The 72,089-nt window shown below is 43.0% G+C and overlaps 2 protein-coding genes and 1 long non-coding RNA gene across 3 annotated transcripts in view; 2 read left to right on the plus strand and 1 right to left on the minus strand.

Moving 5' to 3' along the window:
• Window positions 1-3,822: 3,822 nt before the first annotated feature.
• Window positions 3,823-10,738, plus strand: FAM110C (family with sequence similarity 110 member C). The gene is made up of 2 exons (XM_081254570.1): window positions 3,823-6,843; window positions 10,602-10,738. Exon 1 carries the CDS (start codon window positions 5,849-5,851, stop codon window positions 6,812-6,814), a length of 966 nt encoding a protein of 321 aa, XP_081110696.1. The 5' UTR covers window positions 3,823-5,848; the 3' UTR covers window positions 6,815-6,843; window positions 10,602-10,738.
• A 704-nt stretch (window positions 10,739-11,442) lies between these two features.
• Window positions 11,443-59,906, minus strand: LOC308627996. Its single transcript, XR_014017486.1, has 3 exons — window positions 59,764-59,906; window positions 58,515-58,611; window positions 11,443-11,527 (listed from the first exon to the last, which is right to left on the minus strand). It is a non-coding gene; the product is annotated as an uncharacterized lncRNA (long non-coding RNA).
• A 12,069-nt stretch (window positions 59,907-71,975) lies between these two features.
• Window positions 71,976-72,089, plus strand: part of LOC308627812 (survival motor neuron protein-like) — a gene marked incomplete at its 5' end in the record, with an annotated part of 899 nt that continues 785 nt past the window's right edge. Inside the window, one exon of the mRNA XM_081254201.1 lies at window positions 71,976-72,089. This exon is cut by the window's right edge and continues 785 nt beyond it. Coding sequence (XP_081110327.1) covers window positions 71,976-72,089 — 114 coding nt within the window.

The raw sequence follows: 72,089 nt of genomic DNA on the forward strand, positions 1-72,089 counted from the left end.
GATAAAAAAGATAGATTCACATGCTGATGTAAGAAAAAATACAGTGATATCCAGCGCGCCGTTCACTCATTTTTCCCCAATGGTGATATTTGCAAAACTGTAATAAAATATCACAACCAGGATATTGACATGCATACAGTGAAGATACATTTTTATCATGTCTCACATTGTCCTCTTATAGTTAGACCCACTTCTCTCCTACTTCTTCCCTAAGCCCTGGGACCGCTAATTTGTTCTTCATTTCTATAACTTTGTCATTGTGATAAAGCTATACAAATAAAACCATACAGTATGTAAACTTTTGGGATGGGCTTTTCTTCAACATAATTCACTATAGATTCATCCAAGTTGGGTGTATCAGTTCATTCCTTTCTATTGCTGAGTGATGTTCCATAATATGATTGTACCACAGTTCTTGCTTTTTTCCACTTTTTTATTGTGGTAAAATATTTATTGTTATGTGTATAACATGACAATTACCATCTTAACCATTTTAAGTGTTCAGTTCAGTGGTTTTAAATGCATTCACTTTGTTGTGCAACCATCACCACCATCCATCTCCATAACTCTTTCCATCTCGTAAAACTGAAGCCCTACCATTAAACAATAACTCCCCAGAATCCTCTCCCCTAGCCCATGGCAACCACCATTATACTTTCTGTCTCTATAATTTTGACTACTCTAGGTACCTCATGTAAGTGGAGTCACACTGTAGTTGTCTTTTTGTGACGGGCTTATTTCACTTGGCATAATGTCCTCAAGCTTCACACGCGTTGCAGTGTATTGCAAAATTTTCTTCATTTTTAAGGCTGAATGATATTCTCTTGCATGTATATACCTTTTTTGCATATTCATTCATCTGTTGATGGACACTTGGGTTGCTTCAACATTTTAGCTATTGTGAATAATGCTACTATGAACATGGTGTACAAATACTCTTCCAGATCTTGCTTTCAGTTCTTTTGGATATATAACCAGAAGTGGAATTGTTGGAACACAGAGTAATTCTATTTTTAAGTTTTTGATGAAGGCCATGCTGTTTCCCACAGCAGTTTCATCATTCTACATTCCCACCAAGAGAGCATAAGAGTCCCAATTTCTCCAGATCTTTACCTGCACTTGTTTTCTGGACTTCCTTCCTTCCTTCTTTCCTTCCTTCCTTGTAGCTATCCTAATGGGTGTGAGGTGGTATTTCTTTGCACTTTTGATTTACATTTTCCTAATGATTACTGATGTTGAACATTTCTTCATGTGCTTATTGGCCATTTGTATAATCATTTTTTGGAGAAATGTCTGAATCCTTTGTCCACTTTTGAATTGGGTTTTTGTTTTTGTGTTGTTGAGTTTTGGGAGTTCTCTACGTATTCTGACTATTAATCCTGTATCAGATACATGATTAGCAAATATTTTCTCCCATTCTATGGGTTGCCATTTTACTCTGTGGATAACTGTCTTTGATGCACACATTTTCAAACATTTTCATGAAGTGCAATCTATTTTTGTTGTTGTTGTTTCCTGTGCCTTTGGTGTCGTACCCAAGAAAACATTGCCAAATCCAATGTCATAAAGTTTTGTCCTATATCTTCTTCTAAGATTTGTATTGTGTTAAGGCTTATATTTAGGTTCTCGATCCAATTTGAGTTAATTTTTGTATATTGGCGTTCGGTAAAAGTCCAACTTCATCCTGTTGCATGTGGATATCGTTTTCCCAGCACCATTTGTTGCAAAGACTGTCCCTTCCCTATTGACTGGTCTTGGCACCCTTGTAAAAATTCATTTGACCATATATGTGAGGGCTTATTTTCAGACTCTCTATTCTATTCCATTGGTCTTTATACCTGTCTTTATGCCAATGCCACACTCTTTTGATTTAGCTTGGTAGTAAGTTATTAAATCGGGAGTGTAAGTCCTCCAGTTTTGTTCTTCTTTTTCAAGTTTGCTTTTGCTATTTGGGGTTCCTTGAGATTTTATATGAATTTTAGGACAGTTTTTTTTCTATTTCTGCAAAAGTGTCATGGGGATTTTCATAGGGATCACATTCAATCTGTAGATCGTTTTGGGTAGTACTGGCTTTTTAACAAGATTAAGTCTTGCAAACCATTAACATGGGATGTATTTCAATTTATTTATGTCTTCTTTCATTTCTTTCAGTGGCGTTTTGTAGTTTTCATACAAGTCTTTTACCTCCTTGTTTAAGTTAATTCCTAAGTATTTTACTCTTTTTTTTGGGACACTATAGTGAATGCAATTGTTTTGTAAGTTTTGTTTTAGATTGATCATTGTTAGCGTATAGAAATGCCATTGATTTTTCTGTGTTGACCTGTATCCTCCTACTTTACTGAATTTTTTTCATTGTAATAGTTTTTTTTTTCCAGAATCTTCAGAGTTTACTACATATAATATCATATCATCTGCAAACAGAGGAAAATTTACCTCTTTCTTTCCAATTTGTATGGCTTTTGTGTATTTTTCTTGCCAAATTACTCTGGCTTGAAGTTTCAGTTCTACATTGAATAGAAGTGGTGAAAGCACACATCCTTGCCTTGTTTCTAATCTTAGAGAAAAAGCTTTCAGTCTCTCACCACTGAGCATAATGTTCATTCTAGTTTTTTCACATATGACTTTTATTATGTTGAAGTCATTTCCTTCTATTCCTAGTTTGTTGAGTGTTTTTATCATGAAAGGATGCTGCATTTTGTCAAGTGTCTTTTCTGCATCAATTGAGATGACCATGTGTGTTTTTTTTCTCTTCATTCTGTTGATATGGCATATTACATTGATTGATTTTCATATGTTGAACCACCTTTACATTCCAGGAATAAATCCCACTTGGTTATGGTGGATAATCCTTTCAATATGCTGGTGAATTATGCTTGCTAGTATTTTGTTAAGCATTTTTGCATCATTGTTGATAAGAGATAAGGATCTCTAGATTTCTTGTGTTGTCTCTGTCTAGCTTTGGTATCAGGGTAATGCAGGCCTTATAGAATGAGTTAGGAAGTGTTCCCTACTCTTCACTTTTTGGGAAAAGGTTAAGACGGATTGGTATTAGTTCTTCTTTAAAAGTTTGGTCAGTGAATAATCAGGTTCAAGGCTTTTCTTTGATGGGAGACATTTGATTACTGATTCAATCTCCTACTAGTTATAGGTCTATTTGGATTTTCTGTTTCTTCATGATTTAGTCTTGGGAGGTTTTATGTTTCTAGAAATTTATTCAAGACTGCCACTATATTTGTCCTATTTTTAAAATTTCACATACATCATGATCATTTCCCATTCCATAAAATATCCTGTGCAAACATGACTGTAAATGGTTGTGCAATACTCCATCCCACAAGTATGTCATACATTACCTTTCTTCCTGTTGTTGAATGTAGGTTGATTTCAACTGTTTGTCTGCAACGAATATCCTCATTCTGTGCACACATCTCTTTTTAGTTCCTTAGGATATATTCCTTGGAATAGAGTTCCTGGATCATTGGGTCTGTAAGCATTATTTCCTGCTCTGACCAAGTCTTTTGAGATGATGCCGAAGAGGAAATTAGGCTCAAAGTCTAAGCTACCAGTTGAGCAATGATATCAATTTATTTAGAAAATTTTCTTGTCAGTATCTTATTACTCCAGTTAGTTATCTGCTTAATGGATAGAAAATTATGGATATAAATATAATTAGCTTTAATAGCAATAAATCTTAAATACTTTACAGTAGTTTTTATTATGTTCAGTACTCATATGTGAATTCACGAACATTATTTAAAATGTGATAAACCACTAGTCATAACCATCATAATCAAAACATTTATTTATTGAAAATTTGATCTGTACCAGACATAGTGCTAAGCCCTTTATATGCATAATCTCATTAACAAATGCCCTAACAGGTGGATGTAAGGAGCTCTAGTTTACAGAGGAGCAACCAGAGTTATTGAGAAGCCCAACCTGACAGCCTCTCCAGAAGCTAGAGCAGAGACCTAAGCCTAGGTCTTTCTTTAACATTCATTTAGTGCTCACTACAAAGCAATGAATGTTCTAAGCTATAAAAATGAGGATTTTTACAAATAACAAAACAAAGACCCTGAGAGGTTTGTTATCTGTCCAAGAACATAGCTAATAAATGGTGGACCCAGGCTCAGACAAATTCTGGATATCCTATGCTTAGGAGTTCTCCCTCTCTGACCTGCTGCAATTGCATTTGAAGTGCAAAGGAGGAAAAGGAGCCACGTTGGGCTAAGCAATTAAGAAGACTGACTTTCTCTGACTGACAATAGACCAGGCCGCCTGAGCAGAGAAAAGGCTGGACTTTGGGCTCCCACATGGTCCCCCTCCACCAGTAGTATCCTATTGTGGGAAACAGTGTGTCCAACCCAGGAGCTGGCACCGGCTCCATCTCTCTCTCACCCTCAGGACCACAGTCATCTTTTCGCATCAGTGTGGCATTTTCTGGTCACACTAACTGGGTAGTCCGATTCTCAGGAGACCTGGTTTCTTGTGCTTCTGTCACTGACGACAGGATTTGACCTCACGGAAACTCAAGGTGCAAAGACGCATTTGGCACCTGCTGCGATCCTGGGCGGTTGGTGGTCAGTAGGCGCCAGTTTGCCAAACCTGTTGGAAATCATTCAGCTGCTGCTCCTGCTGACTCACCACAAGCCCCCTCTTGGTGCCCACTGGCATTTCTGGAAACATACTCAGACCCAGACCTAAGGCACCTTCCTGTCTGCAGCCCACCGGCTGCTGTGTTGCCCTGCACCAGGCGCACTCAAACACAACTTTGAAAGGTCAGCCTGTCTTTGTGTCCGCCTTAACATGAGATAACGTGGACATTTCACTCATCTGGCAGATATTTTTAGTCCTTTGTCCAACTTTTGAAAGAATGGAATTTTGGAAATGTTTCGCCTTAGACTTTTAGCATTCCTAGGCTGATCCACTACCCCGGTGAGCCCGTGGTTTCCCCGCCGCACTGATTACGGTAAAAACAGGAGTCATTCTGGGAATTTGTTCAGGTTTTTTTCCAAATCCACTGAGCCTCGCCTCCGACAACACTGCTCTCCGGCGAGTCCCGGCACCAGGTGCTCCGGTCTGGTTAGGCCCCCCGTAGGCCGCCTGACGGAGTCTGGACGCAGTCCAGGTCCCTACCCCGTTCCTGGGTTCTTTCTACCTAACACATAGACTGACCTGTCCTGCGACGCGTTTCCTTTCCTTTTATAGACTTTTCTTTCTGACAGTTAAGAGTAGTGCTCAGGTAGAGATTTAGGAAATTAAAGAGTCAGAAGTTTCCAAACACGCTGAGGTCACTTTAAGGATTCAAAGGACACGAGACACCTGCCGGGGGCGGGGGTGGGGAGCCCGTGAGCCGCTCTGCCCTCCCCCAGTCCGGAAATGCCAGCGTCCAACGGGGACCCGAGGCACTCCGAGGCTGGGAGGAGGCGGTGGATACATGGGTCTGAACCAACTCGGTCCCTCCCCGTTCCTCTGCCCTGTGGCGCAGACTGGCCCTCCCAGCTCCGGAGCGCCGGGCTCCGCGCGCGGCCCCCCGGGGGAAGGTCCGCCCGCAGTCCTACCGGCTACTGGCTGCCCGGAGCTAGCGTGGGCGTGGGCGTGGGCGTGGGCGTGGACCCGGGAACCGGGCGCGCGGTGAGGGGCGGGGGCGGGAACAGGCGGGGAGGAGCCGGAGGGGCGGGGACCGAGGCAACTAGCCAATCCGCGCGGACTCGGGTTCGCCCAGGCTCCCGACTGGCCGGCGGGAACGGGGGAGCCGCTCCCCACCCCTCGCGGACTTCGGAATTGGCTGGCGGCCTGACGGGCGCCGCGGCCGTAGCGCGTTTCCGCAGTTTGTTGAGCTCCGAGGATGCGCGCCCTGCCAGCCCTGGACGCGCCCCCGAGCGAGCTCCTCCTGTCCCGGGACTCCGGGGCCCCCCGGGCCCGGGACGCGGCGGGGCCGACGCGCAGGAGCGCGGTGGAAAGGCTGGCAGCCGACCGCTCCAAGTACGTGCGGGGCCCGCCGGGAGCCGGCCCAGGCCCGGCTGGCGAGGGCAGCAGCCCCGGGGCGAGCGAAGGGCAGGCGGGCGACTCTCGGCCCCAGGCGCGCGTCCCCGGTCCGGTGGCGCGCAGGGCCATAGCGCGGAAGCCGCTGAGGCCGGACTCGCTGGTTATCTACCGACAGAAATGCGAGTTCGTCCGAGGGTCGGGAGCCGACAGCCCCAGGGGAGGCCTGGTGAAGAAGCTCTTACCGGGGCCGGGCAAGGACAAGACGCCGGGGTCCCCCGGCACGTCCCGGATGGGAGAGGAGGGCGGGGCCGGGGCCCAGGAGGCCGCCCCGACCGAGCCCGGCCCAGTCGCGGCTCCCGCGGTGCCAGGGCCCTCCGCGCCCCCGGTCCCCGCCCCGCCGGTCAGGGCGCCCTCCAGAGTTCCGGCTGCGCCCCGGGGTCCGGAGCTGCTCGGGGCGAGGCACAGGGGACTGCAGCGCTCGCAGTCCGACCTCAGCTCGCGCTACTCCGCGTCCTTGGCCGAATGTGACACCTTCTTCCAGTACTGCGGCCTGGAGCCCGAGGTGGTGGAGGCGCTCGGGCGGGAGAACTTCTCCGCCGGGTCGGACCTCGTCGCCCTCAAGGTCCGCAGCGTGAGCGTCGCCACCTCCGACAGTGGCTTCTCCCGGCACAGCGGTGGCGACGAGGGGCTGCAGGAGGGAGAGCTTACGGAGCAGGTGCCCAGCACCACCTCGGTGGTCGAGAGGAACGCCCGCATCATCAAGTGGCTGTACACCTGTAAGAAGGCCAAGGAGACCCCCGGCCAGGGGCTGCAGGGCCCGGCGTGACCGCTGCGCCCCGGGAGACCCGGACCGAGGTTTGCGTCTAGAGAGGCCGGGAGGGGTGTGTGTGTGGCGTGCCCGTGAGGGCTTGGGGAGTGACCGAGCCAGGCAGATCCAGCCTTCTCAAGTAGCGAGGGACCCTAGCGATAGAGACGCAGAGGCTCCTGCGTCAGAGTGGCCTCTGCTGAAGAGCAGAAGGGCCGCCAGGCCAGGTCCCCGCAGGGCCTGCACCAGTTCTTTTGAGTGTGCGGTTTCTGGCTGCCTGGAAAGGTAATTGTGCACACTAACACCATCCCAGTTGGTCTATTATTGTGAAAAGTGGAGAAATTGGGATTATAAATGCTCAGGAAGTGGTTTTACACCTCAGCAGTTATCCTGTTTTGAACATAGCCTGAGAGCCCCAGTTACTGTGGGCATCCAGAGCTTTGATGTGAGTTGACCGGTCAGCCTGTGGCCCTGGGGTGGGGCTGCCATCTCCCCTCCAGCAGAAAGGAAGGCTCTGCACTTCCTGGAGGCCTTTACCCAAGTGGGAGGGAGGAGAACTTCTCTACAGGATCTTGTCAGCAGTTTGACATTAATTTAGCTCAGAGATCTGTATTTGGCTAAATTTTGTTCAAATTGTTTTGAGACCTTCGTGCGGTGAGCCGCTGCAGCAGCTTAGTTGACAAGGAGGAGCTTCAGTTTGTTGAACTGGGAGCTGGACGAGATCATAACTAGCATCTTAGAGTTCTACTTGGCAGTATTCTGTATTTTATTTGCCTCTGATGATAATTTGGGAGGTAAATTTCTTCCCCTTGGACATCAGTAGTTCAGGGTTGATCGCAAGAAGTTCTTTTTCCCTGAGGAACTAAGGAGTGCTTATCCTCACTGTCACCTCTGTGGAGAGGGCACTGCCGGGGGTGGTGAAGAGAGGAGGGAAGGTACTTTTTCAGGGTTCTCTTTGGGAGCCAAGATTTTAAACATTACAACATCTTGTTTTCTCTGACCCTGCACTGACAACTTGCTACAGGTGTTTGTGAAATTCACGTGGTGGCAGTAATTTTTCTGCCGTTGAGATGACTAATTGAACACACAGTACCAGTCTTCATCATGGTGAGAAGTCTGCCACAGACATGATGCACACAGCTCACCTGTGTCTGAGGCCTGGAAAAAGCCTAACTTCCCCTAGTGGCCATGGTCTTGGTATGGCTGTGACAATTCGCAAAAACAGAGGAGTTCATTGTTTCTCTTGAACTCAGAAGGGTCATGACTTAAGTGCTCCCTTGTAGTTCATTGAGGATTATTGCATTTCCACTAGGCTGAATCCCCAAGGAATGTATATAGGCAGTCAGAATTTAAACTAAAAGCACACATTAACTTGTACTTTTCACCGGTTGTCTTGGGAACCGAGATGAGTGAATGCTGGCCAGGGTTAGGGTTGGCCATGAACACCCTGATGTGGAGGAAGGAAGCTGCAGGGGCCCGCGTGTCCCAGAGGGATGTTGTGTAGGATGGAGCTCTCAGTGAGGAGTGGGGAGTGCTTCTGGTAGCAACCACTCCCGCACTTCTAGCTTAGGCTCCCATTGTCCATAAAACGAAGGCAGATAGCAGATGCTTTCCAACCTCTACGCTTTATGATTCCATATAGTCAGTAATCTGTATGCCTGTGTTGCACGATTGTAACCCAGAAAAGGAAAACAAAAAAAACTGTCGTCTATTGTAGTATGTAAAAAGTAAACTTATAAATAAGCTCCTTCCAGGTGGCCAGAGTGCACTGTATTTTATGCAAAGAGTATAGGTAAAATTGGTGGTGCAAATAGTGCTGAAGTAACATAATGGTGCACAAACACACCAAAATAAAACCTGATACCAAAAATATAAAAGCACTCTCCTCTGATCCATTGAAACCCAGCCCCACGCTCACCCGCAGTGCTCCAGTGTGAAAGCCTGAGAGGGAGTTTAGGATTCAGTCCATGAAGTAACTTTCCAAATAACCTTTCCTTTTAGGTCTGAGTCTGTGAAAGATTTAAGAAGGTTGGTTAGCCTGTAAGAACTTTCACTTTTAAGACAGAGAAGTAGTTGAGGCAAGAGGGAAAGTGACACAGGTTTAGGAAACTGCCCAGGGTGAGCCTCTGCAGGAGAACAGAGGTTCACTCACTCACCCTCTCCCTCCCTCTATGTAACTCTGTTTGTTCAAGTGGGGGACGGTGTCACCTGTATCCTGAGCTGTTTCATATTACTGCTCAGAGAAGGGAGATGGAATTGACACGGAACCTGCCCAATTTGCTGTATGTCATTGGCAATCACCAGCACTGTAAAGATTTTCTCTACAAATTTACTCTCCTAGACCCAAAACAGCGCAGGTTATTTGAGCTTCCACCCAGGACACCTAAGGGCTGGCTGCTCGGAGAATTGTGAGGAAGTAATGCATGTCCTTTCTCCAGCTCACTGGGACTGGGATGATGTCTGCCCATGATCACGGCCCCTCAACTTGCCATTCACAGACACGAAGTCCCCTCTGAAGAAGAGCCAGGAGAGAGCTTAGACCCTTCGCCTTCATTGGTGAGGGTCTTCTGGCAGCTTGAACAAAATGCAGCTGACCTTTTCTCACAGGATTACTTGCCCGAGATTAATTCCATAACTTCTGGAAGCTGTGGAAGCAAGACTACAAGGTGTAATTTTTCTCTAGTTTATCAGGACATGTGTGTTGGAGTCCGTACGGATTCATTTTAAGATTTCATGGAAAATTCAGAAAATTTGAGATGAACAAATATATGCTTTCTAAGTGAAAAAAGAAAACATTTTTTTATGGAGGTTTTTGTCTCCTTGCTAGGTAGAGATATTATAAAGTAAAATAAAAGTAGCCCATCCAGAATTAAATAAAAGGCTCACAAATTTATTACCCCATGGAGTAAAAATATTTGCTTTCCAAAACTGAGAATATCAGAGCTGGAGAATGACTTGTAGAATCTGCATGCAGTCCCACTGGGACCCATTAGTGATAGATAGTTACACGTGGATAATTTTGGTATTCTGTTTCCCAGTGTATAATTCCTGAAAACTGCTCTATCTTTTGCACAGATATATGTTACTGATTTTAATATTGTTATAAAAGAATGGTAACTTGTCCTTTGAATTAATTAGGGATAAACACTGTTCGGTTTTAAGGCAAAAATCTCAGACATTGCCAGCTCTCTTCACATTTCTCTTTGATAGATGTGGGGCAACTGAAAGCTAGGGGGTAGAACTGTCTCACCATCTGCAAAGATGCCATGGGGAGATAGTGCAAACAAACTGGGGCACTCCTGACTTTCTGCTTCTTTCTTTTTTGACTAGATGGGAAGCTCTGTAGTCACCAACTAAGAGTGCATTTTAGGTAAACGAGTGGCTTGAGCTGTAATAAGGCTACCTACTCTGTCTTCAGGCCAGCCCCTGGGCCTTTCAGAGAGATTTGTGTTTGAAAGCGAAGAACCTGTTTGCCTCTAAAAATTTATTTGTACTGCTTGCTTTGTGTTCTGTTTTGTTGTCCAGCTCTGTGCTAGTGGGCACTGGCCTTACCAATCAACATTCAAATAAATTTTTCTTTACTGCCTTAGAAAAAGGCCTGCAGGGAGATGGATGCAGAGAAACCAGATGATAGCTGCTTTTGCTACTGATTTCTTTTCAAAATTTAAAATGTGCAAAGGAGATGTTTAAAATGCAGAAAATATCACAAAACCAAAAACTGCAGGGACCAGACTTTGTAGTTCAATGCTTGGCTTTATAACTTTCGCCTAGACTGGTGTTGATTGACAGCTTTTTCCTTATTCCTCAGGAAGCAAGCCTTCCCGACAGTGGGGACTCCTTGAAGTACGTCTGGATGATTGGGACCCCAGGGCCATCCTCACGGCCAGGTTTTGTCCTGTGTACCCAGGTGTCCATATGATTGCTGTTTTCCCAGGAATAAAGCACACCGTTGAAGAAGCCTAAGCAATTTCAGAAGGTTTGAAGTGCTATGGAGAAGATGGGAACACAGAACTTGGAAATGAGCTGAGTTATAACTGTTATGACACAGCTGTAGCTCTGGAAGATATTTTCTTGTGTTAGGTGGACCTATCCTCGCTTCCAGAGAGCAGCAGAAGAGGGAAAAGCTGCTTGGAAATATTTTCAAGGGCATCTTTTTGAGTGGCTTGCTGATAAAAAGGCACAATGATACATTTTAATGATATCTAAATTAATTTTAAAAAGAATAAAAGGCAAAGAGCATGAAAAGCAAACACGAATGCCACGGTATTTACTTCTTCAATCATATTGGATGGATTGGCACCATTTAAATCAAAGTTCTGTGATCATAAGAAGTTATATTCTACACAAATACTATGGCTGACAAAGAGCAAACACATGCCCCCGTGTGCATACTCACGCGTGGACCTCAATTTCTAAGCACCACTGCACTGTAAACTACAGTGAATTCCCAAACTGCAACTGATCATCTTATGAAATGAATCAGAAAGCACTTTTAAAACCACTTGAGAGCTGCAAGGCCATTCTGTGAACACCACTCCTGTTGGGTTGTAGCCATGCACAGGTACCATTAAAAGATAAAGAGCTGAAATACTGCTAGGAAACCTTTTATTGTACCTGGACAGTTCCTTGAGAGCTGGCAGAAGAATATTGGAGCTTCCTTCCTTCAGATCAACAGCGGTGGTCCTCTTCTGCAGCACCATTTAGAATGGGCCTCCATGGTTCTCTTGTTCCCAGCTTCCAAAAGGATAAAAAGCCTCGGTTTAGACAGAACATGGACTCACGACATGTGACGTGCCCTGCTCTCTGGTCTAATTCACACACCCACCTATCAGGCAGTCATTCCAAACTTGGCAACACTTCACCCTTCTCTGAAAAGGGTGTGTTTGAGACAAGGGTTAGCCTCTGGGTGTCGGTAAGCAGTTACTGTGACCCTAAATCTGAACCAGCTCATGGCACTCAGAGTAGATTTCAGATTCAGAAACCTTTGAGAGGAATTTTCTATCGATGGTGACAGCCCAAAGAAAATTTGTCACCTGGTCAAAGCTTACAATGTTTTGTCAAAATATGTCCCTTCAAGAATAAAATTATTAGAAGAATTGGGAGGAGAGAGAAATAGGTTTCTCCATGGTAAAATATTTTATAAACCAATTTTGATATATTCATGTATTTGTTTAATATTGTATTCTATTTTTGTAACTTTTACTGTGAGAATAGGTCCTTGAGTTACTTAAATATTTATTTTTACATAGTTATTGGTCTTCAAATAGTTTTCCTACACTTCGTATGGTTTTTGTTTTTATCAGGATAATTTTAAATCATTCTCTCCTTGGTTATCTTTTTGTATGTTGTTTAATTGAATTTCAAAATTTGACCGTAAGCAGCGGGTTCACTACTCTATAAAGTGCTCCGTACTCTAGGGATTTGTTCTTAAGTAAAACACAGATGCGCGTTTGGGGAGGCTCTGTTGGCTGATGGATGTACCTCTGTCAATGTAGTCTCTAGAAAGACAAAGATTCCCTGCTCTAAGAAATGTTTCCCTTTTGTTTTTTTTTAAATGCTGCTGTTTTGCTGTTCACTGGATTACACTTAGAAGATAATGTCAAAGATGAAAGGAGTTTTCTTTTTTTTTTTTTTTTTTTTTTTTTGCGGTACGCGGGCCTCTCACTTGCCGTGGCCTCTCCCGTTGCGGAGCACAGGCTCCGGATGCGCAGGCTCAGCGGCCATGGCTCACGGGCCCAGCCGCTCCGCGGCACGTGGGAACCTCCCAGAACGGGGCACGAACCCGTGTCCCCTGCATCGGCAGGCGGACTCTCAACCGCTGCGCCACCAGGGAAGCCTGAGAGGAGTTTTCTTTAAAGGACCTTTTCATATATGCAGTTCCCTTGTTTACACATTCCATTAATTTTATATGTGAATGCTTTAAGTAAAATTCTTATGTGCCTTTCTATTGTCAGAATAGGATGAACCGAAACCTAGCTCAGATTTATCTGAGATCAAAATGGTGCGGACTCTACCATCCATGTAATAGATGAAAAAGAGAAAAACAAATTGGTTACCATTTAAAAGCACCAAGATTTTTGAGAAGCATTTGCACTTCAGTGGAGGCGACTCCTGGAAGGAGCTGTCAGGAACAGGGTATCCCCAGACCCCAGCAGGATGGGTTAAGGCTCCCTCTTGTCCGTTCAGATTCATGCCTAAGCTCCGGGCCTGAGTGTGTGGTTGGAGGCCAGAGGTCCTTTCCTAACTGAATTACCCCAATTTGCTGAGTGACTTTGAGAAAATCAAACTTTGTAGCTCAATCTGAATGAAAAAGCTTGTAATTGCTTTTCACTATTGCTACAAAATAGTTTCTTTTGTTCACAAAAGAATAGCTTCTCAGGTAATATGATTAAGCACAATGGAGAGAAAAAAATATTGACACAGCATGGAAAATATCTTGATAGTATCTATTTCATTAATACATGGGTACAGGTCAGCAGTGCCTCAGAGTGAAAGGTATTTATGTAGCTGGAAAGTTTCCTCACTATATACTGATGCATATAGTTTCTAAACCGCTGGTCACTGACACTGGATACAAAGAAGGCTTTATCAAACGTTGCCCTTTTCAGTGGGTTAAAGGTGCAGTGCTGTAGTTGGTGATTCCATAAAATATCAGGCCCAGACAATTGTTATGGCTGTTTCTGAATAGAGTTCATTTTTTCTGCACACTACTTGCGACATGAGTGCAATACTGTATATTCTGTATCAAAGAAATAAAGTATTTTTTTATCATTTTTAGTATTACTTTATGAATTTGTACAATGTGAAAAAACTGAAGCAAGAGTGTGCTTATTATAATTACTCAAATCTTTGGCTTTCTCCCTTTTTTCTTAATATCATCTCAGCAGATTATCAGTAGAAATGAGGAGCGCATTCTAAAACTTGACCCAGGAGAGCTGCGTGGTGTCTGAAGTCTCCAGTTCTCCCTGGAGATGGAATGCAATAAAAATAGTTTGAATATTTAGCACGTTGGTTTTCTTTGTTTCATCAGTCTTTTGTTTAAATTTCTTTTCTTCATGGTTTATTAATATTATCATTGTAAACTGGGTCCAAAGATAAAAATGAGAGTATAGTTTGTAACCTTTCCCGTTAGTTAACTCCTTCATGAAGGCGGACTCTACGTACAGCAGGTTTGCTCTCTGTATCTGCTGGTACTGGAGAGGTAGGCCTGAGCCAGTGGGGAAGTCCAGTCTCTAAATTGCTGATCCGGCTGAGCCAAGCCAGCTTCTTTTTCAGTCCTGCCACATCAGCCACTGCTTATGCACAAATCCACACAAGCATCTAAAGACAGGCTTCTTGAGGAGAATAGTTTACCCTGTATTTCCACGAAGGCCATGGACAAGCCCCCAGGGACTGTAGAAACTCTCTGATTGTAACTGTTCAGAAACTGTCCAGACATTGTGCTCTGTGGCTTCCATCACAGAATCCAACAGCAGCTGTCATTGTCTTCCTTCAGGTAAACATGAGTTCTCACCTTTCTGTTTCCCTTTTTGAAAACTCAGTAAGACAGAAGCAATGAAGTGATGCACAGTGGTGTTAGATGTTTCAACTTTGCTTGCATTTTCTGTGATGAGATAAATTAATTTATATAATAGTTAAATGTTCCAGGTTGGAAATACCAAGCAAGAAGGAAACTGAATTCTCAACCAGGAGCTTATAACTCTGGTTGTGGAAGTAGGAAGGAACAGTTCCTGGGGAGAAAATACAGAAACACCAGGCAATGTGCTCCTATCCAGTAATATTTGCCTCATTTTCTCTGCTACAATGACCCCAATCCTACAATTGTCATCTTTGTGTTATCTCCTTGAAAATTGTCATTAAAATTGAAATGCTTTCTGAAGGGGAGAATGTATTAAACCATTGATAACTATTCATCCTTCAGTCAAAACAGAATATTGATGTCTTTAGAAAGTGAGAACCTGAGCCACAGCAACAGATATGGAAAGACTGGAATCTTGGCTTTAGTATATAGCCTGTGGGATACTCAATTTTGAGCTTAAGTAGGACTCTTAACTACAAGTGCCAGAATGGAAATTACGGTATCCACTAAATGCATACCCTGCTGTTGAAACACTCATGGTCCTGAGCAGTAGCGGCTATAATCAAGGACAACCCACTGATGACAGGAAGCATTTTCACCCACGTTCATGTATTGAGGAGCCAGGCACCACAGTAGGCACTGGGGCTCCCCGGGCGCCCTGCCATGAGTGGCGTGTGTTCTAGGAGGAAGGTCAGATACTCAGTAAAGGGTAGATAGGCCGGCAGTTAGATGACAGACGTGGGAAACACGCAGATGGAAGGTGGGGGAGGGGATAAAGCGGAGTAAAGTCGAGCAGACAGAAGTGAGCCGCGCCATGAGCCAGACTCACGGATTTCAATACGACCCTTCGTTTGATAGTTTTTATTTATTGGCCAATGTGTCTGAACCATAGATGGAACCCAACGTCCAAATCATATAAAAAGAGTCAAGCTACTGGGAAATAAAACATGCAAGTTACGAATGGTTTATTTTAATCCCTGGAGGCCCTTCATGCTTCAAATTCATGTGAAGTCTAAGTTGAATAAAAAGCAGAACGCATTACAAATGGGGCCTCGGGGCTTGGTCTGTATCCAGTCAGAACGGTGTTGGTAAAGGGCTGTGTGGCTCTCCTGGCTCTTAGAGGAAGTCCTCTTTTCAAGTAGAATAAAAAGTCAAGATAGCAAAGAAGCGGTGACTGCCAGAGGTCGGAGCAGGCCCGCTCTCACGAAGGGGCCGTGTTTTCTCTGGTGGCCTCTGAGGCTGTGTCGAAGACACGCCCTTGGAGGTAAACAGCTGGGTGCGGGCCGGGCCTCCTCTGCTTGGCAGTCAGGACTGCAGCACCCGCAGTCTGGAAAGGGGTGCATCCGAAGTGCCAGTAGAGAGCTCTCAGGCTGCTTCCTTGCAGGTGTCAGTCAGGCACCAGAGAGAATGTCCGTGCAGCATCTGCTGAGGTGGGCAGGGACCCGGGACCACGGACCCTCAAAGCTGGAAGGGATGTTAGGATTTGTGTACCACCGCCCCAGCCTCCAGCAGGTGGACGCCCCTGCGTCTGTCCAGGCTCCTTCCCAGCCCTGCCCTGGTTGCTGAACCTGAGCAGGGCAACCAGCTGTCCCTGTTTGGCGGGAACTTTCTGGTGTCCTCGGAGAATCTTCAGTATCCAGCCAGCTGGGAAGATGGGACAGCCTAAGAGGGCACCTTGATTAATACACATCTCCATGCCAAGTTCTCAATTTCACTTTAATTCCCACTCTGAGGAAATCAATGCCCAAACTACCATGAGCACATGAGAACTCGAAGTTCGTGGCATTAAGGGTTTGGCATTTTCACTCTTGCCTTAAGTTAGGGCGGCTTAGGTAGAGTGTTTCCTGTCTGGTGGGGAAGGTCATGTGGTGAAGATAAAGAAGGGTTAGATGCTTCTCTGGTGTTAGCCCTGTTCCTGGGAGCGCCCAGCTCCCTGGAAGAAGCTGGTCAGCACAGCCCAGGAGGGAGCCTGCACTTCCTGGGCACCTGCACCAGGAGCAGGACGAAGCGCTCACCTTGGTTATTCCACCTTAGCCTCACACCAATCTATCAGGATCACCATTTTCACCTGTGAGGTAGCTGAGGTGTGGAGAGATTTAGTAGCTGCTCGGGTCAGAGAACTAATATGCTGGAGAAGTACGAGTATGAACCTAAATCTGCCTGGTTCCAAAAGCAGCCGTATTCTCTCTTTTAAGAAGTAAATGAGAGCCAGAATGCTTGGAGAATTTCATAACTTCTCAAGGGCGCAGAGTGATTCAACAGATCAAAACCTAAGCAGGATTCTGATCCAAGCAGCCACTCACGCATTACCTGACTGCCCCCATTTCTGTCTGCTGAGCGGCTCCGGTGAGGGTGGCGACACTGCCCCAACGTCTCACACGCTGAGACGGCTCAGGGCAGCGTGCACATGTCCACACTACGGGACAGGCTCTCATGGTGTAGGGTATGTTGGTCATTTTACATGGGATGGCATGTGCCTTAGAAACAGAGTCTAAAAGAAAGAGAAAATCAGAGGGGGAGCAAGCAAGCTGTGCCAGAAGAGCTTGGGACAGTGAGGCAAAATGCCAAACTGGGTGACGGCCCACCTGCTGCATCACAAGCACCACGAACGAGTGTTGCGAATCCAGAGTGCATCCACCTCATGTACATCACAGAATTCCAATGCCAGATAAGAAGCTCAAGGCCTTCTGGATCGTCTCAGCAAAGTCTGGCAGAACCATGATTATTGCAGGGGCTACCCAGCAACTTTTAGGTAAATGAGAAATGGCCACAGTTGTAAAAGGAGGAGGACGAACTCCTTTAAAGCCACTTTGGAGTCCTGGGAACTTCGGCACGTCTTTTGGTTTGTGAAGTTTTATCAGCAATAGTAAAAGAGAAGAGCAAGATATGCACTAAGTCTCGAGTGCATTTTAAAGCCACGGCCCACAGCCAACAGTCAACATTTTCCCCATGCAGGTAGAGGCAGAAGGAAGCCTGAGTCACCTTTTCCTGTTGCCTCTGGGCTGAGTGAACTCAGACTTGAAGGCACAGGAAGTCGTTGCACCCACTCTGCCAGCATCCTCAGGATTGCTCACCCAATACTAACCCTGGTCACAGGATGTACTTATGTGGTCAGCGTAGTAAACCCGCAGTGGTCCATGTCAGGAACCCTGTCAGAGAGCTACAGGGCCTTTTCCAAGGAACACTTTCTAATAAAAATGCATTTGCAGGAGAGATTAAACTCTGAGCTCTGAAAGAGCGAACGTGAGCGCTGTCCAGACAGTAGAGTGGGAGCTCATTGAAACAGAGGCTTGTAGAAGGCAAGTGCCTCTGGAGCAACTTGGAGAGCAGTAAACCATCTCTCAGTTTCCTTTTTATTAAAAGGTAAATGGGCAGTTTAGAGAGTGAAGAATGTTTTTAAAGGCACTTATGCAGAGGGGACACTGAATAGTTATTATTATTCTCATATTAGTCCCCTAATGATTCAATATGTATTTATCATCACTCAATAATTTGTCTAAATATTTATGAACCAGTTTATATATTCAAGCTGCCATCACTTGGTACCATTGTTTTTTTTTTTTTTCTTTTCTGGAGTTCTTCGGGTTTCACAGCTCTGGAACGTGGGATTTGCTAATCGGCTCTGTGTTTAGCTAGCCATTTCCCTGTGTAGAACCTACTTCCAGCAGAAGGGGAATCAGTGGTGATAGGTCCAGTGGGTGTATAAAGTTCTCTCACCACCATGGTTTAGTAAAGAAAGAGTGGGCTAGAATTTCAAAACAGAGAACAAGAAAGAAAGCAAACACATTTTTCTGGTCTAGAGAAAGCACCAAAACTGCACTAGGAAATTCTGAAAAAGTATTGTGGGATTTTTCTGATCACTTAGTGAAATATCTGGAAGCTATGAAGGAATATTAATGGCAAAGCACAGCTACTTTGAACTTATCTAGAAGTTTTCAGTTTACTAGGCTCTCTTGATATTTATTTTCTTATTTGATCTTCGCAAACATTTTTGAGGTAGTCGGGGCAAGTATTGCTACTGCTTCTGTTTTGCAGAGGAGGAAAGAGTCAAGTTACTGACACCTCCATTTAATGATATAATTGGCCTGCAGTTGTGGAGGAGTTACAGAGAATCTATTAGCCTCACTAAATGGTTAAGTGAATCATTCAAGAACTTATCTGAGGACTTCCGGGGAAGATGGCGGAAGAGTAAGATGCGGAGATCACCTTCCTCCCCACAGATACACCAGAAATACAGCTACACGTGGAACAACTCCTACAGAACACCTACTGTACGCTGGCAGAAGACCTCAGACCTCCCAAAAGGCAAGAAACTCCCCACGTACCTGGGTAGGGCAAAGCGGAGAGATTCCCGCACAGAGGATCAGTGCCAGCAGGCACTCACCAGCCCGAGAGACTTGTCTGCTCGCCCGCCGGGGCGGGCGGCGCTGGGAGCTGAGGCTCGGGCTTCAGTCGGACCGCAGGGAGAGGACTGGGGTTGGCGGCGTGAACACAGCCTGAAGGGGCTAATGCGCCACAGCTAGCCGGGAGGGAGTCCGGGAAAAAGTGTGGAGCTGCTGAAGAGGCAAGAGACTTTTTCTTCCCTCTTTGTTTCCTGGCGCGCGAGGAGAGGGGATTAATGAGCGCTGCTTGGAGGAGCTCCAGAGACGGGTGTGAGCCGCGGCTGAAAGCGCGGACCCCAGAGACGGGTGTGGGACGCTGGGGCTGCTGCCGCCGCCGCGAGGCCTGTGTGCGAGCGCAGGTCACTGTCCACGCCCCCATTCCGCGGAGCCTGTGCAGCCCGTCACTGCCGGGGTGCTGGGATCCAGGGAAGGCCTCCCTGGGAGAACGCACGGCGTGCCTCGAGCTGGTGCAACGTCACGCCGGCCTCTGCCGCTGCAGGCTCCACCCGCACTCCGTGCCCCCTCCCTGCCCCACGGCCTGAGTGAGCCAGAGTCCCCGAACCGGCTGCTCCTTTAACCCTGTCCTGTCTGAGCGAAGAACAGACGCCCTCCAGCGACCTACACGGAGAGGTGGGGCCAAATCCAAAGCTGAGACACGGGAGCTGTGAGAACAAAGAAGAGAAAGGGAAATCTCTCCCAGCAGCCTCAGAAGCAGCGGATTAAAGATCCACAATCAACTTGATGTACCCTGCATCTGTGGAATACATGAATAGACAACGAATGATCCCAAATTGAGGAGCCAGGAGTCAGTGCTGTGCCTCTGAGGTGGGAGAGCCAACTTCGGGACACTGGTCCACAAGAGACCTCCCAGCTCCACATAATATCAAACGGCGAAAATCTTCCAGAGATCTCCATCTCAACACCAGCACCCAGCTTCACTCAACGACCAGCAAGCTACAGTGCTGGACACCCTATGCCAAACAACTAGCAAGACAGGAACACAACACCACCCATTAGCAGAGTGGCTGCCTAAAATCATAAAAAGTCCAGAGACAGCCCAAAATACACCACCAGACGTGGACCTGTCCACCAGAAAGACAAGATCCAGCCTCATCCACCAGAACACAGGCACTAGTCCCCTCCACCAGGAAGCCTACACAACCCACTGAACCAACCTTAGCCACTGGGGACAGACACCAAAAACAATGGGAACTACGAACCTGCAGCCTGCAAAAGGAGACCCCAAACACAGTAAGATAAGCAAAATGAGAAGACAGAAGAACACACAGCAGGAGAAGGAGCAAGATAAAAACCCACCAGACCTAACAAATGAAGAGGAAAGAGGCAGTCTACCTGAAAAAGAATTCAGAATAATGATAGTAAAGATGATCCAAGATTCTATTTCCAAGATCCAAAATCTTGGAAATAGAAGAGACAAAATGCAAGAAACAGTTAACAAGGACCTAGAAGAACTAAAGATGAATCAAGCATCAATTAAAAACACAATAAATGAAATGAAAGATACTCTAGATGGGATCAATAGCAGAATAACTGAGGCAGAAGAACGGATAAGTGACGTGGAAGATAAAATAGTGGAAATAACTACTACAGAGCAGAATAAAGAAAAAAGAATGAAAAGAATTGAGGACAGTCTCAGAGACCTCTGGGACAACATTAAACGCACCAACATTCAAATTATAGGGGTTCCAGAAGAAGAAGAGAAAAAGAAAGGGACTGAGAAAATATTTGAAGAGATAATAGTTGAAAACTTCCCTAATATAGGAAAGGAAATAGTTAATCAAGTCCAGGAAGCACAGAGAGTACCATACAGGATAAATCCAAGGAGAAACATGCCAAGACACATATTAATCAAACTGTCAAAAATTAAACACAAAGAAATCATATTAAAAGCAGCAAGGGAAAAACAACAAATAACACACAAGGGAATCCCCATAAGGTTAACAGCTGATCTCTCAGCAGAAACTCTATAAGCCAGAAGGGAGTGGCAGGACATAATTAAAGTGATGAGGGAGAAAAACCTGCAACTAAGACTACTCTACCCAGCAAGGATCTCATTCAGATTTGATGGAGAAATTAAAATCTTTACAGACAAGCAAAAGCTGAGAGAGTTCAGCACCACCAAACCAGCTTTACAACAAATGCTAAAGGAACTTCTCTAGGCAAGAAACACAACAGAAGGAAAATACCTACAGTAACAAACCCAAAACAATTAAGGAAATGGGAATAGGAGCATACATATCAATAATTACCTTAAATGTAAATGGACTAAATGCTCCCACCAAAAGACACAGATTGGCTGCATGGATACAAAAACAAGACCCATATATATGCTGTCTACAAGAGACCCACTTCAGACCTAGAGACACATACAGATTGAAAGTAAGGGGATGGAAAGAGATATTCCATGGAAATGGAAACCAAAAGAAAGCTGGAGTAGCAATTCTTATATCAGACAAAATAGACTTTAAAATAAAGACTATTAGAAGAGACAAAGAAGGACACTACATAATGATCAAGGGATCGATCCAAGAAGAAGATATAACAATTGTAAATATTTATGCACCCAACATAGGAGCACCTCAATACATAAGGCAAATACTAACAGCCATAAAAGGGGAAATTGACAGTAACACACTCATAGTAGGGGACTTTAACACCCCACTTTCACCAATGGACAGATCATCCAAAATGAAAATAAATAAGGAAACACAAGCTTTAAATGATACATTAAACAAGATGGACTTAATTGATATTTATGGGACATTCCATCCAAAAACAACAGAATACACATTTTTCTCAAGTGCTCATGGAACATTCTCCAGGATAGATCATATCTTGGGTCACAAATCAAGCCTTGGTAAATTTAAGAAAAATGAAATTGTATCAAGTATCTTATCCGACCACAATGCTATGAGACTAGATATCAATTACAGGAAAAGAGCTGTAAAAAATACAAACACATGGAGGCTAAACAATACACTACTTAATAACGAAGTGATCACTGAAGAAATCAAAGAGGAAATTAAAAAATACCTAGAAACAAATGACAATGGAGACACGACGACCCAAAGCCTATGGGATGCAGCAAAAGCAGTTCTAAGAGGGAAGTTTATAGCAATACAATCCCACGTTAAGAAACAGGAAGCATCTCGAATAAACAACCTAACCTTGCACCTAAAGCAATTAGAGAAAGAAGAACAAAAACATCCCAAAGTTAGCAGAAGGAAAGAAATCATAAAGATCAGATCAGAAATAAATGAAAAAGAAATGAAGGAAATGATAGCAAAGATCAATAAAACTAAAAGCTGGTTCTTTGAGAAGATAAACAAAATTGATAAACCATTAGCCAGACTCATCAAGAAAAAAAGGGAGAAGACTCAAATCAATAGAATTAGAAATGAAAAAGAAGTAACAGCTGACACTGCAGAAATACAAAAGATCATGAAACATTACTACAAGAAACTCTATGCCCATAAAATGGACAACCTGGAAGAAAGGGACAAATCTTAGAAATGCACAACCTGCCAAGACTGAATCAGGAAGAAATAGAAAATATGAATAGACCAATCACAAGCACTGAAATTGAAACTGTGATTAAAAATCTTCCATCAAACAAAAGCCCAGGACCAGATGGCTTCACAGGCGAATTCTATCAAACATTTAGAGAAGAGCTAACACCTATCCTCCTCAAACTCTTCCAAAATATAGCAGAGGGAGGAGCACTCCCAAACTCATTCTACGAGGCCACCATCACCTTGATACCAAAACCAGGCAAGGATGTCACAAAGAAAGAAAACTACAGGCCAATATCACTGATGAACATAGATGCAAAAATCCTCAACAAAATACTAGCAAACAGAATCCAACAGCACATTAAAAGGATCATACACCATGATCAAGTGGGGTTTATTCCAGGAATGCAAGGATTCTTCAATATACGCAAATCAATCAATGTGATACACCATATTAACAAATTGAAGGAGAAAAAACATATGATCATCTCAATAGATGCAGAGAAAGCTTTCGACAAAATTCAACACCCATATATGATAAAAACCCTCCAGAAAGTAGGCATAGAGGGAACTTTCCTCAACATAATAAAGGCCATATATGACAAACCCACAGCCAACGTCATCCTCAATGGTGAAAAACTGAAACCATTTCCACTAAGATCAGGAACAAGACAAGGTTGCCCACTCTCACCACTCTTAGTCAACTTAGTTTTGGAAGTTTTAGCCACAGCAATCAGAGAAGAAAAGGAAATAAAAGGAATCCAAATTGGAAAAGAAGAAGTAAAGCTGTCACTGTTTGCAGATGACATGATACTATCCATAGAGAATCCTAAAGATGCTACCAGAAAACTACTAGAGCTAAGCAATGAATTTGGTAAAGTAGCAGGATACAAAATTAATGCACAGAAATCTCTGGCATTCCTGTACACTAATGATGAAAAATCTGAAAGTGAAATCAAGAAAACACTCCCATTTACCATTGCAACAAAAAGAATAAAATATCTAGGAATAAACCTACCCAAGGAGACAAAAGACCTGTATGCAGAAAATTATAAGACACTGATGAAAGAAATTAAAGATGATACAAATAGATGGAGAGATATACCATGCTCCTGGATTGGAAGAATCAATATTGTGAAAATGACTCTACGACCCAAAGCAATCTACAGATTCAATGCAATCCCTATCAAACTACCACTGGCATTTTTCACAGAACTAGAACAAAAAATTTAAAAATTTGTTTGGAAAAACAAAAGACCCCGAATAGCCAAAGCAATCTTGAGAACGAAAAACAGAGCTGGAGGAATCAGGCTCCCTGACTTCAGACTATACTACAAAGCTACAGTAATCAAGACAGTGTGGTACTGGCACAAAAACAGAAAGATAGATAAATGGAACAGGATAGAAAGCCCAGAGATAAACCCATGCACATATGGTCACCTTATCTTTGATAAAGGAGGCAGGAATGTACAGTGGAGAAAGGACAGCCTCTTCAATAAGTGGTGCTGGGAAAACTGGACGGGGACATGTAAAAGTATGAGATTAGATAATTCCCTAACACCATACACAAAAATAAGCTCAAAATGGATTAAAGACCTAAATGTAAGGCCAGAAACTATCAAACTCTTAGAGGAAAACATAGGCAGAACACTCTATGACATAAATCACAGCAAGATCTTTTTGGACCCACCTCCTAGAGAAATGGAAATAAAAACAAAGATAAACAAATGGGACCTAATGAAACTTCAAAGCTTTTGCACAGCAAAGGAAACCATAAACAAGACCAAAAGACAACCCTCAGAATGGGAGAAAATATTTGCCAATGAAGCAACTGACAAAGGATTAATCTCCAAAATTTATAAGCAGCTCATGCAGCTCAATAGCAAAAACGCAACCCAATCCAAAAATGGGCAGAAGACTTAAATAGGCATTTCTCCAAAGAAGATATACAGACTGCCAACAAACACATGAAAGAATGCTCAACATCATTAATCATTAGAGAAATGCAAATCAAAATTACAATGAGATATCATCTCACACCAGTCAGAATGGCCATCATCAAGAAATCTAGAAACAATAAATGCTGGAGAGGGTGTGGAGAAAAGGGAACACTCTTGCACTGCTGGTGGGAATGTGAATTGGTACAGCCACTATGGAGAACAGTATGGAGGTTCCTTAAAAAACTAAAAATAGAATTACCATATGACCCAGCAATCCCACTACTAGGCATATACCCTGAGAAAACCATAATTCAAAAAGAGACATGTACCAAAATGTTCATTGCAGCTCTATTCACAATAGCCCAGAGATGGAAACAACCTAAGTGTCCATCGTCAGATGAATGGATAAAGAAGATGTGGCACATATATACAATGGAATATTACTTAGCCATAAAAAGAAACGAAACTGAGCTATTTGTAATGAGGTGGATAGACCTAGAGTCTGTCACACAGACTGAAGTAAGTCAGAAAGAGAAAGACAAATACCGTATGCTAACACATATATATGGAATTTAAAAAAAAATGTCATGAAGAACCTAGGGGTAAAACGGGAATAAAGACACAGACCTACTTGAGAATGGACTTGAGGATATGGGGAGGGGGAAGGGTAAGCTGTGACAAAGCGAAAGAGAGGCATGGACATATATACACTACCAAACGTAAGGTAGATAGATAGTGGGAAGCAGCCGCAGAGCACAGGGAGATCAGCTCGGTGCTTTGTGACCGCCTGGAGGGGTGGGATAGGGAGGGTGGGAGGGAGGGAGACGCAAGAGGGAAGGGATGGGGGAACAGATGTATATGCATGACTGATTCACTTTGTTATAAAGCAGAAAGTAATAAAAAAAAAGAAAAAAAAGTCTTGTTATGACGGTGGCTATAACTTCTCCTGATCTAAATCTGTAGTAAACTCTACGTGAAATGAAAAAAAAAAAGAACTTATCTGAGGCATCTCTGCTTTGTGTCTTGGCCGCTGGGTTTTCCTAGAGCTTTCTGTTAAAAACCCCTATAGCTTTCTCATGAGATTCTCCACTAATTACCTTATCCAATGCAGTGAGAGACCCGATTAAATTTTCAAATTCATCCTTTTGCATAAAACCTTTTATATGTTGAGTGCAGTGTGTGTGTGCATATGTTTGTTCCATTTTGACATGTTTGTTCTCTTGTCTGCTCTGACTGGTCACACATGCACATAGCAGGTTGGGTGTCATACACACAAATAGCTTTTTACCCTTAGTGGAAGGAAAGCCTACGCCACATTATTTTAAGCCTAGATTATTCTTCACATCTGCAGAGCATATTTACAAGGGTCTTCACATACACTGCCATCTCATTTAAAATGCTGCTCCCCTGTGGCATAGCTAGAGTGGAAATAATTGACCTGTTTTCAGATAGACTTGGAAGAAATGGACTGATTTTCCGGATGCTGCCAAACTGAAGCTTCCAGTCCTCATACTCCATAAACTCTCTGCAACCAAAATTTTTGGGTGTGATCTGGTTTTTTGTTTGTTTTGTTATTCCAGTTCTGATAATAGTTCCTTTCTTATATTCAGAGTTTCTAGAAATAAATATCTTAAAATACATAATATTGCATGAGAGTTTACAATCTAAAATCCAACACTTCATACTCTACTTCCTACTCTGACGTCTCTTCATTTCTGATCAGAGAACATTTTTCTATTTACAGCAAAGTAGAACACTTGATCATAAAAACGGTTCAAAGATATTGTTACTAATTAGTCACAAGATTTCAACATCACCTTCCATTATGGGGCTTCACTGGCTTGCTGGAAGACCACACACTTGGTAAGGTATGCATCCCACGTGGACAAAACCTGTAGGCAGAGGCTGACTGTTTTCTCTGTTCAACAGTTTTATAATCTGTAAACAACAATTGCTGTAAAGCCAGCCATTCTTCATGAGACAAACTGTGCATCTTTAGTTTTTCAGACAATTTTAGATCCTTGATTTCATCATACAAAGAAAAGAGAACCACCTAAATCAAAGGACATGGAGGATGGTTGGAGAATCTTTCTTGCACCAAAAGACATTCCTGCCGGCTTCTCAGAGCACCACGTTTTAGGTATTTACATTACTCACAATTATACAACACAACCGTTTACGGGTGAATGTTTCTCTGATTTGGAGAGTTCATCTATGACTCTGTAAATTCTCCTTGTTATACCTGGAGTAGTGTGGTGCAAGTTTGCCTACTTTTTTTTATACCTAATATTAAATATTAGCATAGTTGGTTAGTGAACATACCAGTCAGAAAGAGCTGGTTAATGAATCCAAGAGTAGCTTCATTAGGTGTGACCCCACGTTTGCAACTGCCTGGTATCGTAAAGCTCCATTACACTGTTGCCCTTCTTGGTTTCTGTTCACAGGGTTTCAAGTCCTCTCCTCTTCATTGTCCTTCAAGACATCCCTCTATCATGTCCATTGTATGCTTATCTGAAGCTCTATAGCTCTGTCTTCACTTCTGTGTTCACAGCAGGATTTAAAGACAAAAGTTTATAAAATGCAAGTATAAATCTAAGTTGTGAGGAAAGAAACTAAATCATTCCCTTTAGAGTCGTTGCTAGTTCTGTTTTTTAAAAAAATCATCACTTAGAAATATTACTGGATTTGTTCCACCTAGGAATGCCAATTCTTTGTGTTATTTTATATCTCTTAGCAAAAGTTATGGGGAGTCCTCTTCACTCCTTTGAAATGCAGAAAGGAAAATGCCCAACAATTAGACTTCAGTGTGATCTTCTAGAAGTTACTCAAAAAATTCCTAGTGTGTCCTCCCATGAGCTTCCAATTTCTAATTCTCATTCAGTTTCATCTCTTCTCACTCGCTGAGGTCTATTTGACATATCTTGGCACTTTTCAAGTGTGTTGTTTGTATCCAGAGTACCCACACTGTGTACTTCTTAAGATTCCCCAGTGAAAGCATCTAGGAAAATTGTACCAGCCTAGGGCTTCATTGCTAGGACTTGAACCTCACTTAGAAGCATGGGTTATTACAATTTAAGAGCTCAAAAACAATATTTCCCAAGGCTGAGATCTTTATTTAATGTTAGGACAACTCAGAACAAGACCTGCCCCATAAAGTATTTGGAAAATGATTAATCAGCATTGTACACACCCAGATTTCTGTCTATTCCTTTTATTAAAAGCAAAAGGGATTAACTACTTTTGTGAGCCATTTATCCCCTTTGTAACTGGGCCAATATGCATCAGTAGTATTGCTTTGTCATTATAGTTTATTCTCTTCCTTTTCTTTCTGAAGTGTACTTCTACGTAAATGAGAATAGTGTATTTTATTTTTCTCAGACCTGTGGGCTCTCCAGTTCATTTCCCTGAATTGATTATCAGCCAGAAGAGGTAAACTCTCATTGACAGGCCTTTTACCCCCCTGGTACTCCTCAGTTGACAGTTAAAGTTAAAATCTGAATTTGAAGAATAGGAAAGCCTAAAAAAATTAATGATTTACTGAAATCAGAGGCAGATATGTATATTTATACAAAGGTGTTCTCATCCTCAAGGAATAAGCTTGGGTTCCCTGATGAGAGATGTTCATGGAAAACCAGACACAATTAGAACGAGCCTAGGTTAAATCCAAGTCCTACTTGATAAACTGCCTGGATATACTGTATCCTCATTAAAATTGCCAAGAAACAGTCCCTCTCTCTTGTGGCATCCAGGCTCTTTAGCTGATTTTTGGTTTCCATCCCTGGTGTCTTCTTGATCCCCCTCACTGGTCAACGCATATTGCACTTGGATGTCTCCTCTTCTAAGCTGGAACTTGCAAGCACTACTGTGAAGATATTTGATGGAGGGACACTCTGAGGCTGAGATTGCAAAGGCAATAATGTTGAACAGTCAGTATGAGTAACGGCAAAAGGAGACTTGTGGGCTGTCAAGGCCCCAGGAGCTGCCATAGTAAAGTGCCCCAGCTAGAGGCCCCTGGTGTTCTTCGGCCCATCACCATCCTTTACACAGCTCTGTTTGGTTACAGTTATTATCATCACATCATTCCATCAGTAGGTGAAAATGGAGGCTTGCTGAGTGAAGCAGGTGGCCTATGGTCACACAGCTCCTGATCCACAGAACCATGTTTAGATCCAGACCCTCTCACTCCAGATTGGTGATGCCCAGCCACAGTCATGAACTGCTTCTGAGTCCAAAAGGATCAATGGGAATTAGTTTTCATGGAAGAGGAGGGTTGCATTTGAGGCAGAGAGAATAACGTTTCCAAAGGCTGATAGGCATGGGATCCTCTAGCACGTGCAGAGAGTGACAAATAACTTAGTATAATTAGAAGCCAATGGGTGAAGTGACCCAAGATCAAACAATTATCCAAACTGATACTGACACTGCTCTGACTCTCAGGATAAGACTGAAACCTGCTGTGGGCAGTGTGTGTGTGTGTGTGTGTTTGAACATGCATGTGTACGTGCATGTGTGTGCACTGAGGGGAGAGTACACTGAATAAAGAGATGGAATGTGGCATGATTGCAGAATAAGACTGATTGAGGAAGAATCTTCCAAAAACAGGATCGCAGCTGCTGAGTCTGCTTTATTTGTCCCACTGGGCCAGTTACAGGATCATCCACCATCTCAGGAAATAACTGTTTTGTGGTGAATCATTTCTGGTAGATGCTCAATAATGGATTCAGACTTTATCTTAACTTTCCTCCATCAACATCCCTGTCCCCGCCTTTTCCCCATGTTCACCTGGCAAAAGGTGCAGAAGGAGAGTTAAAATAAATATGCAGAATTAGGAGATAGCTCTTTACTGACTCTCTGAGAGAGGCCCTGAGAAGCCCCAAGTGTCACCACACCCTTAAGTAAAATTGCTGAATCAGTGAGAATAAGCTCTCTCTCCCCTCCACCCAGTGTTCTCAGCCAGCCCCGTAGCACGCTTGGTTCTCGAATGCCAAGGTCTTCCTATACCTCCAGCTTGTTTGCATGCTCTATTACCATCAGCAAAGAACTTCTCTTTAACTAGGAGAGCCCTGATCAGGTTTCTGCCAATCAGCTACTCTGAACAGGACTGTACAAGCCCAGACTAGATCCAAGTAATTAATGGGAGGCGGTAAAATAATTGAGGAATAAATCACAATAGGTAGTGTTGCCTCAGGGGCCAGGTGGGAAAAAAAGGAGTTATTTATTTCCTCAAGGAGTTCAAGTGGCCCCATTACTCCTTAATCTGCTAATCTCCAGGTAAAACTGTGGGGTTAGTACCTCCCACTTCCATGAAGATAAGGCAGTGTGTACAAAGAGGGTCTGCACTGAGGTGGAACTCCAAGGACTCTTAGCAACTTTTTTTGTGTATGTTTGCTACTTTACTGAGTTGGACACATGCAATGGAGTTTCAATGTGACTCCATTGTGTGGGGCTGAAAGCACTCTGATAAATCAAAACACAAGTGTAGTACTTAAGAGTACCGGGTATAAAGACTTGGAAAACTAATCTAGTTTGAAAACACTCTGATTTGGCTAAATTCCAATTGGTAGTGGAAAGTTATGTCACAGTAGGTGAGCAGCTGCTCTGGTGTGCCCAGGACTGTCCTGGATATTTGGGATGATTGGCCACCCAGAAGGACACAGTCAAGAATGTACTGATAGCATATAGTATAATGACTATAGTTAACAATACTGGATTGTATATTTGAAAGTTGATAAGATTGTAGATCTTAAAACTTCTTATCATAAGAAAAAAATATAATATGTGACTATAGTTAACAATACTGGATTGTATATTTGAAAGTTGATAAGATTGTAGATCTTAAAACTTCTTATCATAAGAAAAAAATATAATATGTGAGGTGATGGACATCAACTAAATTTATGGTGGTGATCATTCTGCAATGTATACAAATATAAAATCATTATGTTGTACACAAACTTGTACAATGTTATATGTCAATCATAGCTCAATAAAAATGGGAAAAAACCATAGTTAAATTAAAAGTGTGAATTTAATTTAAATTAAATTTAAATTAGAACACTGATTTTATTACAGAAAAAGCTCCTAACCTAGAAAATAGTGTTCCTTGGAAATTAGAACTAAAATTGAGTGAACAGAAAGAAACCAACTTATGGAGGCCTTAGGTGATAGGACTTGTCTCACCTATGAGCAAGATGTGGGGCTGGACCAATCACTGCCAGCGTTGAATGTTACCTAGGACAGGCAGAAGTTAAGTAAACAGTCCACTGTTTCCTTTGTGGGTCATTGTTTCTTTCATTTTCACTTCTGACTCTGATCTAAAGCTGGAAGAGTTACCGGTTCAATTGTCACTGTTAGTATAGTAAAACTCTACAATTATTCAATGAATAGGATCCAAAAAATTCACCTGTGTGAAATATGGAGTCTTGTCTTTGCAAGGTAAATGAAAAGTAATTTGCTGTTCATCATTACCATGACAAAAAGCACAAAAATAACAACACTAAAACTTATGCTGTTTACAACTGCATTACATCTGAAGTAATCAAGAGCTAGTCCCTTTCTAGCCTCCCCTTCCCCCAAAGATGAGGACTTTAGCCATCCCCACATGAGCAGAATGGCTGGATGGAGGATGGGAGACAACAGTGTTATATCTACATTCCATCACCACAAGAGGTTTTACTGCTTTTCTACTTTTGTAGATGAAAGAAGACTGAGCACTAGGTGACTGTGACCAAGCCAGTTCACCACTCTGGGCTTCATTACATTTCATTTGTAAAATAGGAAATTAGAATGAGTCGTTTAAATCATTTTTCAAAGAGAATCCTTATTTAGAAAATAAATAAAACTGGTGCAGGGCTGATTGAAGGGGGCTGGGAGTGCAGCCCATCCCTTAGTCCCTAGCCCCTCAACCATGGCTATGCTCCTTCAGATTGAAACAGCAGCACTTCCACATCTGAAATCTGAGATTTGAGCCATGTTAGGCACTTCTCTACACTCATTCCATTATGGTTTAATATTTAATTAAAAGACACACATTGTGTTTACTCATTACACAAGTTTGCCTCCATCCACCAGGCTTGTCGAAGACTCAACCCTTCATTTCTAAGAATTACATCCCATTTCCTGGAGCCTGTTCCCTTTGGCTCCACTGTCAACTTGTCACCTGCGGCTGGGGGAGAGATGTGCTCAGAAGTTAAAGATGTATTGGGTGAAGCTTTGCATGGTCCAGATTGGCAGTGGGCCAGGCAGTGAGGAGACTCAGCCACTGTGGGCCTGAGACCCACACATGTGGTGCTACTACAGAACTACCTGCCTCAGTGTGTAGACACACTATATTCCAAAGTCTGCAAATCACAGAAACAAAAGTACTTTACAGTTCTATGTGCTCATCCAGAAAGAGATGTCCTCCTAATCCCCACATTTGAGGCACCTGTGTTAAATCAAGATGACAATGCAAAAATTAGGAGAGACCAGAACCAGGTCTGCTGCTGCCATTGTGTTCAGCCACTCGCCATCCATGCTGCTTCAGGATTGTCCTCACCTGTGTGACAGGAGGGCAAAGAGAAATGAGGTGTTAGCTGTGCTACCTACTGCCCACAGCCAGCCAGCAAATGCTGGGTTTAAAAAAGCTCAGGCAGGAGATCTTGATCATTAGCTATGACAAGGGCTGGCAGGGGAGCGTGTTCATTTCTAATTTACCAATGCATAATATGAGACGTTAAAGTTTGAAATGTGGTGATTTTTTCCTCTCACAAAATGTTTCTTTAAAAAAAAGCCCTCTTATCTTAGGTGCCAGTGACATTAGCTATGACCCTGATAATTTGAGAAAATTTTGAAAATGAGCTATGTGAACCAATAGCTTCAAAAGTGACACTTAGATAAATAATGTCTTTCTATATAAAAGTAAAACCATTGCTTAAGTGGGCAACATTCTTGTCTCTCAGTGAGTTAACAGAATGGCTGTCTGGATACACTGTGGCCATAGGAACTTGCTGGACTCCTGGAGGGCAGGAAAATGCGCTTTTGAGGCATCCTGGTGCGTTTGAAATCCACAAATGGCAGAAGTGCTCCTGGCTTTTGGACCCTAGATCAAAACCCGTGAGTCATCACTCTTGATCCCACTCAAAGTCTTCTTTCTCCAGAATTTCCAGGTGGAAAGGTCCATAAAAAGCATGATGTAGATAATTTTAAAGGTTATTAGAACATGTTTCTCTTCAAAGACTGACCTCAGTGTCTATAGGCAGTGCTTCTTTTCTTGCTGAATAGCTGATAAAACGTGCCTTTCAACAAAAGGCACATTACAGCACATGTTTTTCTTCTAGACCCTTTACCTCAACGATATTCCCATTACTTCTGAAAGCTCCTTTCAATCCAATCTTGTCAACACAGCTGATACTTAGCAAGGAACTGTTGCATTCCAGTTTCCAGAAAACTAAATGTTTTGTGTGCTTGTTATTATTCATCAGATACAACTGACAAGGCCATGAGAAAGTGTTACTCATGCTGCGACTTAAGCTGAGAAACACCAAGTGACCTCCCAGGGCCACACAGCTGCTAGGGGCAGAATCATGGCTTAGACCTGGATCTCAATAGCTGCCGAACACAGAAATGAACTAGGCTCAAGAACCTACTCAAGCCAACCATTCTCTTCCTAAGGAAAATCTTCATGTGAATTTTAAACTTCAAACACTTTTAGAGTGGCAGGCAGGAATCTAGAGCTGAACCATGCATGAGCACACCAGCTTGTTACTGCTGCCCCCGCAATCTCTGACGTGTTCCTGCACAGAAGAAAGAAACAGACATAAAGAGGTGCAGTGAGTGCCCAGACTGTTTAGGAGACACTGGGGTGGCAGACAGACATGTCTGAGGTGGGAACACAGGGGCTGCCTCTTCAAGAGTAAAGAAGGAATTTGTCCCAGTACAGAAAGGTATTTGGAGTTAGAGTACAATGCCCAGAATGAGTGAGAGATTATATCACATTTGGGGGCTGCTATTCCATAGGTATGGCTACAAGGAAAGTGACAAGAAGGAGTGGAAACAACTGAGGCTGGATGTGAAGGTAGGGCTAAAATGATGGAAAACCTGCACAGAACAGGTGTTGGAGCAAAGACAAGTCCTGAAGTAAGGCCTGCTCCCACCTACTACACGCATTTCCCTGCTAAAAGATGTGTGATCCATAGGCTCTGCAATAGCACAGCTACTTTGTAACCAGACGTATTCAATACAAAGGAAAATAATGTCTTGGAAATGGTGCGACTGGGCAATTCTGGAAGCACTGAAAACCACCTTTACTAAGTAAGACAACATGAAAATAGAAACTTAGAAAACCTATCTATTAAGTAGATAACTTCAGTGTCAGAGATCTAAGAAGAGTTTCAGCAGCTCATAATTCTACCATGATCTCTCCCCAAGCACAAATCATACAGAAAGATGCTTTTGTAATCACAGCTTTTTCTTCTGTTTTTGGTGGTGATGGGAGTATGGGGGTGGGCGGGTGCTTCAAGTCCACCGAATGTTTCAACTTTATTTTTTCTCCTCTTCCGTGATTTTTGAACACAGAAGCCTTTGTCAGTTCAAACACTATGAGTTTTCTCTTTTTTTTTTTATTTTTATTTTTTTTTTATTTTTTTTTATTTTTTGCGTTATGCGGGCCTCTCACTGTTGTGGCCTCTCCCCTTGCGGAGCGCAGGCTCCGGACGCACAGGCTCAGCGGCCATGGCTCACGGGCCTAGCCGCTCCGCGGCATGTGGGATCTTCCCGGACCGGGGCACGAACCCGTGTCCCCTGTATCGGCAGGCGGACTCTCAACCACTGCGCCACCAGGGAAGCCCGAGTTTTCTCTTTTTTAAGTAAAAATTTATAATAAACTTTCAACTAAAAATGCAACAAATCTGAAACTTTGTATTCTGCAGAAGCAAGACGGACAAAGATGCCCTTGTGTTCACTTTTTCTTGCAGCAGCCTTCATCTTGTACACAGCCCCAGTGCACACAGCCACTTCTCTGTGGGCTAAACCCAGAGAATTTTTACCTACAACAATCAGATAAGAAAAAGAAATAAAAGGAATCTAAATCGGAAAAGAAGAAGTTAAGCTGTCACTGTTTGCCACTAGATGACATGATACTACATATAGAGAATCCTAAAGGTGCTACCAGAAACCTACTAGAGTTAATCAATGAATTTTGTAAGGCTGCAGGATACAAAATTAATGTACAGATATCGCTTTCATTCCCATACACTAAAGATGAAAAGTCTGAAAGAGAAATTAAGGAAACACGCCCATTTACTCATGCAACAAAAAGAATAAAATACCTAGGAATAAATCTACCTAAGGAGACAAAAGACTTTTCCTCAGAAAACTATAAGACACCGATGAAAGAAATCAAAGATGACACAAACAGGTGGAGAGATATACCATGTTCTTGGATTGGAAGAATCAACATTGTGAAATGACTATACTACACAAAGCAATCTACAAATTCAATGCAATCCCTATCAAACTACCAATGGCATTTTCCAGAAAACTACAACAAATTATTTCCCAATTTGTATGGAAACACAAAAGACCCCGAACAGCCAAAGCAATCTTGAGAAGAAAAACGGAGCTGGAGTAATCAGGATCCCTGACTTCAGACTATACTACAAAGCTACAGTAATCAACACAGTATGGTACTGGCACAAAAACAGAAATATAGATAGATGGAACAGGAGAGAAAGCCCAGAGATAAACCCATACACATATGGTCACCTTATTTTTGATAAAGGAGGCAAGAATTTACAATGGAGAAATCACGGCCTCTTCAATAAGTGATGCTGGGAAAACTGGACAGCTACAAGTAAAAGAATGAAATTAGAAGACTCCCTAACACCATACACAAAAATAAACTCAAAATGGATTAAAGACTTAATGTAAACCAGACACCATAAAATTCTTAGAGGAAAACATAGGCAGAACACTCTATGACGTCAATCAGAGCAAGATCCTTTTTGACCCACCTCCTAGAGAAATGGAAATAAAAACAAAAATAAAAACATGGGACCTAATGAGACTTCAAAGCTTTTGCACAGCAAAGGAAAACGTAAACAAGACGAAAAGACAACCCCCAGAATGGGAGAAAATATTTGCCAATGAAGCAACTGACAGAGGATTAATCTCCAAACTTTACAAGCAGCCCATGCAGCTCAATATCAAAGAAACAAACAACCCAATCCATAAATGGGCAGAAGACCTATTAGACATTCCTCCAAAGAAGATATACAGATTGCCAGGAAACACATGAAAGAATGCTCAACATCACTGATCATTAGAGAAATGCAAATCAAAATTATAATGAGGTATCATCCCACACAGGTAAGAATGGCCATCATTCAAAAAATCTACAAACAATAAATGCTGCAGAGGTGTGGAGAAAAGGGAACCCTCTTGCACGGTTGGTGGGAATGTAAATTGACACACAGCCACTATGGAGAACAGTATGGAGCTTCCTTAAAAAACTAAAAATAGAACTACCGTATGACACAGCAATCCCACTACTGGGCATATACCTGGAGAAAACCATAATTCAAAAAGAGTCACGTTCCACAATGTTCATTGCAACTCTATTTGCAATAGGCAGGACATGGAAGCAACCTAAGTGTCCATCAACTGATGAATGGATAAAGAAGATTTTGCACATCTTCAATATAAAATGGAATATTATCAGCCATAAAAAGAAATTAAATTGAGTTATTTATAGTGAGGCGGATGGACCTAGAGTCTGTCATACAGAGTGAAGTAAGTCAGAAAGACAAAACCAAATACTGTATGCTAACACATATATATGGAATCTAAAAAAAGAGAAAAAAATGGTTGGGAAGAAACTACGGGCAGGCAGGAATACAGACGCAGACGTAGAGAATGGACTTGAGGACATGGGGAGGGGGAAGGGTAAGCTGGGACAAAGTGAGAGAGTGGCGTGGACTTATATATACTACCAAATGTAAAATAGATAGCTAGTAGGAAACAGCTGCATAGCACGGGGAGATCAGCTTAGTGCTTTGTGACCACTTAGAGGGGTGGGATAGGGAGGTGGGAGGGAGACGCAAGAGGGAGGAGAAATCGGGATATATGTATATGTATAGCTGATTCACTTTGTTATACAGCAGAAACTAACACACCATTGTAAAGCAATTATAGTCCAATAAAGATGCTATAAATAAATAAATAAAATAATTTACACCTCCCCCAAATTAAATATTTTTTAAAATAAATAAATAAAATAGAGTACTCAATAACATGGTAACTCTAAACCTAAGTATTTTCAATACTACAGCAAATGTAAATGGATTAATGTCTCCTATTAAAGTGTAATTTTTTATATTATGTGCAACTAAAATTTTTTCCCAATATACAGGTAAAATAAAAGAATTACATTAGAAAGGAGAAAACATTCCATGTATTTAAAAACAGTAAAATGATAAGCATATAATATGCATCTTAGATAAAGTAGTGTTTAAGTTCAGAGCAATTTGTCATTACTATAACTAGTATTATTATCCCAATTTCTTAAAAATATTCCAATACTTTTTCTATTTGAAAAAATATTTTAATATTATTTCCTTTGCTCTTTTGTGGTCTAATACATGGTAAGTATTTAGCTGCTAACATAACTTAAAAATATATGTTGTTTTTTTACAGCCAAACAAAACTGAATCAAGAAGAAATAGATAACTTGAACAGACTGATCACTAAAAGCAAAAGAGAATCTGTAATTTACAAAAACTCCCTACCAACAAAAATCCAGGATCAGATGGTTTCACAGGCAAATTCTACCAAATATACAAAGCAAAACTTACACTGATTCTTCTCAAACTCTTTGAAAAGATTGAAGAGTAAGGAATACATCCAATGACATTCTATGAAGCCACCATCACCCTGATATCAAAACCAGATGGGGGGGGACTTCCCTGGTGGCACAGTGGTTAAGAATCCGTCTGCCAATGCAGGGGACATAGGTTCAAGCCCTGATCCGGGAAGATCCCACATGCCGTGGAGCAACTAAGCCTGTGTGCCACAACTACTGAGCCTGTGCTCTACAGCCCACAAGCCACAACTACTGAGCCTGATAGCCACAACTACTGAAGCCCACGCACCTAGAGCCCATGCTCTGCAAAAAGGAAGCCAGTGCAGTGAACAGCCTGCACACCACAACGAAGAGTAACCCCCACGCGCCACAACTAGAGAGAGCCCGTGCACAGCAACGAACACCCAATACATCCAAAAATAAATAAAGAAAGAAATTTACTGAAAAAAAAAAAAAAACACAGATGGGGACTTTTCTGGTGGTCCTGCAGTTAAGATTTCGCCTTCCAGTGCAGGGGGTGTGGGTTCAATCCCTAGTGTGGAGCTAAGATCCCACATGCCTCACAAGTAAGAAACCAAAACATAAAACAGAAGCAATAATGTAACAAATTCAATAAAGACGAAAAAAAAAAAAAACACAGAGAAAGACACTACCAAAAAAGAAAACTGCAGGCCAATATCTCTGATAAATATGGATGCAAAAATTCTCAACTGAATATTAGAAAACTGAATCCAACAACACATAAGAGGATCATACACCATGATCAAATTTGATTCAACCCCATGTCACAAAGTTGTTTCAACATATGCAGATCAATCAACATGATACACTCCATCAACAAAGGAAAAACACAAAACAAATGATCATCTCAATAGATGCCGAAAAAGCATTTGAGAAACTTCAACATCCATTCATGATAAAAACGCTTACCAAAATGGATATAAAGGAAACATATCTCAACATAATAAAAGCTATTTATGACAAACCCACAGCCAATATAATACTCAATGTTCATGACAAAATATCAAAGAAGCATGGAAAAGTGATGGAGATGGAGAAACTTCTCAGTGTGCAGATGCAGGATCAACATCAGTGCTAAATCCTGCTCAGATTAATGGTGACTCAAGAGAAAGCTAAAAGCCTTTATGAAGACTTGAAGAAGAAACACGGGAAAGAATCAGAGGGCATATTTTTTAATGCCAGCCATGGCTGTTTTCATCGGTTCAAGGGTAGAGCCAACCTCAACAAGGTAAAAGTAAGTGGAGAGGCAGCAGGTGCAGATAGGGTAGCTGTCCAGGAACCTCCTGAAACACTTTGAGAAATTACTGATAATGGTGTGCATTTACCCAACCAGGTGTTTAATGTGGATGAGACAACTGTACTGGAAGAGGATGCCAGACCGAAGTTACATCAGTAAGAAGGAAAAGTTGATGCCGGGCTGTAAAGCAGCAATGGATAGGCTAACTGTTGTTTGGTGGCAATTCTTCCAGTGATAATGAAGCTGAAGCCTCTCTTAGTTCATCATTCAGAGAACCCAAGAACCCTTAAAAACATAGCGAATGACTCTCTTCCTATTGTGTGGAAGCATAACCCCAAATCCTGGATTACACAGGCCACGATCCAGGACTGGTTTTGCCACCACTTTATCCCAGATGTAGAGAAATATTGCTCCGAGAAGGACGTCCCAGAAAAACATTCTTTTGCTGCTCGACAATGCTCTGGGCCACCCCCCATTCATGGATGACTTTTCCCAACGTCAAAGTAGTGCATCTGTCACCGAATACTGCATTGCTCATCCATCCTATGGACCAGGGAGTTATAGCAACTTTCAAGAAATATTATTTATGTCACACTTTTTGTGAGGCAGTAAAGGTAAGTGACAAATCAGGAAGAACCTAGGGACAATTTTGGAAGGACTATAACATCTACAAGGCCATAAAAAACATTGGCTTTGCATGGTGTGAGTGTATGGTGGTCACCATGAATGGGGTTTGGAAGAACCTTTGCCCACAGTTTGTTCATGATGTTTGTGGACTTGAGAAGGCAGATCAGAAGTCTGAAGAGGTCTTCAGCAATGTAGTGACTCTCAGCGAGAAGCTGGAGCTAGATCTGCAAGAGGACGATTTCATTGAACTCCTTGCTGTGCAACATGAGGAGCTTACTGATGGAATTGGAGGCTCAGAGAAAGGATGAAGAGGGACAGGAGGAAGAAGAAGTAACTGAAGAACTGAAGAGATTCATGACACAGAAAATGCCAAGGGCATCTTCTAAATTGGAGGAGGCACTGTTAGTTTCTGAGGCACAGGGCTCGAACCTACAGTGGTACCCAAAGGTGGCAGCAGCCATTCAGAAGGCAAACCAGTGCTACCGTGTCATCATCTATGATGAGAAGAAACGAGCTACGACCCAGACATCAATGGATCAGTTTTTCAAGAGGGTAGATAGAATTAAATCCAGCAAGGAACCAGAACCTGTGTCATCAATGTCAGGTATGAGTGAAATTGGAGCTTGCCCCCTGTCTCCCACTGCTGATACTCCTTCACCTCTACTATCTCCCACCTCCTCTCCCTCCTCCAATCAGTAACTCTTCTCGCCTGTTCCCTCGATGCCAGCCCCAGTATCCCAGCTGTTGTACTGTATTACTGTACTTTTCAAGTCACTGTACTGTAAGACTAAAAATGTCTTCTTTGTTTTTGTGTTTGTTTCTTATATACTGTTTGTGTGAAAAGTATTATAAACCTATTATGGTACAATACCATATAGCCGACTGTGTAACCTGGGTACCTCGGCTAACTGTGTTGGACTTACAAACAAATTGGACTTACAAACGCACTCTTGGAACACAACTTGTTCATATGTAGGGGACTTACAGTAAAAGCAAAAAAGAAACAGGAACTAATGAAACTTATAAGCTTTTGCACAGCAAAGGAAACCATAATCAAAATGAAAATACAACCTATGGGCTGGGAGAAAATACTAGCAAATGATGAGACTGACAACGGCTTAATTTACAAACTATACAAAGAGCTCCTACAACTCAATAACAATAAAACAAATAACTCAATGGAAAAATGGGTAGAAGACCTAAATAAACATTTCTCTAAAGAAGACATACAGATAGCCAATAGGCACATGAAAAGATGCTAATCATCACTAATTATTAGAGAAATGCAAATCCAAATTACAATGAGGTATCACTTCACACTGATCAGAATGGCCATCATTAAAAAAATCTACAATTAACAAATGCTGGATGGGGTATAAAGAAAAGGGAACCCTTCTACACTGTTGGTGGCCATGTAAGTTGGTGCAGTCACTATAGAAAACAGTATGGAGGTTCCTCAAAAAAACTCTAAAGAGAGTTGCCATATGATCTAGCAATCCCACTTGTGGACATATATCTAGACAAAACTATAATTCAAAAAAATACATAAAACCCTATGTTCATAGCAGCACTATTTATAATAGCCAAGACATGGAAACAACCTAAATGTTCATTGAAAAATGAATGTATAAAGAAAGTGTGGTATACGTATACAATAGATATTACTCAGACATAAAAAAGAATGAAATAATGCCATTTGCTGCAACATGGATGGACATAGAGATAATGATACTAAGTGAAGTAAGTCAGAAAGAGAAAGGAAAATACCATATAATATCACTTACATGTGGAATCGAAAACAGGACACAAATGAACATGTCAGCAAAACAGAAACAAACACACAGATATAGAAAACAGAGTTGTGGTTGCCAAGGAGAGAGTGATGGAAAGATTGGGAGTTTCAGAATAGCAGAAGCAAACTATTCTCCATAGGATGGACAAGCCACAAAGCCCTACTGTATAGCAGAGGAAACTATATTCAGTATCCTGTGATAAACCATAATGGAAAAGAATATATATATATATATATATGAATCACTTTGCTGCACAGCAGAAATTAATACAATAATGTATAAAGTCTGCAGAGGGTGTGGAGAAAAGGGAACCCTCCTGCACTGTTGGTGGGAATGTAAACTGATACAGCCACTATGGAGAACAATATGGAGGTTCCTTAAAAGCTAAAAATAGGACTACCATATGACCCAGCAATCCCACTACTGAGCATATACCCGGAGAAAACCATAATTCAAAAAGATACATGTATCACAATATTCACTGTAGCACTATTTACAATAGCCAGGACATAGAACCAACCTAAATGTCCATCGACAGATGAATATAGAAAGAAGATATGGCCTATATATATAATGGAGTATTACTCAGCCATAAAAAGGAATAAAATTGAGTTATTTGTAGTGAGGTGGTTGGACCTAGAGTCTGTCATACAGAGTGAAGTACGTCAGAAAGAGAAAAACAAATACTGTATGTGAACACATATATATGGAATTCAGAAAAATGGTACTGACGAACCTAGTGACAGGGCAGGAATAAAGACACAGATGTAGAGAACGGACTTCAGGACACAGGGCTGAAGGGGACACAGGGACGTAGTGAGAGAGTAGCACTGACATATATACACTACCAAATGGAAAAGAGCTAGTGGTAAGCTGCCGCATAGCACAGGGAGATCAGCTCGGTGCTTTATGTCCCCCACAGCGGGGGGATAGGGAGTCTGGGAGGGAGCCTCAAGACGGGGGGATATGGGGATATATGTATACATATAGGTGATTCACTTTGTTGTAAAGCAGAAACTAATACAGTGTTATAAAGCAATTATACTCTAATAAACATGTATTTTAAAATACCACAACGTTGTAAATCAACTACACTAGAAAATATTTCTTAAGTGAAAAAGATTTTTTGAATGTGTGCTTTATTGTGTGTGTACCACAGGTTCAATATATATGAATTATGTCAAATTGATTACATTGTTTTTCAAAATAAAGAATTTTTGAAATTCTACATCAGCTGCATAATATAAATTCAGAAAAACTATATTATTTTTTTCTAAAGTTCAGAAATAGCCCTTTTGCTCAATCGGTATACTATAAACCACTAACTGTTAAAAAGGGATTCGTGGGCCTCCCTGGTGGCGCAGTGGTTGAGAGTCCGCCTGCCGATGCAGGGGATGCGGGTTCGTGCCCCGGTCTGGGAGGATCCCATATGCCGCGGAGCGGCTGGGCCCGTGAGCCATGGCCGCTGGGCCTGCGCGTCCGGAGCCTGTGCTCCGCAGCGGGAGAGGCCGCGACAGTGAGAGGCCCACATACCGCAAAAAAAGAAAAAAAAAAAAAAAAAAAAAAGGGATTCGTGACCTCTTCCTTCCAAAGAAATATTTCTGCACTCACACAAGTTTAATAGAATGTTCCGCCATGAACTGGCTTCCCACCTTAGAGACACAAGATTTGCATCCTGAAATCTCTTTCTTGCAAAAATGTCCAATTAGCATCCTAGCATTATAGAAAAGAAATGCTTTTTTCCATCTCAAATTACATACAACTTTATCAAGACATCATGTATCTTTTCTTTTTTCCACACACACAGACTGCATTTTTTTACAAGAGAAAAATCAGCTGACACCAAACATTGTAAATGGATGACCACAACAAAAGCAACAATGATTGTAATTCCCAAACACGAAACACACTCACACTATGTCATAATATTGACATTCAGTCCAGGAATCCTCCACCGTAACAGCTCCTTTATTTTGCAGTGAAAGACATCATGGTTTTGTTTTGTTTTGTTTTGTTTTGTTTTGCGGTATGCGGGCCTATCACTGTTGTGGGCTCTCCCATTGTGGAGCACAGGATCCGGACGTGCAGGCTCAGCGGCCATGGCTCACGGGCCTAGCCACTTCATGGCATGTGGGATCTTCCCGGACGGGGGCACGAACCCGTGTCCCCTGCATCGGCAGGCGGACTCTCAACCACTGCACCACCAGGGAAGCCCGACATCATATATATTGAAATTATCAGCACTCACCTGAGATCTTCAAAAATCAACAGAAACATAATTTTGTGCTCTCTTTCGTTTATTCTGGTTCTAAGTGGTCATTTCTAAACGAAAGTATTTAAGTATGTTAACGTCATCTTATAACATCATATTTCAAATGACTACTGTCTCTCCAAAGATGCAATATGAGGAACTCATAAGTAGGCTCTCCAAAGTTTTACTCTCTGAATCTGTATTACACTTCTGCTGAAATTCACACTGTTCATTATTCTCTGAGAATATTCTTTTTCTTGTATGTCCATCTCACATGCTCTTTCATTTCATGAAGTTTTTCCCTACAATTTTATGCCTAGTTTATTTCTAAGAAAATGCATTATTCCAGATTGATATTTATAGACACAAAGACTTCTATATAATTCCCCGAGAGTTTCAAGAACTCCTTATTCTTTTTTTTTAAATACCTAGATTCTGAAGCTCTCCACAAAGCATTACTAAAATTGTATTTACATAAGTATCTACATATTAATCACACATTAATGCGTTTACAATTGTATTATGCTTTATTGCTAATTTTGGAGCATAAACGTAGCTGTCTTATTTACCACCCTCTTGGAAATCACTTTAATATTTGCACTTAGGACTTGAAAGAGAGTGGATAAATAAAAACCTGAAGAATATGCAAATACAATTTATATATTTCTCATAAAATTAGGTGATTATCTAACCTTTATCCAGAAAAAAGAAGAGCCCACATACTCTGCAGTCATGATACTCGAGAATGTGTGGTCTTCCAGCAGGAAAACATGCGGTAATCCACGTGGCAGAGTTTACCTGTGACCAGCTGGGGTTAGTGTCCTATGCATTCCTTACATGCAACATATCAGGAGTGGCCAAAGTGAATTTGTCAGTTGTGGCAATAAGTATAATGAAGATTTGTAGCAGGTCATGCTCATATATGCAGCACAGGTACAATCAACATTTTGCTCAATTCTGGTAGATCTAAATCTGTATCTGTTACCTTGTCTTTAACGAGGAAATGTCAGAACTGACTTACCAAAAAAAAGTGTTTTGTTTGTTTGTTTCTTTTAATTACAGTCACGGTGAGTAAGACATAGCTCAGAACAACTAATGTGACTTAGTGATTCTCTCATCAGGAAATGCAGTTTCTACTTCCCTGTTTATTCTCCACATCCTGTAGTAAGTTAAGTTTCAGTGAAAGATAAATCTACAGGCTGAAAAGAAAAGAAAACTTACATGTGTTGATAAGATCATTCTGACAGGTTTTACCACGTATGTCAGTGTTTCTGGTGATGGACACAAGCTAGAGCTCCCTACTCTGACATTTTCACTGATGTCATTCCCCTTGATCCTCAATTTGAAAGTGGATAAAAATGTTTTCTGTTTTCTTCTTTAAGAAATTAAATAAAGAATGCTGTCTAGACATGATCCTCTAATGACTTTCAGTCAGTGGTCATCAAGAGAAGAAAAGCACAGAATCTCATCCCCACAGAAGGGTGACATTCGGTCAGGTAAGAAAATTCTCCCCAAAATCAGAGCTTCATCTTTAACATTCAATCAAAGGCTTTCACAGGTTCTTCATACTCTGCACTCAGCCTTACCATATGGGATTGGCTCTGAGAATCTCACACCAGATGACTGACAAACATGTCATAGTACACTGATCTGGGACCAGATCCTGCCTCTCTTAATGATCTCCCGCAGGGACATTGCAATAATCTAGGATATTTCCTGGAGCCCTCTACTCTATACAGGTACACTTCCAAGTAGAAACAGAAGCTTTGATTCTCACTGGGACCCCTGCTCTGTCCAACCAACCTCTCTAGAAATATGATGTTCTAATCTCTCCTGATCAGAACATTTCACGGTCTCTCCCTGTGCTAATTTAGTAAAGGTAAAAGAGAAACAAGAAAGGGCAAACTATGCAGGGAGCAATATATAAGATTCCTTTACTTAATGTATTTATCTGATATACACAAATATTGAGAAATATAGATTCATTTCATAATGGTCAAGAAAAGAGGAGGAGGAACCTCCATGCCAACAGTATATATAAATTGGAATCAATCCTGCATAAGCTGCAGCTAAAGCTTAGCTACGAGGTACTAACTCTTCTCATAAAGAAGCAATAGTTCTCCATCATTTGAAGCACACTGAGGACTCAGACAGCTGGACGCTGAGGGTGTAGTCTCCTCGCTCGAATTCTGTACCTGCATCACAGAGCAATGAAATATTCCCAAAGAATTATTAAGGATGAGGTGGGGAGCCGAAATAAAAAAGATGAAACCACAGTCTGCCCTACCATCCGTCCTGCTGGATATTACCACCATCTTGGCCCAGTATGACCTTCCCACTTTTCTCTGGGCCTCCCTACTTCCCACCTCCATCCTCTCATGATATCTTACCTACACTTGGAAACGACTAGTTTTTCCACTGATCTTCATCAACAAGCAATCCAAATAGCAACTGTGTGTATAACTCCTTAGAAACCTCAGGTCTGACTCAGTAATACATGACCTTCGAAGTCAAAAGTTTTCCTAATTCCCTTTATTATTATTTTTTCCAATTTCCATGTACTTACACTCTCCGGACCTCCACTGTTCTCAGGTTCGTCTTCCCTGCAAAACCTGTCAACCTAGACATAGACTTAAGTACCACCTTCTAATTATCTCCTAGGGAATCCAGTTTTTAAAAAAGCCTCAGCAAGCCTTATGGACTTTATTAAAGACTCTTAAAGATAACCCATGGGAGATAGCAGTACACCCACAGATATCTATTTAATACACCCTCAGAGGAATTTTTTTTTTTTCTAAAGTCTCTTCTGGCCAGTGAAGACTCTCGCCTCTTCTTCAACATATGCAGTGTCTCACCCTTCTGATTACTCTCTGCTCTATCCCAGGTCCGCTCCCTTTCCTGATATTACATTCTTTCCCAATTTTGTATGTTGGTAAAATCAAATAACATAAAATATAACATGTTAGTTATTATAAAATGCACCGTTCAGTGATATTAAATACATTTCATATTATTGGGCAATCAACATCGCCATTTATCTTTCTAATTCTTTTCTACGTTTTAAAACTGTAACTCTATATCCTTTAAACATAACTTTCCTTTTTGTTCCATAATCACCTGAAAAGCATCATTACCCTCCCAATTTCTATGGTTTTGACTACACTAAGTACCCCATATAATTGAAATAAGTAGTTGCATTGTTATGACTCACTAAAAGTCACAAAAATGGCATATTTGGTAGCTAAATTTCCTCAGGATTCATCCATGTTGTAGCATATTCCTAGATCTTTTCCTTCTTAACACTGAATAATATTGTATTATATGGGTATACCACACTTTGCTTATCCAGGAACTAGTGGATGAACACTTAGGTTGCTTTCATATTTTAGCTACTGTGATTATTACTGCTCTAAACACTGGAGTACAAATATTACTTTAAGACCTTGATTTCAATTCCTTTGGGTATACCTCATAGTACAATTCCTGGATCATGTAGTAATTCTATTTTTCAATATCTGAAAAATTGCCATACTCTTTTGCAAAGCAACTGTATCATTCTACATTCCCACTGACAGAGCACAACGCTTCCAACTCCCTCACATCCTCACCAATACTTGTTTTCTGCTTGTGTATGTGTGTGTGTGCTTGTGTGTGTATGCATGCACACAAATATATAAACATGCATTTAGTGATATGGAGCATCTATTCAAGTGCTTAGTCATTTGTACCTCTTTTTGAGGAACCATCTATTCAAGTCTTTTATCCATTTTTGAATCAGGGTGTTTGCTTCTTGTTGAGTTGTAGGAGTTCTCTGTATATTCTGAATAGAAATCTCTTGTCACATAGATGGCTTTCATATATTTTCTCCCATCTTGTGGGTTGCCATTTTATTCTGTTTACATTCCTTTGATACACATTTTTTTAAATTATGTACTGCAAATTGTTTATTTTTTTGTTAGCTGTACTTTTGTTGTTCCTTCGTTTCATACTGAGGAAATCACTGCCAAATACAATGTCATGAAGCTCTTGTCCTGTGTCTTCTTTTAAGACTTTTTATTTTATTAGGTCTTATATTTAGTTTTTTGATATGTTTTCATTATTTTTTGCATATGATGTTAGGTAAGGGTCCATCTTCCTTCTTTTGCATGTTGACAACAAGACTTCTCAGCATCATTTGTTGAAAATACTATCCTTTCTACTTTGAAAAGACTTGGCAACTTGTCAAAAACCATTTGGCCATATATCAGGGTTTATTTTTGGGTGTTCTATTCTATTCTATTGGTCTTGAATAAGGGAGAAAATAGTATAACCCATCCAGGTTGATGAAGAACATAAAGAAAGACCAGGACTGAGAATTAGGAGGGCAATATAAAAAAGCAGGGAGTAAAAGACAGTGTGAGAGAAGATCTTGTACTTGCAAGTTCATGGAAATATGATCATGTTAAATCACTAAACGCCTGACTTTGAACAATACCGTAAATGTGCTAGCAAGAAACGTTAACACTTACACATCTCTGGAAAATATAGTATGGGCATAAAGATAAACTACACACAAATATATTAAAAAGGGAAGGGTTTTCATGGTGTGAGAATATTGTGGGATTTGAAATACAATTTACTTCTGTTTTACCATCGTCTCTAAAATTTATCAAAGTGTATATACAAGCAATTCCAATTCTGGTAATGTGCTTGACAGGTTTAATATGAACTTCAGCAGACCAGTAAATGTACATTCATAGTAGGACTCTTCCTTAATCCAAAAAACAAAACACAAAAACTGGAAAGACTAGAGTTCACTTTGTCAACACACACACCGATGCAGCGATGGTTAACGGTCCAAAAAAAGAAGGTGAGCATGGGTGCAAGAGGTTAATCCCCAAGCTGGTGTGGGGTGAAGAGTTTGAGGGTAACACAGGTAGAAAAGGCTTTTGTCCTATCCTTGATTTTTGAGGTATGGAAATTCACAGGTCACTACCTTCATTTCAAAATGAATGAATGCACTATTCACTTTTATTAAAACAGGAGAAGTAAACATGAGTGATAATAAATTTCAAACTGTCACTAGTCAAATAAGATACTAAGAAAAATTAAATAATATGATTTAAGAATGAAGTGGAGAAATTGTCCAAGATGGTAGCATTCAAAGACCCAGAGCCTGATGCCTCTCATGGGCACACCAAAGTCACAACTGTTTACAGAACAGCAATTGATGAAAAAGGCCGGGACCTACCATAAAAGATGTTTTAGAGCTAAAGATACAAGGAAGACACCTCGGCAAGACAGGAAGGAAGGGCAAAATCTCAACAGAGCCAAGACCCATCCCCCAGGTGGGTGGCCCACAAATGGGAGAATAATTACAATTTCTGAGGTGCACCCAGGTAGCAAGGGGTATGAACCCAACATCAGGCTCCCAAGCCCAGGGACCCTGTGCTGGAAAGAAGGGTTCCTAGAAAGTTGGGCTTTGAAGACCAGTGGTGCTTACTTTCCAGAGAGCCAGAGGGTTGTGGGAAATAAGAGATTCCACACTTAAAAGATGCTCACAGGGCTTCCCTGGTGGCTCAGTGGTTGAGAGTCCACCTGCTGATGCAGGGGACACAGGTTTGTGCCCCGTTCCGGGAGGATCCAACATGCCGCAGAGCGGCTGGGCCCGTGAGCCATGGCCGTTGAGCCTGCGCGTCCGGAGCCTGTGCTCCGCAACGGGAGAGGCCACAACAGTGAGAGGCCCGCGTACCGCAAAAAAAAATGCTCACAAAATCCCACATGACCCAAGAATCAGAACAGAAGCAGTCATTTAAACGGATCCTAGGTCACACCTACCTCCTGATCTTGGATAGTCTCCCAGAGAGTCCAGAGGCAACTACAGCACAGCCTCAGGGACATAGACACCGGCAGCAGCCATTTGGGGGAGCTCCTTCTACCTCGTGGCCACTGGTACCAGCAAGCATAATTTCAGAATCCTCCCTCTATCTTTTTAGCCTCAGGGCCTAGCCCTACCCATTTCCACCAGACTATAGACACAAGTACTAGGATGCTGCAGGCCAAGCAACTAACTGAGCAGGGGCATAGCCCCATCCACCAGCAAACACGCTGTTTTCAGACCCTCTCAATGCACAGCTGCCGCTGGACATGGGCCCAGCCACCAAAAGCCCCAGGACCAGCCTCCACACCTAAGTGGAGAGGCACCAGCCCCAGAGTCCTTGGCCCCTCTGACAAGTGAGCCTGCTCTGGCCTTGGAATCAGTCTCACCGTCGGCAGGTGATTACTGCACAGGGACTGGATGGAGCTAGGACCTACCCAACAGCAAATCTGCTCTAGCAGTGGGATCAGCCTCATACACCAACAGGCACACACCAGCTCCAGGAATACCACAGCCCAGCAGCCTGTGTGACCAGAACACTCACTTGCAGGCCACAGGCAGCCATGCACTCACTTGGGTCTTGACCCTGCCCATCAGAATGACAGCACAAGATTAGGGATACCCCAGACCCTGCAGACAGCTGTGTCAGGAACAGTGATCCAACACCAACTCTGAGACTCCTGGGCCCTGCAGCCAGAACTCAGGACCTGTGTCTTCCTCCCAGTAGCCAGCATCACCCCAGTGACTGGGCACTAGCCCTGATATCATCTGGACTGCAATTCTACCCATAAGTGAACCAGCACTAGATTTGGTGTCCCACAGAGTGGTGCAGCCAACTGCCTTATGATTTAGCCTCACCAAGCAGCACAGACAGCCTCCATACAAGGCAGAGTCTGTCAAACAAGCAGTCTGGGGGCAGCCAAGCCTACCAGACCACCCACAGCAGTCAGCCCACCACAATAGAAGAGCCCAAGTAGCCAACATAGGGGGTACACCTAGAACATATAGTTCTAGTGACCAGGGGACAGTGGGCTTCTGGGACACATAGGACCTCTCCTACAAAAGGCCACTTCTAGAAGGTCAGGAAATGTAACGAACCTACTACATACATAGCAATAAAAACAGCAAGTTAAGAAAAATGAGGTGACACTGAAACACGATCCAAATGAAGGAACAAGATAAGAACTCAGAAGATCTAAGTGAAGTGGAGGTAACCAATCTCCTCAAAAAATAGTTCAAGGTAATGACTATAAAGATGATCAAAAAACTCAGGAGAAGAATGGACGACCAGAGCAAGAAGGTAGAATTTTTTTAAAAAGAGTTAGAGCATTAAAGAACAACAAAACAGAGATGAGGAATACAATAACTGAAATGAAAAATACACTAAAAGGAAACTACTGTAGACTAAATGACACAGAGGAATGAATCAGAAAACTGAAGGACAGAGTACTGGCAATCACTGAAGATGAACTGTAAAACAATAGATTAAAATGAAATGAAGAAAGTTGAACAGACATGTGAAACATCAAGTGTACTAATATTTGCATTATACTGGTCCCAGAAGCAAAAAGGAAAGAGAAAGCAGTGTAGAGCATACCTGAAGACATAAGAGCTGAAAACTTCCGTAACCTGGGAAAGAAAACAGACATCCAAGTCCAGTAAACACAGTAAGGCCAAAACAGGATCAACCCAAAGAGGACCACACCAAGACTCATTGTAATTAAAATGGCAAAAAAATAAAGATAAAAAGACACTATTAAAAGGAGCAAAGGAAAAGCAACAAGTTACAAACAGGAGAACTTGCATTAAGTTCTCAGCTGACTTTTCAGGATAACCTCTGCATGCCAGAAGGGAGTGGTATGGTATATTTAAAGTCATGAAAGGGAAAAGCCTATAACCAAAAATACTCTACCCAGCAAGGCTCTCCTTCAGATTTGATGGTGAGATCTAAAGTTTTACAGAGAAGCAAAACTAAAAGAGCTCAGCATCGCCAAACCAGTTTTATGAGAAATCTTAAAAGGGCTTTTCTCAGTGAAAAAGAAAAGACCACGACTGAAACATAAAAATTAGGAAAGGAAACTTACTAAAGGAAAAACCTCATTGGATAAGGCAAATATTCAACAAAGGCAGTAAATCAACCATGTACACAGCTAATAGGAAGGATGAAAGAAAACAGTAATAAAATCATCTATATTCACAATAAGAAGTTAAGGGACACACAGAACAAGTAGATGTAAAATATAAGGTCAAATTCAGTAACTGTGGGGGAGCAGAGTAACAATGCAGGGTTGTTAGTGTCCACGTGAAATTAAGAGCTCAGCAACTTAAATAATCACACACACACACACACACACACACAACTGAAAGAAATCCAAACATCATATTAAAGATAGTCCTCACATCACAGATGAAGGGAATGAAAGGAGAAGAAAGGAACAGTGAAGAAATTAAACAGGGATTCTAAAAATACCCAAGAGAAATGAAACTGAACACACAGTGATCCAAAATCTATGGGACACAGCCAACGCAGTTCACAGGGGGAAGTTATAGTGATACAAGCTTATTCTTAGGAAACAAGAAAAATATCAAATAAACAACCTAACATTACACCTGAAGGAATTAGAAAAAGAAGAAAAACACAAAACTCAAAGGTGTCAGAAAGAAAAAAAAATTAAGAAAACAATACCATATGCAGTCACACCAAAAAGAATAAGATACCTAGGAACAAACACACCTAAGCAGGTAAAAGACATGTACTCAGAAATCTATCAGCCATTGGTGAAAGAAGTTGAAGGCAACAGAAAAAGATGGGAAAATATAGCAGGTGCATGGACTGGAAGAATTAATACTGTTAAAATAACAATACTGCCAAAGACAATCTACAGATTTAATGCAATCCCTATCAGAATACCAAAGCATTTTCATAGAACTTGAAAAAGTAATTTTAAAATTTGTATAGAAACACAAAGACCCCAAATAGCCAAACAATCTTGAGAAAGAACAGAGCTGGAGGCATCAGGCACCTTGACTTCAGATTATACTGCAAAGCGACAGTAATCAAAGAGAATCGGACCAGAGCAAAAACAGACACAAAGATCACTGGAATAGAATAGAGATCCCAGAAATAAGCCCGCACACGTATATTTAATTGATTTATGACACAGCAGGCAATATGGAGGAAAAACTGTCTCTTCAATAAGTGGTACTAGGAAAACTGGTCAGCTACATGGAAAAGAATAAAATTAGAGTATTTTAGCACACCGTATATAAAATAAACGCAAAACTGAATAAAGACCTAAATGTAGGACCATAAAACCCCGAGAGGAAAATACAGAACATTCTTCAACATAAATGATAGCAACAGTTTTGGGTTCAGTCTACTAAGGCAAATGAAACAAAAGCAAAAATAAACAAATGGGACTTCACTAAACTTAAAAGATTTTGCACAGCAAAGGAAACCAAAGACAAAATGAAAAGACAACCTGCTGAAGGAGAGACAATATTTGCACATGATAAGAGGTTAACACCAAAAAGATGACCAAGCAAGGGTTCATATCTAAACTACAGAAACAGCACATACAACTCAATATCAGAACAACACCCAAAATATTTTTTTAAAAAAATGAGAAGACCTAAATAGACATTTGTCCAAGGAAAAAATACAGATAGACAGCCAGAATGCACAAAGATGCTAAACATAGCTAATCGGCAATAAAATGCAAATCAAAACTATGAGATATATCACCTCAGTCTTGTCAGAATGGCTGTCATCAAAAAGGTCACAAATAACAAAGGTTAGTGAGGATGTGGAGAAAGGGAAACTCTTGTAAACTCTTGATGTGAATGTGAAGTAGTGCAGCTACTGTGGAAAGAAGAATGGAGGTTCCACAAAAAAACTAAAAATAGAACTACCATAATATCCAGCAATTTCCCTCTTGGGTATATCAGAAGAAAACAAAAACACTATTTAAAAAAAAAATAACTGCACACCAATGTTCATAACAGTGTTATTTGCCATAGCCAAGATATAGAGTCAAACTAAGTGCTCATCAATAGGTTAGGGGATAAAAAAAGATTTTTTATGATGACTTCAGCAAAAAATGAAATTTTGCCATTTGCAAGAACATGGATGGACTTGGAGGGTATTATGCTTAGTAAAATAAGCCGCAGAGAAAACAAGCCTGATAGGTTATCACTTACACGTGGCATCTAAAACATTGAATACAACAACAACAATGAAACAGACTCACAGATTAAAGAACAGACTAGTGGTTACCAGCAGGGAGAGACAGGGTGGAGGAGCAAAATAGTGGTAGGAGATTCTGAGGAAGAATCCACTATGTATAAAATCAATAATCTACAGTGACGTTCTGTATAGCATGGGGAATAGAGCCACTCTTTTATAATAAGTATAAATGGAGAAGAACCTAAACATTTATGAATCACTATGTTGTACCTCTGAAACTAATATAATAATGTAAATTAACTATAGATCAATAAAATATAAAGTAAGAAACAATAAAGGGGAGACAGATTATTAGATAGAAATCAATTAAATAACCACAAGTTTTGGAAATCAAGGAATTAAAAAACAACATGTAAGACACATCACTGGCCTTTAAAGTGTACGATCTATTCATTTAAAAGAAATCATTTAAGGGGTGAAAAATGGTACCCATTCTCACAATTTTGTATATCTAGGATAAATTATTATCTACAAAAATGTTACAAATATTCACTCAAAAAGAGAAAATTTGGATTAACCCACTTTAGTATACAAATTTAATATCAAAGTCTCTATGTAACATTGATGTGAATAAGTTGTTAGCCACTTCTAGTTTCTTTGTGATGTAAAATCTTTTAAAGCATAAAAATCAGCCTTTCTACATCATTCCATTAGACATACATAGAAGTTAAAAGAAATGAGAAGACAGAAAAATCAACCAGGAAGGCGAATTTACTGAGAAACAGCCATTCGTTCTCCCTCCTCCTTTGCTTTTCCTCCTTTTCCAGGTCTCTTTCGGGTCCAATCAAGAGAAGTCTTGAGAATTCTGAGGATATTTCTTTGAGGGCTTCAAACCCCCATACCTACGTCCTCTGCCACAACTACACACACGGGAACAAAAATAAACCTCTGCTATCTACTCGTGTAGGAGAGATTCACGCAAAATAAACTCCTACATGGAGACCAGCAGGTGGGTTTTCTACCTGTTCTTTATAATGTCCTTCCATTATAGTAAATCCCACACATTATGAGGCAGAAGGGGTTATGTGAGCTCTTCCTTGAAGTCAAAAACCTTGCATTCATTTCAAGTACCTGGTGATCACAGGGTACAGAGAGGGAAGGTGCCATCACCCTTTGGGGGGAGCGGTGAATGGGCTTCCGCAACCATGCACCTCCTGATGAACAGATTCTGAAGAAACAAAGGGCGGTCACACCGCAGCCAGCCTGTCAGACTGTCGGGCCACTGGGCAACCCCACCAGTCTGGAAGTGCCCCATAAGTTGCTCAAAGCAAAACTCTGCCCCCCCCGTGAAGCCAGGCAATTTGGGCCAGAGAGTCAGAGGAGACCGGTAATCAACTCCTCCTCTCTGCTCACCTCCTTGGGGTTACAGCAACCCCATCTCCAAACCCAACTCTGATCCTGGAGTGCCAAGGTGGGAGCGCAGGTGGGCTCTGCCGGTGCTTCAGCGCCTTCTGGGAAGCCCCCTAATTTGAATATGATTTGAGTTTGATCCTGAGAAACCATCAGAACTTCCCACCAGAGATAAATGAGGAGATCCTGGCCTTTATTAGTGTGCACGGTGAACCCGGTTGTCCTGGCTGTACTTGTCAACCCTCCTGTTTTACGCACCTACGTTTATCCACCTTCCTCCCTGTGAGTACCTTTGACTAACCCTGAGCTCAGACTCCTGACCTATTACAGTGACTTTTTCAGTCTTTCTTTAAAAATGGACAGGTAGGGCTTCCCTGGTGGCACAGTGGTTGAGAGTCTGCCTGCAATGCGGGGGACACGGGTTTGTGCCCCGGTATGGGGGGATCCCACATGCCGCGGAGCGGCTGGGCCCGTGAGCCATGGCCGCTGAGGCTGCGCATCCAGAGCCTGTGCTCCACAGCGGGAGAGACCACAACAGTGAGCGCCCGCGTACTGCAAAAAAAAAAAAAGAAGGACAGGTAATAAACTGAATTTAACCTAGAAGCAGCAGCTCAGTAAGGGAAATAAAATCATCAGAAGTTATCTAATCACAGCCACGGCCATCCAGGGCCCTGTCTTATCTGCTGGGGCATGAGAATGGGACCTTCCTAAACTTGAAGGGCATCCAATCAGATAAGTTGATTACGCTCACCTCTGGCTCTTCCAGGGACTGCTAGGCAGTCTACCCAGTGTATACTGACTGCAAAACACGGTCATGGTTTTGAAACACCTATGCTCCAGGAAAGATTTTTATGGTGCATGGGGAAGGTTTCTTTTTGACATCAAACAAAAAATAAGTCACCAAGCCCTTTGAGCACAGGGCTTCTTAAGAGGGAAGTAGAAGGAAGGAATGGGCAGAAAACATGATCTCCTCGGAAGTGCAGGGCGTTTTTCCAAAAGAGTAGGATTTAGTCTCAGTTTAAGGAGAACACCTTTAAATAGCTGGGACAGCTCCAAACTGCAGTTTACGGAACGAGTGCTCCAAAAGAACAGTGCTTTACAAGTCCTGGCCAGGCAGCAAGAGGATGAAGAGTTGGTTTTGCATAGTTTTGAACACAGGAGTAAAGAAACCGAGGCATCTCTGACTAAAAGGGCCTGAGATCCTATGGCATCAGTGGGTCAGTCAGTTGCAGGCGGCAGGGGGTGTGGGGGGTGATATTTCTCTCTCAACGTCTCCCAGGGCAGCCACCCCTCCCAACCCCACCCCCCTACTCCCTTCACCCTTCCTCCCTCCACTGTTGGGTCCCCAGGGACAGCACTTCTTAAGCTGGAGCGCTCAAGCACCATCTCTGCAGTCTGGATTCTTCCTGGAGCCTGGCAAGTTCTGGGACAGGAAGCCAGGTCTGCAAGGCCGCTGGGGTGCAGTCAGCCCTGGAGGTCTGGAGGGGAAATGGAGCCCTGAAGGCCACCCACGTCCTTGAAGCCGAGGGAGGAACACATCCTTCTAACAGTACTTCTCAGGGGTCAGCATGCTCCCCACCCGACGGTGATCCATACTCACTTGAGGCAACAAGGACTGCCTCTAACTGGCCCCCTCGATTGCGCCTTAAGGGTCCTCGCACATGTGTCATAGCGCAGGCCCTGGATCTCTTTAGTCAGCCTAGGCCAGTGCTGCCGGGGTCCCTCCAGTCCCATCCCCCAGCCCCTCCCTCTGGGACTGTATCTAATAGAAGAAAGAGCACAGAGGAATTGGCTAAATCAAGGGACCTGGGAGCCTGGGTATGAGCTTGAAGACCGAGAACCTAAGGCACAATTACATATTATTGGAGACTCTTGTGGGGTGTGTGGGGTGAGGTTAGGAGGCTGAGAGGCTGCGTCGACCTGGTGAGTCCAGCCCCAGGACACCACACAGCCCCGTCCCCCCTTCCCTGCCATCAGACAAGGGGTGCCGCAACTCCAGCCGGGACTCTGCACTTCCCCCTCCCTGATTCTCCTCCAGAAGAGCAGGTGGCCCCGCTCTGAGGGCAGTGGCAAGACAACGGACCAAGTCCCCCCGCACTAAGGCACTCCTGGAAGCTCTTCCTGCACAGCAGTGCTGGCTTGGAGCAAACCCGAGCACCGCCAAAGTTGGTCTCGTCCTGCAGCGGAGGGACGCAGGGTTTAAGCCAGCTGCCCTGGCTTTAAAGCAACCAGCCCCCCCTTTAAGTCAGGTGACCCGACTTTACATCACTGTGTGCCCCTCAAGCCTGCAACTTCAAAAGTTGGGAACTTCACTTTGATCCCAGCACCTCACATAGCTGAAGGCACACTAGTCACCCCCAAGCCTGGCTTAGAGGCAGGATATAAGGTAAGGGGATGGGCGTGCACTCATGGTGATGAGGGTGTACTTCATGTACCAGAAGGGTCTAGGCACTCTGGGGTACAGCTAGCAGTGCACGATACAGCAGCTCCCTGGCAAAGCTGGTGAGGCCCAGGGAGAGCAGACACACCCATGCGTGCAGAGGTTCCAGGACGGGAGCTGGGGCACAGCCAGCCAGGAGGGTGTGAAAGTGGAGGATCTGAGCCTTTTGTGAAAGGCAGACACAGAGGATGGATGAGAAACAAAGACCAGATGAAATATGGATTTGAAAAACACACCCTGCTCTTGAAATTGGGGTGGGGGGGCACCCCAGACTTGAGACTTCTTACTCCCCAGTACCTAGTGCTTTGGCCTTTGCCCAATTACTTATAAAATTTACTGATAATATCTAACCCATAGAATACTGCATTTGTAGTGCTATTGCATGTTAATGTTTCTATAGTGGAAAAATCTTTTCTACAAGAAACATGTACACTATCTGAAATCAATTAAAACCCCTCTTTATAAAGTACTATATTGGACTTCCCTGGTGGCGCAGTGGTTAAGAATATGCCTGCCAACGCAGGGGACATGGGTTCGAGCCCTGGTCAGGGAAGATCTCACATGCTGCGGAGCAGCTATGCCCATGCGCCACAACTAGTGAACCTGCAAGCCACAACTACTGAAGCCCGTGGGCCTAGAGCCGGTGTTCCACAACAAGCGCAGCAAGAGAAGCCACTGCAATGAGAAGCCCGCGCACCACAACAAAGAGCCCCCGCTCGCCGCAACTGGAGAAAGCCCGCGCACAGCAACGAAGACTCAACACAGCCAAAAATTAATTAATTAATTAATTAATTATTTTTTAAAAGTACTATATCCTTCTGTACAACTTCTCTGGGAAAAACAGAGATGGCGTGGGAGAGTGAGAAAGACCAATATTTAGTGCACATCTCTCATGCAGGTGCTCTGCTGGCTCAGATACATTTATCCCCACTTTACAAAGGAGGAAATAAGCTCAGAGAGGTTTAGTAATTTTCCCAAAGCCAAACAGCTATTGAGTGGCAGAACCAAGATCTGAACCAAGTCTGTTACCTCCAAAGCCTAAGTCCTCATCACAACAAAACTCAATTAATATTTACATTTATCTAATTACTTTGCAACCTGGGGAGTTCTTGGCACAACCCTGAATAAGAGTGAGAAAGAAAGAAATAGCATTGTTCCTACAGTCAACCAAAATTTTTGGAGCAGCGGCTAGATGCCTGGTCCTTTTGGGGGTTCAGCAGTGATCCACGACAGGAAGAGTCCTGCTTTCATGAACCATGTAGTGGGGAGGAGAGACGGGTGCAATTTGGGTGAGGGATTTCACCTTGCTGGGCCTCTGTTTTCTCATCTGGAAAATGGGATGGGTGTTCCTCATTTTCTGGGATTGTCCGGCTGGACATTCTCTGATTCCATAAGAAGCATTTGTTTTCCTGTTTCTTTAAAATTCATTCAAGCCATGAGCCGTGATGCATGTTGTTAGCTGCTCCCCAAATCACTCTATTCCCACTCTTTTCCTGTGATCAGGTCTTTCCCGAAACATGACTCACAATCAGTCAAGTCACAGAACCTAAGGGGCACCCAGCAGGAAAATACCAACCCTTGCTTCTCAGGAGCTCTGCGGTCTACCCGCCAGGTAAACTTAACTCACCTGGGACAAGGTGGCCATCCCTGGTTTCACATCAACATGATGTCAGGCACAAACCTCCTTTTCTTCCATTTGGTCTTTAAGTTACTTGTTGAAACAACTGTACAAATATGACAAAGGTATAAAATCAGGCATCTTCTGCCCCCAGCGCCTTCTAATACATGATGTTCTGCCACTTTAATGATAAAGATAGAACATTTCAACATTCTGCTGCCCTCATCATTTGTCATTTTTGTTGATATTTCTATTGAATACATCTTTCAATATTTTAACAATGGAACATTTATTTAGGTTGCTCCAGACCCAGCCTTTAGTGGTAAGGGATTTGTTGTCATATTTCTATTATGTTTCCTTTAAAAACCATTATCCTATTTAAATGGATTAAGTCAATTCTATAGGCACTGATCTTATGATATTCATGAAATGAATACATAGAGGGCAGTGGTACAAGTTGATCGCACTTGAGAACCTCTAGTAGCACAGTTAAGTGTACATATTATCTACATGTAAACCAAAGTACATGCCGAGTGAGATTCTCTACCCTTTTCACTCTGTGCCCCTCAAGCCGGTGAGAAATGGAATATTTCTTGCCATCTCAGTAAACAAAGGATATCACAGTCATCAGCCCTTGCAGCCCTCCAGTGTGAGCCGCGAGCCCTGAGGATCTCAGGATATGCAAACACAGAATGCAGGCCCCAGAGCGCTGAGGTGCATATGAAAGGAAGGAATTCAGGGAGCCCAGACTCTGGCATCTCCGCAAACAAAGAAAAGCGCTGCATTCCTCACGTTGGGAGAGCCGGTTTTCCTTCGTTAACAATCACCTGCTGATGGTCCCCATTACCTGCGCCCGTGCCCTGCCCTGTCCCCTCCCCCCGGTCCTTTAGCTCAGGGAGGAAGGAGCGCAGAGGGACTCGGCTGAATAAGGCGCCTGCGAGCCTCGGGAGGAGTTTTTGGCCGCCTTCCCCGCAGTCGGGAGGAGGCGCGCTGACGCTGCAGCCGGGCCCTGCGCCTCCCTTGCCCCGTTTCCCCTCAGGACACTCAGGCCGACCCCCTCCCCACGCCCCCCAGGCCCCGCGAGCCAGGCCGAGGGCAGGGGCGAGAGGAGGGACCGAAGTTCCCGGGACCAGACGCTGGGGGCCGCCCTTTCTGCACAGCAGCGGCGGGTGGCAGCGAACCCCTGCCCCTCAGAAGCTGGTCTTGCGCTGCCGCCCGGGCACCTGACCAGGCGGAGGGTCGGCGCCCACTTACTTACCCGGCCCGCCGTCCGCACGACTGTCGCGGCTTCGGCCGCCGGGGCCCCTCCAGAGCCGGCAGCGTCAGTGAGGCCGCCCTCGCCGCGGGCTCCGGGGCAGTTCCGTGTAGGCGGAGGGAAGAGACCCCGAGCCGGGAGCTCCAGATCTGCGGAGACGCGGGCTCCGTTCTGCGCGCAGGGGGTGGGACCGCTCTGCCCCGAGGCCTTCTGGGAGGGACGGAGGCGCCGGGGGAGGGAGCCGCCAGGAGCGCAGGGCCCCGTCGGGGGTCCTGGAGGGGCGGCCCGGCCTGAGGGCCCCGCCCACTGTGACCGCAGCCCAGGCCTGTTTCCTGGAATCCTACACATAAAAGTTAGAAAGATACACGGTCTATAGTAAATATTCACAAATGATTGTTGCTGCTGTGCTTACTATCCTATTAAAAGTGTAAAATCCATAAAACACTTTAAGTTCAAAATTAAATATGAATTTTTACCTTTCTAATTATGTCTCTGCTATTCACAATTGTCGTTAATGAATCAGAGACTGTGGCATCACTAGTTAAAAATGAGCTTGTTAAAAAAATAGAACTCAGGCCCACCGGACCTACTGAATCACAATCTGAACTAGTACAGTCTCCCCAGTGTACTTGTGTACCCATGAATAATTGAGAGGTACATTTCTACCTCGACACGTCTTTTCTGTCTGAGAAATACACACATTTTATCCAATTTGATATAAATAAAACACTCAAAAATGCATATGCCTGTGTTGAAACCATCATTTTAACATTTCTTTTCCAGATAAGTATAGTCTCTATACTGGTTTTGTGGATCACATGCCACACTCTTTTCTTGTAGTTAGAAATAAGATAGAGAAACTTACTTTGTTAAAAAAAATATATATATATATATATACACATATATATATATATATATATATATATATATGTATATATATATATTAGTGGATAATTGAAGACACTCTTCTAAATTAAAACCAGTTCTCTTAACTTGCTGTTTTCTTCTTGGGTCACATTATGAACTCTTCCCGTGGCCAGACGGCATGTGTACTTTTAATTTCAGGGACTGCTGACATTCCAGGATATGGCCATAGATTTCTCTCAAGAGGAGTGAGAATGCCTGGACCAAGATCAGTGGGAACTGTCCAGGTATGTGATGTTAGACAAGTATAGGAACCTGCTCTCCTCGGGTGAGGATACCTTCCTTCCAGAATTCCTTATCCAACCACAGGGTTTAGAGTCCTTCATTTGTAGAATGTCTCCTGGAATCTTCTGCTTCCTACAATAGGGTTCCAGATTGCAACGTTTCAGGAAAGATTGGGAGTTTGTGGGTATAATTTATCTTATTCTTTTAAAATTGCAGCCTCCCTCAGCCACATAGCACAGGGAGAGCAGCTCGGTGCTTTGTGACCACCTAGAGGGGTGGGATAGGGAGGGTGGGAGGGAGGGAGATGCAAGAGGGAAGAAATATGAGAACATATGTATATGTATAACTGATTCACTTTGTTATACAGCAGAAAATAACACATCATTGTAAAGCAATTATACTCCAATAAAGATGTTAAAAAAAATTAAAAAATAAAATAAAATTGCAGCCTCCCTTTTAATATACTTTGTAACTGCTTGGGCAGTGTCTATATGAACTGTGTACTATATGCTTCTGTTATAGTCCTTACAATGTTTTATTGTCTTATTTTCTGTAACAATTTTCCATGGATTCTTTGGGCTTAAGGTATATTAGAAGGGAGACTGCAATTCTGGGACTTCCCTGGTGATGCAGTGGTTAAGAATTCGCCTACCAGTGCAGGGGACATGGGTTCGATCCCCAGTCTGAGAAGATCCCACTTGCCACGGAGCAACTAAGCCAGTGGGCCACAACTACTGAGCCTGTGCACCACAACTACTGAAGCCCGTGCACCTTGAGCCCATGTGCCATTTATTTTTTGGAGAATGAAACCACCTCTGAGTGATCAAAATTTAGACCAGCTAGTCAAAATGCTTTATCACCTGTTCTAAAACACTGATCAACAGAACAAGTTTTACTAGGGATAACAGTGTAATTGTATTCTGGAGTTCATAGCGGCAATATGGTTTATGACCTTGATGCTGGATCACGACATTTCAATGGTATAACTGCTCTTAATTGTTCAACGATTAAAGTCTCACGTGATCTGAGTTCAGACTGGAGTCATCCTGGTTGCTTTCTGTCTATTGCAGATTTCTGCCAGTAGGAAAGGACAAGACCAATAAGGCTTACTTTATAAAATGTCTTCAAACTAAATGATGATATAATCTACATTCAATTAACTTATACATACCCTAATGTAGAACAGGGTTTGTTATGGTGGCAGAGCCCAGTAATTATGTAAAACTGAAACCTTTATCTGCACTGGTTCAAGTCCTCTTCCTAATAATATGTTTATAATCAACATTCTTTCACAAATGACCCAATTTAATTCACCATAGCATTCCTCATATTAACTAAATGGAAAATCCTAGGCTATATACAAATCCAGAAAGGGCCAAAAATCATCAGCCCCCATGGATGATTACAACCCATTGCTGAGGCATTCAAATTACTTCTTAAAGAACCACTATGTCCATCAACATCTTCAATTTATATATTATTGCCCCAATGCTAGCCTTAACCCTGGCTCTCACAACATGAATTCCTCTTCCCATATCTTACCCACTAATTAATATAAATGTTGGCATATTATTTATATTAGCCATATCACACCTAGCCATTTATTCCATTCTCAGATCTGGATGAGCCTCACATTCAAAATACTCACTCACTGGAGCCCTAGGGACAGTAGCACACACAATCCCATATGAAGTAATGTGGCCGTTATTCTATTCTCAGTCTTACTGATAAATGGATCATTTACACTTTCAACAGTAATTATTACACGAGAACGCCTATGACTAGTTTTATCCTGACCCCTACCCAGAATTTGATTATCTCCGCAGTAGCAGAAATCCAATGAAGCCCCACTTGAGTTAACAGAAGTAGAATCAAAACCTGTATATGTCTTCAATGTAGAAAATGTAGCAGGCCCATTCACCCCGTCCTTCCTAGAGAATATGTTAATTTCCTTATAATAAACGTTTCCACAACAATGTATTTTTAGGAGCGGTCGACAATCCTTAGGTGCCAGAATTATAGATTCTTTCATCTTGTGAATATAGTTTTTTTTAAAAAATAATTTTTTATAGTTTTACTGCCTTTAAACAAAATGTACTCCATTGCTGTGGAATATTCCTTCCTAGGAGCATGCATGGCTCATTTCTGCATCCGCTTGTGTTGGCCTTCAGGTTCTTTCAGGTTTGGCTCCTGTGGCTACAGAGTCCATGTCCGTGTGTCCTGGCTCAGGGCTGGGGGGTTTGTGTTCAGCTGGGAGGAACACTGTGGGTCTGTGTGCACAGACTTCGCTCTCTGAGGCCCGATTGTTTCAGAAGTGGTTGCACCCCCCGCTGTGCACCAGGCTTTCCATTGCTCCACATCCTGCTGATATTTGATACTGTGTCTTCATGTCTGCCATTCTGGTAGGTGTGTGCACAGCAGTTTTCTTATGGTTTTAATCCCTCGGTTGTTAGTGAAGTTGTGCGTCTTGTGGTATTCATGGACTACTTCCTGTTGTTTTAAAAAAAAGTTTTAAAAATTGTGGTCCAGTACACAAAACATAAACTTTACTATCTTAACCGTTTTTAAGTGCACATTTCAGGGTCCAGAAGTAATTCGCACTGTTGTGCAAACCTGGCTGCCATCGTCCTCCAGAACGTTTTCATCTTGCAAAATTGAAACAGTCCCCATTAAACACTCAGTCCCCATTGTCCCTTCCTCATCCCCTGGCACTCAACATCCTACTTTCTGTCTCTATGTTTCCGACTGCTCTAGGGGCCTTGTATGAGTGGATCAAGCACTGTTTGTTTGTGTCTAGCTTACATCACTGAGCATTAATGCCCTCAAGGTTCATTCTTGCTGCAGCCTGTGCCAGAACTGCCTTCCTTTTTAGGCTGAATAACATTCCCTTGTATTGATGGACCATGTTTTTCTTCTCCATTCATCCGTTAGTGGATACATGTAATATCTACATTCATTTCTCCTGTCATAATATTTGTGGAATAACGTCAGAAAGTCCTATGAATCAAAAGTCATTTGCCATTAACTTTTTTCTTAAACTTTTTCTTGTGAAAAACATCAAAGCTAAGAAAAGGGAAAAAGGGAAAAATGTCAGCTTCACTTGTGTTCAGGACTTAATGCTTTATGGATTCACTTTATGGATTCACTTTATTCCCTGTGTGTGTGCTATGTACATGCGTGTGCATATGCCTGTTTGCATACCTATGCTGTGCACTTGCACACGTTAGTTAGTGTGCACTTGCTCACGTTAGTGTGTGCATGGGCATATGCGTGCATGTGTGTTCATATGCTAGTGTGTGAATATATTTGTGCTGTGCACGTGCATATGTTTGTGTGTGTGCTGTGCCCGCCTGTGCGCACAACTGTGTGTTTGCTGGAACCACTTGCAGATATATCCACACGCAGCTGCTGTAACAATCCTGCATAGCCATGTAAAGGTCACAGATCTCAGGGATTTAAATGGATGGAGCAGGATGTCCTGACAGAGTCTGTCTTCCAATGACTGTCACGGTCTCAGTAACATGCTTCACACCTTCTTTAAGCCCCATTCAGGGTCCAGTTTAGACCCCCATTGCATTCAGTCACCTGTCCCAGGTCCCCTAAAGCTACAATGTCACAGTTGGAGAGCCCGGCCAAGGCTGGGGATGCCCCTCCTGTTGGCCTAGCCTCCAGGCCCTGCACTTGGCTCCTGTGTTCCCATCTCTCAGCCAGGCCCCGACTTGGATGGGGCCGCCACCTCTTTCTTCGCAGGGTCCCATCGCCCAGTCAAGGGGGTTCATTCTCCCAAAGTCAGCATCAGGAGTGGGGGCGTGACAGTCCCCACTGGGTCTCCTTCATGTGAGACCCTGTGCTGTTGAAAGAGCAGGCGCCCTGCCCTTGGGGGTGGGGGCTGCGGGGTGACATGTGGCCCAGGATGGGCAGGCGGGTCACCAGGTGGGGCGAGCCAGTGTGCAAGGAGTTGTGCGGTGGGTTCTCCTCTCCAACGGCTTCTGTGCCCCTACCTCTCCCCGTGCCTCCCCTCGAAGACAGAGCGGTGCCCGGGACCGGAGCCATGGGAGCCGTCAGTCACCACCCCCTCTACACACACCCACATGCACGCGCACACGCACACGCACACGCACACGCTGCAGGGAAGCAGGACCTGAGTGCAGGGCTCTCAGCGGCCCTGAGCGCCCCGCCCAGAATCGGCCAGTGGAATGGACAGACCAGATCTCCCGGCCCGGACCATGCAGGACTGTCCTGCCTGGGCTTCCAGTGCGGCCGCATCCTTCTGGAAGCCTGGGAGGCTGGAATCAGGCCACTTCTTGTCTGTCCTGGCAGCAGACGGGGCTGCACTCTCAGAAGTTCGTGGTTCACCTGTGGATCTTGACCATCAGGTGGCCAGAGAAACTGGTAACATTTCTGTTTTGCCTGTTGAAATGTTTAATGACAAAGATTTTGTTCAGTTTCCTGATGTGGGTGTCCAAAGATGAGAGACTCATGTGTGTGATCTGTACCTCCTATGAGATCAGCCCTAAGCTAGTTTAAACATGGTCAAGTTCTGTCTACACGGTAGATTTAGACCTCTGCATGTCCTTTCTACTGATTATGTTCAGAGCTGACCATGTGTTGTCTATAAGAAGAAGATTTAGGCCTGACCATGTTCTGTGTACGCTAGGACTATGGGAACCTGGGTAGAAACCCGGCCTGGCCTCAGGACTGGGAAGCTCCGTGCCTGCATCTGAAGGTGAGTGCTTAAATGTCTGGGGTCTGGAACTGAGGTGGGCTTCTCTAAGTAACAGCCTCTCTTCTGAGTGTGGTTACTTGGTCCTCCCAAGGGTCAGTGCTGTGATCGGGGCCTTAGTCTTAATCCCTGTAAGGTTCACCTTCCCTGGGGCTCGTGGAGAATCCACAGGAGGGCTACCTGGCAATAATTCCAATTCACCAGCACGTGCATGGTGCGTAGGGAGGCAGGTTTAGCTGGTGAATTGATTGCAGGGCACGCAGATCGGGCAAAAGCCCGATGGGTAACAGCTGAGGCTGCTGCTGAGCTCTCCTTCCATTCTACCGTCCCTACTCAGAAGCGTCCAGAGCTGCCCCCCTGCTTTCAGCCCTGCTGTCCTGTGAGTTATCTCAACAAGCATGTGAGACAAGAAAGGACTGAGCCTGCCAGAACCAAGTAGTGTGTTCAACTCTAGCATGAAAGCTTTAAAAAGAGGTAAAATCAACAGAATCAAACTGAAAAGAGGAGGCCTTCTCTGGTACAAGTGTGGGGAGAGGAGACCCACCTGCTACTTTTTCCCATCCCAGGAGGCCCCAGGAACACAGCTTGTTTCCACATGAGGGGATCCACGAGCAGAGCCATGGTGTCCTGACCAAGGGGAAATGTCACCTCAGGTGCAGGATCTGGGGAGGTGAGGTCACCCTGGAGACTGTGCACGTGTGACCCCAGTTGGGGGAGTCGGGGGAGGGCGGTTCACCCTGGGACTGTGGACATGTGACTCAGGTGGAGGGGTCTGGGTAGGAGGGGTCACCTGTTGAGAGAGAACATGTGACTTTAGGTGCAGAGTCTGGGGAGGTGGGGTCACCGTGGTGAGTGTGGACGTGCGACCCCAGGTAAAGGGTGTGGGGACTGTGTGGGTCTCACCACATCTGCATGGGTCAGGATCTCATGTACGGGGAGGCCCCATATGTGCTCTTTGCCTGCAGTGTGTCTTTTCCGCTTTGAGATTTCCAACCTCTGCATTAAGGGTGTTGCCCTGATTAACCTGTGGTACCTTTTTTTCTCTTAGTCTTCTCACATTCATGTGAGGTCAGGCATGTTTGAGTGGGTTGCTGCTCTGTGTTCTGGTGAGTGACAATGCTTGGTGGTATCATATTAATAACATATCATATCATATGTCTAATCTATGGGGGTCACCACTGCCTGGGTCCCCCTGGACAGAGGTCAGGTGAGCACAGACTAGCCCCCCCTAAGAATGGTCTCCCATGTGCCATGTGAGGGTACTGTGATGGCCCCTAAGGTAGGGGACTGTGTCTGGGCCTCCGACATCTGTGATGAAGGGGAGTCGAAATGGAATCACAGTGAACAAGGCATTATTTTAAGAATTTATTTTAAGTGAAATAAAACACACGTCACATACCCTTTACCATCTTCACCATTTTAAGTGCACGTTTCTGAGGCATCCGATCTATTCACTTTCTCGTGGAGCCATCACCACCATTCCTAGAACTTTGCACCTTGCAAAACCAAAATTCCACAACCACGAACGTCTCACTCCCCATTCCCTCCCACTGCCCCTGGCACCGATATCCACTTCAGTCCCTGAGTTGTGGACTCCAGGGCACCCACTGGAGTGGAATCCTGCAGTGTTTGCTGAGGGGTCACTTTGGAAGAGCTGACTTTCAGTCTGAAGCTCTGCCTGTTTGCATCTGAAGAATCTGCATTTAAGGAGAGGGTGTATGAGGAAGGGGCTGTATGAGGGACAAAGGTGTCTGGGGTACAGATGAGCCAGGACCTGACCAGCTGCCTTTTGGGTCCTCTGGATCCATCTCTTGGTCTGTGCCTCATCTGCATCATCACTGTTCCCGCTGGCACCCCTGGGGTGTTCTCTGAGTGAGATTCCCCTGGTGCCCCTGCTCTCCTCCCCTCCTCCTGCTGGTTGGGGAGGAAACTGCTTGCTGTGGGGTCTCTACTCCTGAGGCAGGAAGGACCCTGCAGCGTGGACCTGCAGAGTGTGGGTGTGGTCCCAAGAGCATGGGACCCACATAGGACACAGCATTGGGGCATGACAAGTGCTAGGGCTGCCTCATCACTGACAGGGAATGTTGCCAAGATGCTGCTCGGGAGGGCGTGGTGGGTGGCCTGGGACCCCAGAGGCCCCATTCCTATCCTGGAGCTTGGAGGGTGCATCCCCATGGGCTCCAGATTCACCCCATATCTCAGCCATATCCCTCTGTCCTGTCTTTGACCTCAGGAAAACGACCTCTACTGATCATTGTCCACAACATAGGCCTGGTCCTGTCGGTATTAGGAGTCTTTAATTTAGGCGTCCTGGGATAGCAGCTCTTTTTAGGCCTGAGAAGGAACAGCTCAGGAGTATACAACAATTTCAGATGAAACTAATATTCAATGACTATCTCTATAGTGCTAGGTTGTTGACTTCTATTAATCACTATTCTCCTGGTTTTAGCTCTGATGTGGGGATTACAGAGCAGTCAACATTTAAATCTTCATAATCTGTGTATTTGTAGCATCAGTATCATTACTGACCCATAGTTTTTATGCTTTGGGAAGAGTTATTGATTTCATGTATCATGTAAAGGATTCACAATGATGATAGAGCAGCTAAGAGTACAATAATGGCTGGTAAAATGTTCAAATTTTCTCTACCTGTGCATCTATTGTACGTATATGAGTTAGTTTAGTTGTCAATATTAGTGAAATACTATAGAGGACTAGAGAACTTCTTTTAAAAATCACTATTAATGTGTATGATGAAAATGTAAAAGTTCTTCCATAATCGGTGATGTTGTATCTTGAGAGCCTAGATGAAATTGATATACCTTAGTGATATACAGGATTTTAGCCTATGATTTAACTTTGAAAAATTTACATCACTTTTTACTTTTATCTCATTTATTGAGAAAGACATAATTGTTATGCTGTTGGCTTCAAACTGCTTGAAAAGGACTTGAGTCCTACCTTATTTTACATTTACATAGGTAGGACTTCAAATATAGGATATGGTGGAGGGCATCCGTGCAACCATTCTAGGTTAGGAGCAGCAGTTTCCACTGCTGAGACTTCTCGTTTGGACACAAATGGTTTTCACAGTATGGAGATTATTAGCATTACTGCTGCTTCTGAGATGAATGAGCCTAAAGACAAAATATTTCATGTTGTGTGTGCCTCAGGGTAATATAGTAACCTCCCGGAGAGGCCAAGAAAGTGCTTCAGGAAGTCATATTTACTACTACAAATATACCTGTGAAGTGAGTTTTGCTACTGCTGAGTTAACTGTGTAACCTGAGAATAGTGAGAATCAGTGTAGGAAGCCTCCTATAATAGTGAAGACTGCTCCCATGGACACTACGTCATGGAAGTGTGCTACTACATAGTATGTGTCCTGGAGGACAATGTCTGGGGATGAGTTGGCTAAGATGATTCCTGTCAAACCACCTACTGTAAAAAGGAAAATAAAGCCTAAAACTCATAATAGAGTGGGATCTCATATAATATTACCTCCGTGAAGAGTTGCTAATCAGGGACTTCCCTGGTGATGCAGTGGTAAAGAATTGGCCTGCCAATATAGGTGAAATGGGTTTGATCCCCGGTCCAGGAAGATTCCACATGCCGCGGAGCAAAAAGCCCGTGCACCACAACTACTGAGCCTGACCTCTAGAGCCCGTGAGCCACAACTACTGAAGGCCACATGCCTAGAGCCTGTGCTCTGCAACAAGAGAAGCCACCGCCATGAGAAGCCTGCGCATGGCGACGAAGAGTAGCTCCCGCTCACCGCAACGAGAGAAAGCCGGTGCGCAGCAACGAAGACCCAACGCAGCCAAAAATAAAAAAATAAAAAAATTAAATAAAGAGTTTCTAGTCGGCTAGATACTTTTACTCCTGTAGGGATAGAAGTAATTATGGTAGCTGATGCAAAGTGTGCTCCTGAGTCGACAGCTACCCTTATGGTAAATATGAGATGGGCCCACGAGAGAAATCCTAAAAGGCCAGTGGACATGACTCATAATATTCCCAAATAGCTGAAAGGCAGTTTTTGTCCTAAATCGTATGTAATGATATGTGAAATTATAACAAACCCTGGTAGGCCATGAATACACACTTCAGGGTGACCAAAGAATCAAACTAGGTGTTGCTATAGGATTCGGTTTCCTCCTGCAGGGTCAAAGAATGTAGTGTTGAGATTTCTATCTCTTAACAGTGTGGCAATTCTGGCTGCTTGGACTGAGAGTGGCAATTATAGTAATATGGCTATAGTTAGGGAAGACTAAACAAATAATGGTGTTTGGTATTGGGATTTGACCGCTGGTTTTGGATTAAAGACCATAGTAATACAAGAAATAGCATGAAGAATTGAAGAAACACCTGCTAAAGGTAAGGAGGAAATGGTTAGGTCGACAGAGGCTCCTGCGTGGGCCAGATTGCAGACTAGAGCTGAATATACAGTTCCACTTTTACCAGAACCAGCTTCTACTATTGGTAATATGAGTAGGAGTAAGAATGAAGGGGGAAGTAGTCAAAAGTTTACATGATTTATTTGGGGAAATGCTACCTCAGGTGTCCCAGTTATTAGTGGCCCAAGTCAGTTTCTGAACCCTGCAGTATAATGGGTACAACTATAAAGAAAATTATTACAAGTGCAGGGACTGTTATGACTACGTTAAAGATTTGGGCATCTCCAAGTAGCGCTCCAGGTTAGCATAGCTCAGCCAGGATTAATACACTCAAGGCGCTGCCTGCTACTCCAGCTCAAGCACCAAATAGTAAATATAAAACACCGATATCTTTGTGATTTGTTGAAAATAATCAGCAGTGTATGAACAGAGGTAAAATGACCTGAGCTCGCATTAGACTGTAAATGTAAAGACAGAGATTGAGCCCTCTGCTCTTGTCCCGTTTCACTGTAGATCTAGATGGGGTCAATGCAGGTTTCATCACAGCCCCTGAACGAATTTTGTAACAGTTTCTCCTTGTTTTTTTTTTTTTTTTTGTAATTTATTTTTACAGTGGGGTATAGCTGATTTTCAATGCTGTCTTTCTTGCTGCTGCACATCCACTTGATTCACTTACAGAGAGACATCCATAAATTCTTTTTCAGATTCTTACCAGTCGTATATATTCTTTTATGGTGACTAGAGTGTGCCCAGTCCAGTTCTTTGAGCTATAGAGTAGGTCTTGTAGATTACCTATTTGGTCTTTGGAACCCTATCTGTGCTAATTTCAACCCTCTGGTTTATGCCTCACCCCACCCCACCTTTCCCCTTTAGCAACCATAAGTTTGTTTTCTAAATGTGTGACTCTTTTGTAATTTAGTTCATGTGTAGCCATTTTTAGATTCCACCTATAAGTGATATCTTATGCTAAGTGTCTTTTTGTGTCTGACTTATGTCACTTAGAATGATCGTACCTAAGTTCACCTGAGTTGCTGCAACTGGCCTTATTTCATTGATTTCATGGCTGAGTAATATTCCATTGTACATAAGTACCATATCTTCTTTATCCATTTTTTCCTTCCAAGGACATTTATATTGTTTCCAAGTCGAGGCTCCTGCAAAAGGGCTGCACTAATAGTTGAAGTGCCTGTGTCCTATGGATTTATGGTTATCCCGAGATATACACCCAGGAGTGGAAGTGCTGTATGCTCTGTAGCTCTATTTTTTTTAATTAATTAATTTTTTTATGCCTGTGTTGGGTCTTTGTTATTGCACGTGGGCTTTCTGTAGTTGCAGCAAGTTGGGGCTACTCTTTGTTGAAGTGCGTGGGCTTCTCATTGCAGTGGCTTCTCTTCTTGCAGAGCATGGGCTCTAGGCGTCGGGCTTCAGTAGTTGTGGCTCACGGGCTCTAGAGCACAGGCTCAGTAGTTGTGGTGCACGGGCTTAGTTGCTCTGCAGCATGTGTTATCTTTCCAGACCAGGGCTCGAACCCGTGTCCTCTGCATTGGCAGTTGGATTCTCAACCACTGCGCCACCAGGCAAGTCCCTATAACTCTGTCTGTATTTCTGGCGTGGTATGACATGGTTGTTTTGATAAGTACTTTATTTTCTAGTAAATTTCAAGTGTATAAAAAACTTTAAATAGCAGTATAAAGTTTTCCACATTCACAAAATACTCCAGATTGTTTTACCCTGTGAGAGTGGGAGGGCCACTCTCCCAGGGAACGAGCACATAACCCCAAAGTGAGGAATAATTATGGTTTCCACATTATAATCCTATCCACAGACCTGCTTCAACTTTCACCAGCTGCCCCAGCTTCGTGGAAATGTATTTTTCTATTCGAATCCAGTTTTCTTTTCTTGGAACCATCACTGGGGCTTTTCCTCACTTAAAAAACCTTGCTGGAGCCATGGCGATGGGTGGTGGCGGCGGCAGCAGCAGCAGCGGCGGTGTCCCAGAGCCGGAAGACTCGGCGCTGTTCCGGCGCGGCATAGGCCAGAGTGATGATTCTGACATTTGGGAT

Source organism: Mesoplodon bidens (genome assembly GCF_964165515.1).
Source record: "Mesoplodon bidens genome assembly, chromosome: 14".
NCBI classification, from domain to species: Eukaryota; Metazoa; Chordata; class Mammalia; order Artiodactyla; family Ziphiidae; genus Mesoplodon; species Mesoplodon bidens.

Coding starts and splice junctions, on each gene's coding strand:
- FAM110C (XM_081254570.1), top strand. CDS start 5,849: ATGCGCGCCCTGCCAGCCCTGGACGCGCCCCCGAGCGAGCTCCTCCTG.